At 35.9% G+C, this 72,089-nt stretch overlaps 1 protein-coding gene, 2 long non-coding RNA genes and 1 pseudogene across 3 annotated transcripts; 3 read left to right on the forward strand and 1 right to left on the reverse strand.

The window, feature by feature from the left end:
- Window positions 1–1,479: 1,479 nt before the first annotated feature.
- LOC132599771 (uncharacterized) lies at window positions 1,480–4,259 on the reverse strand. Its single transcript, XR_009567003.1, has 3 exons — window positions 3,770–4,259; window positions 2,971–3,021; window positions 1,480–1,664 (listed from the first exon to the last, which is right to left on the reverse strand). It is a non-coding gene; the product is annotated as an uncharacterized LOC132599771 (long non-coding RNA).
- Window positions 4,260–13,077: 8,818 nt separating this feature from the next.
- On the forward strand, window positions 13,078–19,627 carry LOC132644470 (beta-glucosidase 12-like). Its single transcript, XM_060361066.1, has 13 exons — window positions 13,078–13,426; window positions 13,567–13,636; window positions 15,606–15,664; window positions 15,787–15,862; window positions 16,039–16,116; window positions 16,240–16,327; window positions 16,969–17,224; window positions 17,338–17,453; window positions 17,545–17,765; window positions 18,070–18,101; window positions 18,415–18,517; window positions 18,645–18,747; window positions 19,236–19,627. The coding sequence occupies exons 1-13, from the start codon at window positions 13,250–13,252 to the stop codon at window positions 19,402–19,404; spliced, it is 1,548 nt and encodes a 515-aa protein (XP_060217049.1). The 5' UTR covers window positions 13,078–13,249; the 3' UTR covers window positions 19,405–19,627.
- Window positions 19,628–21,719: 2,092 nt separating this feature from the next.
- Window positions 21,720–25,174, forward strand: LOC132644471 (uncharacterized). The gene is made up of 3 exons (XR_009583858.1): window positions 21,720–22,273; window positions 23,120–23,185; window positions 24,865–25,174. It is a non-coding gene; the product is annotated as an uncharacterized LOC132644471 (long non-coding RNA).
- Window positions 25,175–52,596: 27,422 nt separating this feature from the next.
- LOC132644128 (beta-glucosidase 13-like) lies at window positions 52,597–62,470 on the forward strand (annotated as a pseudogene).
- Window positions 62,471–72,089: the final 9,619 nt, after the last annotated feature.

A 72,089-nucleotide genomic window follows, 5' to 3' on the forward strand; every position in this document is an offset into this window, starting at 1 on the left:
ACACCCCGTAAACTTAAACTAGGTGTGAATGTGTAAAAATCTAGTGTTAAGATGATATTATATCTATATGAATCCATTCTTGATGAATTCGGGTGGAAGATGGTCGTTTTGAAGTCAAACCAACAATTGAAGTTCTTAAGGGCTCTTAAATTCGCCTAAGTTTTGGTAGGTCTGTCTTCTGGGTGATTTTCATGAAAATGTGTTGCGAATTTGGAAAAACTTTCTTCATGAAAGTTGTATATCTTTGAAATAGCTTTCCAATGGTAGGTCGCCCAACCCAAGAAACGTTATGTACAAAAAGTTATGTCCATTTTACTGAAGGGCGTAAAAGCTGGAAATTTCGCGCAAAGTACGCCCAGAAAGTATGAGACATCCTTTAAAGTACGGGACGTCCTTTTAGGCCGTACTTCTTTCATTTCTGGCAGAAAATTTGGTTTAAAATGGGTATGGTCTTATTTTATTCCCATTTTTTTCATTCTCCCAAACCCTAAGGACGAAAATCATTCCTCCAAGTCTTCAAATCAAAGGTAAGGACACCCTTAACATTACTAATCCATTCTAACATCAAACCCATGATTCTTAACATGATTCTTGTGACCAAAACCTAGGGTTTGCAGCATAATTCTTCCCAAAGTGATTCAAGTTAGGGTTTGGGTGTTCTTCATTAGGAAAGTGAATTGTTAAACTTTGTTTAACGTATTAAAGTATGTCTCTTTAAAAATAAAATCCTTTTTGAATATAAAGGTAATTTATATGTCTCTTTTGCAAACTCTCTTGAAAGATTGATTCTCTATAAAAACATGTTTTGAATGATATGATGAATTGGTTTTACACTCTTGAAATCTATTACATGTTTTGATTAATGGTTAATGTGCGTGAGGGAACAAGCCCACGTTAAACCTTGATTGTATTATCCTCTATATACGTATATGAAATCATAATCGTTTTCATCTATAAGAGATGATCAGTGATGATGGTTAATTGTGGGTATTGATGATTTTAGAAAGGAACTATGACAAAGGAATCCTGTTTAAAGAAGTGGAAACGTTTTCAAGATTATCTATGAAATTATGGATTTTCGTAATGGCATAATGAACTTTAATGCTATTTGATGGTGTGACTACTTTGAGACAAATTGTGAATCGGCTTCTATGCTATTGTCACACCCCGACTTTACTAGGGTGTGATGGGCACCCGACCCCATATCTGGAGCCGGGCGAACCCGCTGACTCTTGTTACGTATAGAAACCCTTGAATCAGTAAATAAAGAAATACATAGTAAGCTCTCCAATATTTTTTTTTTCTTTTCATAAGTAAGCTCTTACATCATGTAAGACTCGTGACATAAAACATAATAGCATATCGGCTGCTCCCTTGAATCAGTAAAGAAAGAAATACATAGTAAGCTCTCCAATATTTTTTTTTCTTTTCATAAGTAAGCTCTTACATCATGTAAGACTCGTGACATAAAACATAATAGCATATCGGCTGCTGGAGCCGCTTACAGACTGACAACCCAATACCTATTGCTTTGTCTGCAAAGTCTCTAACATAGAACAGAACATCATAGCATATACTTGGACTTGACAATTCTCCGGGACAAGTGGAGTTCGCCATCTCCGCTGGAACATCTTTAGTAAGGTCTTCTAATCATCTGGGAGTACCTGCGCGGCATGAAACGCAGCCCCCGAAGAAGAGGGGTCAGTACGAGTAATGTACTGAGTATGTAAGGCATGAATAGTGACATAATAAAGGAATATGCAGTATGAATAATAACGGAATAGACATATGGAGCTTATCTTGGAACAGAAGTAACCTGTACATATGAATGCCTTTCTGCGGATGCCATGCATGCTTAGTTTCTTTTTCAGAAAAACGGTGCTTTTTATTTACATGTACAGAAAACAGAACATTTCAGAAAACGGTGTCCTTTATTTACATTCACAGACGCCGAGTACATCGGCTCTCCCACCCCCCTCCCCAACAGTGTCCCAACATATTATATATATATCACATATACAGACGCCGTATCCGGCTCTCCCATATCCCGCGTCCGGGCATCCCGCGTCCGGGACGAAATCCAGCTGAATCAGGTGGTGATATAACAGTGGCCCTTCCCCTTTCCCCATATACATATACATATACATATTCACATTCATATACATATGTCATACAATTGGCATGCATGAGAGCCCAAAGAAAGTCATGTGTCCATCGGAGTGACGTAAGGTCGGTGACCTCCGATTACGTTATGGAATAATCATGGTCACTTTGTCTCACCTTGAAGGAACGAGTATTTTAAGGCGAGACTACCAACGGAAAATAGCCTTAAGAGAGAGCATAGAATGAAATCATGGGCATTATATCCGTCAATTCATATGCTTTGAAGTCTTTTAGAACTAGTGTCATAGCTACGGAATAAAATTAAGGTTCAAGAACTAGTATAACACTTTCATATTCACATTGGATTTTTAGCTCAAGGCTCTTAGTCGTGGAATCATTCTTGTCGTACTTATCATAGGCATATTCTCTTTTCTGACATCATCGTTATCATTATCGTCATGGAAGTATTCTCGTTGGGATAGGTACAATACTTGTCATTTGGTAATGGAATAAGGATCGAAGGTTTCTTTTGGATTCAGCTTCAAAGTAAGTCAAGCGGAACAATAAGGTAAATCCGGGAACCAGTGGGCCCACCTCGGATCAAATGAGGCGGCGTACCAAATTTACATATGTTACATGTCATGGCGTTACCTGTGAGGGTTTTAGGGTAGTCGGGTCCTATTTATGCGAGTTCTAGAGGTTTAGGAAATTCTTCCAACATTTTGCACACTTTTTAATTCAATTCTACTGAATGAAAAAAGGGAAACTTTAGGCGCGGATTCCGGAGAATAGAGTTGTCCCCGAGGCTCGTATTCGACCTATTATGTCTAAGACATGCCAAAGAAGGAAGGGTGAAGCCTTACATACCTTTTCCGCTCCTTTTGCTTCTCCAAACTCAAGCTCCAAATTCACCAAAATCTACAAATTGGTCACATTTACCAAACCTTAATTAGAGCATTTAGAAGTGGGATTTTAAAGTAACATTTGTCTGCCGAAATTTCGGCAGCATTTCCCCTGTAAATACATCGTCCCCAAGAATCTATCTTGGCCAATTTCAATCAACAACAATCCGGGAATTCAACCCGGCCAAACTATCAACACAATGCCAACAATCATACCAACAATTTCAATAATTTTACTCAAAACACCTTCTAACATTAATAACTCGTTTCACATAATTCAACGGCGTTTTGTTTAGATTCCAACCAACTACCACAATATAATCCGCAACCTTCCAAATTAAATGAAATATCAATAACACATTTCTTACCTTTAACTTCAAGAACCACATCAACAATCTACACGTCGACGACTTCATTTCAAACTACCAAACCATCATTTTCATCATAGAATCCACATTAACAACAACTAGAATATCAAATAAAATCAATTTACCATAGCTACCAAAACAGCCCCTTAGTCGGCCACAACTACATCATGCATATTTCCATGGATTTTCATTTTTTTTTTCATGCATTACAACAACAACCAACCTACTACATAAATTTAGTTCATTATACTTACATTCAACAACACATACAAGGCCACACACATACCATGCTCGGCTACAATTTCAACATCCATATTTTCTTATGAATTCTATTCTTTCCCACATACTACAACATACCAAACCATTCATAACACAATCAAGGAGATGAATTCTTACCTTTCCTTCACAACTTCTCAACTTAGCTAAGGTTGGAGTTTTGCACCAAAGAATAATTCTCTTGCTTCAACAATTATACCATGTTGGAGAGCATCTTTGAATTAGTAGAAATACTATGAGAAATAAATTTTTGGGGCAAGATTTTTGGTCTTCTCTTTCTCCTCCTTCTTGGCCGAATTGGCCCCTCCTCTTTCTTCTTCTTCTATATTTTTTTTTTCCTTTCTCTACAACTTCTTGATTTAAAAAGATGACCTCTCCTATCTATATATATACTTGGCTTCTTCAAGCATGTGAGAAGCACATGCTCTCTTTATTCATTTTTTTTTCTTCTTCTAGAGCTTTCATCCTTTTTCTTGAATTCTTTTAAATAAAAGATGACTTACTTGTTTCATTTTAGCCACCACTTCTTTATATATACACTTAGGCCCCTTAAGTAAGAATGTGGACACTTGGCCATCCTTTCTTTCTCTAGAGAATTCCCCCTTTTTTTTTTGAATTTTTCTTAGAATAAAATATGATCTAATATCTTACCATGTACACTTTGGTCCCTCAAGAACTTTCTTGAATGCCTTGTGAAATTCCCATTTTTCCCCTCGACTTTCCTCAATATTACCATTTACCATTTTGAAATTTCTCCTTTTTGCCCTTAACCTTTCTCAATATTTCCGTCCAATAATATTCATAACTAACTTGTGCACAAAAACTTTTTTTGAAAATGGTCTCGCCTTTAACTTTCCACGACGACTTTGAAATATCCAAACGTGCAAAATACGGGCTATAACAGCTATGAACTTTGTTGTTGTGTTTGGCCTAGCTACTCGAGAGGAAGGGTAACCACTATGGATCCTAATGTGATAATGCCTAGACATTCGGAAGGAAGAGTGGCTACTTTTGGGTTCGCTACCTGGGGTGTGATTATGCCTAGCTATTCGGGAGGAAGGATAGCCACCGCTGAATTTCATATTCCGGTGTGGTGCACTGTGACAAGGGAACCTCTACGGTCACCCCTTCGATGTGCTTGATTCTTGGGCCTGTATTGACATGTGTGATATTCTTATTTTCTCATGGAATTGTTGTTGTTAATTATGATCAATTGAAAGGCATATTTGAAGTTGTGTCTTGAAAAGAGGCCTTATAATTGGTTTTGATAATTCTAATTGGGATACACATGCTGAATAACTATTTTTTATATTGATTAATGGCTTTGTAAACCGTTTAACAAATGATATTAAGAATCATAAAGGGGAATGACTGTTTTTATACTATCTTTTCAGAATTGATTTCTTTATGTATTATTATATTTTATTTTTATATTACTTGTTGTCCCCGATGTTGACAGCCAATTTTGTCTCGCCTTCCCCAAAACATTTATTTACGCTTCTAATATTTTTGGCAACTTAAGAAATAATTATTTATACTTTACTACGATTATTAACTTTTTATTAATATTAGCATTTCATTATACTGTTGTAGTCGCTAGCTATTATTATTTTTATTTTTACCGTTACCACTACCACTATTATTATTATTATTATTATTATTATTATTATTATTATTATTATTATTATTATTATTATTACCAGTATTATTATAATTCGCACTATAATCATTTCAGGATTTTTTACCATCTTATGCACACGCATCACATTTATTTTTGCACAATTAAATAATAGCGTTTATTTATTGTTGACTTTCAAAAATATTATTGCACGGCTATTACGACGTCATATAATTTTATTATCTGAGTACTAATAATTACATATTTTATATTAGGTAATATTTTAGCACATGTTAATATATAATTAATTAAAATAGGTCTTTTATTTAAATTTAGAAGCCCAAATTATTTCTTTCACTCAGCCCATATTTTTAATTCATCAACCCAATCCTATGAGACCAACTTGCTACTTGTTAATAACCAGCCCACATTTTAATTCATTTAGCCGACCCAGTCCATTAACCTTTCAAGCTACCCGACCCAGCCCATACTCTAAATTCAGCAACCCATTATTTTAACCCAATAACCCGACCCACTACCCAGTGGCCCGACCCGACTTATTCAACAATAATGAACCACTAGGGTTCTTTTCATCTCATCCGCCGCTCTTTCTCTTTCTCTTCCTCTCTCCTCTTCCTCCTTCTCTCTCTCTCTCTCTCTCTCTCTTCTTCAACAAAAACAGTGAATCCACAGAGCCCTTTCGTGGTCACAGACCGTGCATGGTCAATTCGGGAATGGGGAATTAATGCTTTGTACCCCCCCCCCCCCCCCCCATCCGGATTCAACCTTTGAAAGAGGTTAAGTTTTGTTTGCTTCTTCTTTCTCTTCTGTCGATCTAAAAATTTTTAATGGACTTCGTCCATTTGTGAAGCAAAAATCTTTCTTTATCAGTTTTTTTATTTTTATTTTCAGGTACAAGGTTTTAATGGTTTTGTCTACTTCTCCCTTGGATCTGATCGATGACAGAAAAGACTCTAACGTTGTATTTGAACGGAAGTTGACCTAGAAATCCCGCCCAATTTTCAATTTTTGAACCCTAGAAAACCCTAGAAATCCCCTATAAATAATCATTTTCTGAAGTAGAAAAGGGAGTTCTTTTTAGCCGTCTGGAATCCCCTAAAAAAAGTGAAAAAAAGAGTTCCTTTCAGCCACCCAAAATGCCCTGAAAAATATTAGTTTTCAGTAGTCGTAATAGTTCTGAATATCGAGTCAAAAATACTAAATCAATTTTCTTTGTTTTCGTTTGCCTTGGTACTGCTTCGAATCTGAGCATCGCAAGCTCAGATTTGATAGTGTTCGAGTGTGAATCGGAGACCCCGTACCCACTTCGCTGCACCCGAAGAAGGTAAATTTCCTTCTTTTAAGTTATTTTTAGTATTTGTTTGAGCGTTTTAAACCGTTTATGTGATTTGTTTGCTTAGCTGTATTTTAGTTTTGTTTGTAGTTATTCTAGTTGTATTAAGCATGTTTAGTCCTGTTTAGTTTAGTTTTGTGACTGTTTTAGCTTTATATGTAAGTTTAGATTAACCTTGTGCTTTAAGTTTACCTTTGTTGCTTGTATGTCATTGGATTAATCATATGTTAGTTTAGATTAGGTGACCTGTTAATCGTGTTTGTGTGCATTAGCCTTTTCTATGATTAGTTAGCCTGAACAAGTTTATTTAGGTTATGTTTTGATTTAGCCGTGTGTAGTTTGGGTCTACAACTACTTCGTTATGCTACAAAATATTAAATTTATTTAGTTGCATTTTAAGTTAGCCCACAGCCTGCCTTCAGACCTTCACATGCTTAGTTTTCTGCTAACATAGTAATTTAAGTCCATTACTGTTCTATATGCTTGGTTCTGGATCCTGCTAGTAAGTTTATGGTTTCATGTGTTCAAGTATTGTGACCTGGGCTCAGATTAGGTGTGTTTTGATTGCTATGAGTCTGTTGTAGGCTAGCATAACCTTTGAAAGTTCATTGGCACTTGCTTGTACTCAGTTTTAATTAGTTTCAGGCACCTATGACTTGTTTAAATGAAGTTAGTATGATTTAACCTGTTATTAGTATAGTCCATGGGTCTTGTTTGATATTAGAGTTACTTGGGAGTGCTATGTTAGTTCTGTTAGTTGGATCATGGTTCGATATTGACTCATAATTTATGAAAGCATGTTAGTTTGAATTTCAATGATGTAGAGGATTTTGCTTAGTCTAGCCCAGTTTGCATACGTCACTCTAAATTGGTCTTTTGTGGTTAAGTTTGTATGATGAATCACCTACAAATCTGTGGCACATTTGATTAAAACCCTCTGCCTAATATTAGTTTGTTCATCTGAGATTTAATGTGATACATCATGCTGCACCAAATTAAATGTCTTTGTTTTGTTGAGTGATTCCCTCTGTATAGTATCACTTGCTAGTTTGAGTCTGTTCTAAGTCTATAAATACTTTCTTTGACTCTGATTAATCTTAGAATAGGGCTCCTATGTTCACTGAATATATAACTACATCTATTAAAGTTTGGAATGGCATGTCACTTGATTTTTAATCAACTAATTTGATCTTTTGTGTGCCATATGCTTCCCTTAAAGTATGAAACTGATACCATGTGTTTGCTGCCAGTCTCAGTATTAAAATCCACCAGAACATGCTCTGAAATTTTCAAAAGGATCTTAAAAACCAGTTTTAATATCTGAAAATTCTGTCCACATCCTGTTAAGTCTGATAAAGTTATGTAATGTACTTGGATGATAAATATGCTAATTGCATTCCATCTAACCATTTCTTTGGTAAACTCGAACCTGTTTGTGCACTTGAGGACACTGTACGAATTATAATGGTATGCTTCTTTTGCAGGATGCTTTGTTTCGATTCAGATGAAGAAATCTAGTGATTGTCGCTTCCATCCTTAAGACACGAAAACACTTTGTATTCTGTATGCTTATCCCTGCCCGTGATCAAACTGAAAGTATAAGATTTGAGTATTATCATAACCCCCTAATGTATAAAACAAGTCCTGTCCGAAATCTTGTAGATCATATTATGTCTTATCTCAATCTTGTTCATGCTCGAAGGCAACAAATGTTACACTGTTTTGATTCTGCCTATGTCTGAGTGCCGCCTTGTTATATGTTATAAATGTGCTATATCTGAATTATGTATATATGTGTATATTACTAGTATACTTTCGTTTAAGCACGTTAATGGGGAGGTTAGATTGGTCATTATGGATCAAGCTTGAACCCTCCCCGGTGTTAGCCATGCCTGGGATTCATGAAATCCTTTGGAACTTGTGCAACATCGGGAAGACGGGGGCGAAAGCTTTCCAATATGAACCTTTTATACATCCTTATGAATGTGTATACATGAGGTATACTTAAATATACACAGTATATACATAATCTACTGATCTGTTTTGAGTTTACATTTTAGATGTTTAACCTTATTAATTGATTATATACTAATCCTTCTCCTTTCATTTTATGCATGACCATCGCATACGACTCGTCTTCTTCCGCATTCGATGTTAGGCTAAAGCCCAACGAAACACTCTTATTGAGTCAGCCCCATCAGCTGTGTAAAACAATTCTGGGCCGAGGCCCATAACAGCAGCAACAGATTCGCAGCAGTTGGCCTAAAATGGGCCGACCCATTTAATTTCCGTCCCCCTTCTACCCTATTTTACTTTGTGTATTTGATTTGCATTGTATGACTAACACCTTATCTTATTTTTTATTTTTTTAACTTAGATAAATTCTAGTAAAATTAGTGGGTCAGTTTTGGTATAGTGGGTAGTTAATTTAAAAGAGAAACTAACAATTAGTTCCATAGGTTTCATTCCTTTTTTTTTATGTTAAAATTATTTATAGTATCTATAATATTCATTTTTAGAATAATTGATTTTCAAAATAGCATGACTACATATTCTGAGCTAAAGGAATCATGATTTATTCTTACTATCTTAGAAATTTAAAAAACGTCACTAATACGCAAATATGAACTCAAATATATTTTATAAACAATTTTTCAAGATCTATCCAATTATACATATTTTTTAGGCGAATATAGTCAAATAAAGTTAATAACAAAAAGAGAAAGAAATCTCACTTCCTTTTGCATCCTATTTATAAAAATAAGTCTAGATTTTTTCTACATCGCCATATTCACATAATATAATTTTTATCTAAAATTCAAACTTGCTGAGTCTTCTGTTAAAAGCTATTATTCATATGCAGTTCCTTCTTTAAAATTTACGTAAGTTGCGGTGGAATTATTTTTATTAAAATAAAATGATGTTAAGATGTATGATTTATAAGAATGATCTTTACCCTTTTTTTGAAAATAATTATTTTCTTATGCAAGTTTCGAAACGCATTATATTATCTACTTTGCAAAGTTTCACTATTTTAATTACGTATATGCATTCTATGAGACATCTTTTTCTTAAAATTACTTATAAAATATTATCTATTATATTCTGATATTAACCTAAGTTTGGACGGTAACCATAATTAATGGATTCTAAATGATGCCTAACCCCTTCTCTTTAGGATAATCTAGAACCCTTACCTAGAATCATAAATTAAGCAGACCATTAACGGAGGTTTAGTTAGCTTTACCTTAGTTAATAATTAGGTGCCCTAATTCACCATTAAAATAATTAGGTGGCGACTCCTTAAAATAAACAAAATAGGAATCACCAATATGTTGTACTCGATTTGACTCGGTTTAAATGAGGTATAACAGCTTGGCGACTCCGTGAGTACGAAAGTACTCAGACATACCATTGTTGTTTTTGATGGTATGTTAGGTAAGGGAGAAAAGCAGGTTCATGATACTCTCAATGCTTAGGAGAACTTGCTGCTGCTGTTGATTTGGTGAGCCCACATCCTTGTTCGTGGGACACTTCCTATTTCATTTATTATTCTAGATTTCCGGGCTGCGTCCCGAAGTTAGATGATTGTTGTGTCTCTTAGAAGCTCCATAGATAGTTGTCAAAATTGTGGGTAGATTGTCAAAGTCTCGTACGACTTTTAGGTGTTTGCCACGTTTACGACTATTTACTTATATTAGACTTCCGCTGATTTTAGTTCATAATTGTGATCCTGATATATGCAGTTACTTATAAATTTGTTTAATTTAATAAGGAAAGATTATTAAAAAGGAACTTGATGTTACATTTATTTTATAAACTGTTGGAGGCGAATATTGAACCTGGCGGGTTCAAGTGTTATTATTGTGTCGTTTAGGTTCTTCCGATGTTGTTTATAGCATCGGATGTCTGTTACGTCCAGGGTGGGTTTTGGGGCGTGACAACCTCTTAATAATATTAAGACTTTATTCAAGATTTTAATGATTAAGACGTATTCAGACCCAATAAGTGCTTAGATCTTAATCTAAACAAATGCACTTATCTGTTAGCTAAGTTCGGGATTCACTAGACGGATAATTAGAGTCGAATGTCAATTACGTCCCATCTCAAAATGCGAGCGTGACAATTTCTTTACATGTAAGTTATTTTTTAATTTCTTTATTTAGTTTAGTTGCCTAAATATATGAGGTAATTTCATCCATTGTTAGTTGAGTATTGTTGGCGAAAATTTTGTTTATTTAGCATAATTAAGTGTTATATTTGTAAGTATAAAGTGGCCACTACGCAATAAATAAGTTGTGTATAATGTCATTATCGATATACTTATTTAGGCCTGCTATTTCGAAGACGTTTTTTGTCAGCCATTCTTTTAGTAAATTTATATATTACGTGTACTTGCGTCCCCTAAACTCAATCTCATTTGTTCAGTCACTTTTATAATCTTTGACGAACCATTTATAGTTCTAGTTGCTTTAGTTAATTTAGATTTAACTTTATATTGTAATTGGATAAAGATTTTTATACTATTAGAATATGTTTAATTGATTATAGCAAGCTATATATATCGTATTTTTTTATAAAAATTACCTACAGTTTCATCCATGAGTAAACTTTAATCACTTTATTTGTAAAAGCTTTAGCCATGGATGAAACTTTGTTGTTTTCCTTTGATTTTGTACTTGACTAGTAAACTTTACGCATTTTAGTACAGCTTTTCATCTATTTTTTTTTCTTTCATTTGCAACATACAGGTAACTCCAGATTTTATATATCATTTTAATTAATAACCTTGATGTTGTCACGATAGCCTCTATTCTTATTTTCACGTAATCCTACTAGTTATATCCTACACTTAACTTGCAATGATATAGTTTGTAGGTAATATCTTGATTGCATTTAGGCGTGAGAGCAAAAAAAAAAAAAGGGGAAACTTAAGAAGAAGAAAGAATGTTTGATCAAAGGTTTTTCAAAAAAGTACTTACGAGTAGGGGTGGGTACAGTTTGGGTCAACCCGAAATTCAAACTTTTTAAATAATTGGTTTGGATATTTGAATTATGGATTGGACTTCGGATTTTATTTTTAAAATTTATAGATTTCGGATTGAATATGGATTTAGTACTACGGATTTTTGGATATCCGAAAATCCAAAATTTTATACCTTATATCTAGCCCTACCTATATCATATGTGCCCAATATACTAATAAGTCTAGTTTCTAAAGGTCCAATAGATTAGTACCTAAGGCCCTACCCATTAAAATATTAAGTCTAATATACAATTCTCTACAAAATCAAATATAATATAGGGTTTTCTTAATTCTCAAGTCTCAAAAGTCTCACGTTAGTGTCACCCACGGCAGAGTTCTTTGTTATTTTTCCAGATGACTACTTCGATTTTATTTTGTTCATTTTCACTTTTTCAGAATGCTTTTATTTGGTATGGATTTACTATGTTGGACATGACTTGGATTTGTTAATCCTAATTTGAACTGGAAGACTTTTTTTACTGAGCAATTAAGATTTAGATTTACCTCTGTAGAACTAACACATGAATTTCGTTCCTAATAAGTTTGCCTTAAGTCTCAAGAGTCAAATCCGAAATATCCAAACCGAATAATCCGAAACCGAACTTAAAATATCCAATCCAATCCGAACTCATTTGGATTGGATTTGGATTGTAATTTCTTCAATCCGAAAATCGAATATCCAAACCGAAAATTTCATATCCAATCCGATGGCCTGAACGCCCACCACTACTTAGGAGGGTTTTTCGGAAACAACTTCTTTACCTCTCAAGATAGGGATAAGTTCTGCGTACATTCTACTCTCCCCAGACCCCCACTTTGTGGAATTTCACTGGATATGTTATTGTTGTTGTGCAAAAGTGCTTTAAGACATTTTTTGGATCAAAATATTTTGAAGTTTTTTTAACTGAGCATATAAAACAAATTTAAGACAGTTAGATCACCTAGTAAATACTTATGACAACTCTATTTAAGAACATTGATTGATCTCTAGAATAAATGGTACATAACTTTTATAACAGATTAAATTAAACTAATGCTATTAAAAAGAATCATTACACAATCAGCTATTCACAATATGAAAAGAAAATGATTAATTATATATATCGTAGAATTATTTGAAAATTCTACAAGATCTTTTCGTTTTTCTTTCTTTATATAAATAGTCAGAACTTCATCTAGATTGGAATTACTACTTCTCAAGCACAACTTCGAATATGGGTCAATGACCCTCAACACCACATGTGAATATGAGATAAGTGGAAAAAAAAAAAAGAGCAAAACTTGGGGATACGTGAGTAATGCTTGAATTATTGACAAATACAGCTAAAACCGGCCATAACTTATTTAGTTTGTGATGGGCGTGTCCCGTGGGCCGTGGCATGTTATTAATATCCTTGATACATAATCTACAAGAAAATCAGAGATCGTACGTATTTTTGTATTCTTAATATTGCTCCTCCCCACGAAGTCAATGTAACCCATAGCAAAATAGAAAAATAGAAAAATGAAGAAATATCGGCCTCCAATTCTCCAAATTAAATTCTTATAAAGAGGGTAGAAAGAAGGGAAAATACTCGGCAAAACCAGAGATAGTAACTGGCTATGGCTTTTCAAGCTCCATTTTTGGCAATTAGCCTCTTGATCTTCTTGGCCAATTTTTTGGCGACGACTGAGTTTTCTGTGGCTGCAAAAGTGCCAAGCCGTACTATTTCTACTCCATTTAATCGTACCATATTTCCATCTGATTTTCTTTTTGGAGCTTCCACTTCTACCTATCAGGTAATTACAAATGTCTTCGACCTAATTTAGTGTTTTTCTCTCTTGGTGTTTTTGCTTGCATTTGCTTTTGAGCATGTTATACATATGTGTGGAAATAAATAAAGAATTGATTGTTTATTTATTTTTTTGTTAATTTACAGTATGAAGGTGCATGGAATGAAGATGGCAAAGGGCCAAGTATTTGGGATACTTTCGCCCACACTTATCCAGGTCTGTATCTCCTCTTCCATGCTCTCGTGCACATTAATTTTAATGCATCCATTTTCACTTGGTAATAATACTGCCATTATCTAATCCTTACTTTAATTTTAGTCGTTGAATTTTTATCTTCCATTTAATTTTGTGCACTAACCACAGAGTTTTACACCTGTAATCAACTTCCAAACAACATCTAATTAAACCATATATAAATCTAGGAGGGTCAAAACTGGAAAATGGCGTTGTTGTCTTGAAAGATCACTTTGAAAAATAACTTATAATTTGTTTTCCAACTCGATCTTCATAATTCCAAATAAAATGCTCTCTTCTCTCCTTTGCAAAAAAGTATAACCAAACATAATTTCATCTTCAAAAATTCCAAATAAAGTGAAAGATATTTGATTTCTATGGCCAAACACGGTGAACACCTACTTAGACCTCTTGTTTTTTTAGCCCTTAATGCTTTATTGGTCAAACACGTGTTAAAATGTGTGACTATCACATCTAAAAGTAACTGTTAGGGAGATAACATATTTATTTATTTTATATCTCTTGATAATAATTTTTTATCCGCGTCAAGTACATGAATACTCTTTCGACAACAAGTGTGTGTGTGTAAGATTTGTATCTTTCCTATTCTTTGTTGAACTATTGCTCCAGTTTCAAGTCAGACACTCCATCAAGAACTTCTGTTGTGCCCCATTCTGAATAGCAACATGGGTCTATATCATCTCCTATCCATAAATTAATTTATTAAGCTCAGTTTTTTTAAATGAGTTTTAATACTACCGGTAGGTAGTACGTATTCTTTCATGGGTACCACATACGATCCATAATCTTAATTTATATATAATTAACTTGAACATTCAAATGCCAGAAGGGATTTCATTGATTTCTCCTCAATTTGTCCTTGCAAGGGACAAAATATTAAGTTGAACTTGTCTTAACTCCTAATCATCCGTTTACCCACAGTTCAACTTGGAAATATTACATCAACGTTCTAGAACTTCCTTTACTTGCAATTCCTAACATAATTTGCTTGGAATATATATAAAAATAGTTTTCTTACCTATTTTCTGGTGTTAAGTAAGTAAGGAAAAATATATTATCCCAAAATAATTATATATAATCTTAATACTACGTGAGGGTAGAGGTGAGGTGGGGAGTTGGGATGGAGAGGAGATAATATCTTGCGATGATATTTATGATACTTATTTTTCCTCAATTTCTTTATTTTAAAAAAAAAACTCATTTTTCTAGAAAAATATTTTTCAAAATATTTTGATCACTTTAATTGGAAAAAGTGAAAACTGACCCTTAATCATTTCATAGGCCCCATCAGTGTATACTTTGAAATGCTCATATGGTGGGGTTCCCACTTAATAACAGGGAGAGTGGAGGTTTTCTAGGAGATCAAACGGAGATGTTCAATAGTTTGGAAGGAAATTACTGGCATTTTGAAACAGTATGGGTATGGCTTGGAAGTTGTGGAAGCAGGATCTACCAAATTATTGGCATTTTGAAATAGTATAACTTGGAAGGTTAAGCAGAGTCCACCAAATTAATGGCATTTTGAAACAGTATAGCATGGAAGGTTATGGAAGTAGGATCCGTCGGTGTTATTGAAGCATGATCCCCTAAATTATTGACATTTTGAAATAGTATAGCTTTATGGAAGCGGGATCCACCAAATTATATGGTTCCTCTTCCTCCAAATAGACCAAAGGATTATTTGGATAAATCCATTTTGCAGAATGTGGGCCACTGTTTCGGTGGCATCATTCTTGGCAAAGGGCCCTTGGATATGCCTCCTCAGAGTGTGGCCCATGCAAATCCAGTCGTCTGACCAAAGTTGAACATAAAACTTTAAGCTACATTATCTTTTACATTTGTTTTTTTGTCTCCTAGCAAATGTAACAGAGAGAAGAAATTATACTCGAGCATTAGATTTTAAACTAATAAAATTGTGAACTCTATGCAGAAAAAATATTGGACCGTAGCAATGGAGACATAGCTCTGGACTTTTATCACCGTTACAAGGTACTAATTATTGATTTGGTTAAACGGAAATTAGATGAAGAATCTTTTGTTCTTACTTTATCTTAATGAAAAAGTAAAAGATCAAAAATTAGTTTACAGATATTACTGCCTCTCGTATGCAGGAGGACGTCAAACTAGCAAAATTCGAAGGACTGGACGCTTTCAGGTTTTCTATTGCATGGACAAGAATTTTACCACGTAAGATTATTTAGTATCATATCTTTCCTTTTGTAAGTTGACCTGTCTAAAATGTAAAATCAATGCCCTGATTAATCTTATTATAGTTAATTATTGACCATTTAACTCACAAAAAAAGAATTCTCATTTTTGCTTTCATGATGTTATGTATGCATCTTTTACTTCTGTATTTTCAGAGGGGAAGCTGAGTAAAGGAGTAAATCAAGCTGGTATTGCCCACTACAACAATCTCATAAATGAGATAATAGCCCTTGGTAATAATTAATTCTCTCTCTGTCTTACCCACATGCAGAAACACAAACACATTATTACGCAATTGCAAGTAAAAACTTTAATTAAAATGAATGGCTAAAACTTGCTTTAAAATTGCAATTTAGGTATCAAACCTCTGGTGACACTTTTTCATTGGGATCTTCCTCAAGCACTTGAAGATGAATACCTTGGCTTTCTAAGCCCTAAAATCTTGTAAGTGTACTACTCCAAGCTCTAATTTCTGTGCCCATATATGTCTAGTTATGAAGCCCCAGAAATTATTATTGTTTCCTCTCTTAAACGACATAGTTAAAATATTTAACACTCTGTATTTTTAAAAAATATATCAAATATTGTGCAGAGGAGTTACTTCACTATTGTTACTTGTATCAACAAGTAGACATACCAATCTTTGTTACTCATGAATATCACTAAACACCATCTTAGTGCAACACTTCACACCTTCCACTGCCATCACATCTCTACCAAATTTGTATCAACCAATTAATGTGAAAATGAATTAAGATATTTTCCTCTTGAAAATGTATTTTTCATCACAAGAACTTTAAGTTCTGCCATACAAGAAAAGGCATAATTAAGGAGAAAATATTAGTCTTTTTCTTTATTTTTTGTTTCCAAAACAAAATTACTGCAGCAGCGGACATAGCTTATTAGCTGCGCGTTCAACCGAATTGGATATATAGAAGAACACTTAAAGTTCGACAATTATTTAGTTCTAAACCCATAATTTCAAAAGTATAATAAGCAAAGCGCTAAAAATTTAACGATTTATCTTATCACGTTTAAATCCTGAATTCGCCTTTAATTATGAGTCGCGCATCTGGTATTGACAGGGATGATTACCTAGATTTCGTGGAGATTTGTTTCAAACATTTTGGAGACAGAGTGAAGCTATGGGCAACCATGAATGAGCCATGGATATTTGCATCAACAGGTTATGATTCCGGTTCTTTGGCACCTGGCCGGTGTTCTGCCTGGAGAAACAACAACTGCTCCGCCGGAAACTCCGCCACTGAGCCTTATATAGTCGGACACAATATGCTTCTTGCTCATGGAGCTGCTGCCAAACTATACAGACAAAAATACAAGGTGAGCTTACATAAATTACTAGTGATAATCAAGTGCATTTGACTTAATTGGTAACACAAAAAGTGAATTAAATTTGTTTTTCTTTAATTTGGTGGTCACGTACGCAAATGCAGCCGATTCAAAAGGGCGAAATAGGAATTGTATTGGTGTCACATTGGTTCGAGCCTTTCTCCAACAAACCAGAGGATAAGAGAGCATCTAAAAGAGCTCTTGATTTTATGCTTGGATGGTAAGAACAATACTAGTAATGGTATTTTGACTTAAAGTACTGTTTTATATTTTTATAAGCTGTAAAAATGTGAAATATAATGCGGTGACAGGTTTTTGCACCCATTGACTTATGGAGATTATCCAAGAACTATGAGGAAACTCGTTGGCAAGCGATTACCAAAGTTTACCCCAAAAGAATCTAAATTGGTGAAAGACTCCTTTGATTTCATAGGAATGAATTATTACACCTCAAATTTTGCGGCTCATCTTTCTATCCCACCAAATACTGTGAATATCAGCTCCGGAACTGATAATCAAGTCAATCAAACGAGTAAGCCTTTGGAAATATGCATTCAATACCTTAAATTGTACTTTCTCCTTCTGTTTTTCATACTTGGATTTTTATTTTTGAAAATTTTTATTACATTTTGGGGGGTTTCGGGAAGGGGAAGGGGGAAGGGATACTGAGAAGTGGATCCATACTTATTGTACGGAGACTCTCACCGATACCATTTGAGTATAAGCCATCTTGATCACATTCATACTTGTATTTTTTGTGTAACTGCATAATTTATCTTGTCATTATGCATTATTTTAAAATTAATTTTTTTATTTTTTCTAAAATGATTTTGTAGCTTCGCGAAACGGAAAGTTGATTGGTGATCCAGTAAGTATATCTCTCTCAGTTGACATTTCAACTTACACCATCTCATTTTCTTTTTTGTTTCCTTTTTCATTTGACTTCTTTAATCTCAACTAATGGTGTATTTTCAAATTTTGTTATAACTAATGGTTAAGTACTTGACAAGTTCGAAATTAGAAATTTTAATTTTGGTTCATGTTAGGAAAGTATGAAATTTAATTTAAACTCCAATTAATTAGGAAAAATAAAATGGTTAACTTTTTTGAAGGAAATAATTTATTTATTTTTTGACGTTTTCTCTTTCACAATTTTGATAATTTCTAATTAATATTTGCAGACTGGTGTCAGTATTTTCTATGTTGCTCCAAGGGGACTTTATAAGCTTCTCGTTTACACTAAGAAATATTACAAGAATCCAACTGTTTACGTCACAGAGTGCGGTAAGTGATTATTTCATCGTCCTTATTATATATGTTCTGATTAATTACGTTTCAAGTATTTATTGAATAAAGTGATGTCTTTGAGTTACACCTTCCTAAACTGAAATTCGTTTGGGATTGTTATCAGGAATGGGTGAGTCCGATATTGATGATGTTGCAAAAGGTATCAACGATGCTCAGAGGGTTGATTTCTACCAACGCCATATTAAGGCTCTTTATAGTTCTTTTAGGTGAGTACCTTTTTTTTTATAGCCGGATATAGTTCCTAATACATCTACATCTTTTGCACCAAAGTTTATTGTCGATGGTTAAAATTCTTTCGTTCATAATTCTAGGTCTTGAAAAAACTTGATAAATAGACCTTTTTTTCTATGATCGTGGTGTTTTTATCCACCGTCTTGGACAGATGGGAAGAAACTACTTAGTATTGCCTCCACTGAGATTTGAATTTGAGACTTATGGTTCTCAATCCACTTCATTGACCACTAGGCTACACCCGTGAGTGCAACCTTGATAATATATTATAGACTTTTGACAAGGAGCTACACTCTACTCCTTTGTGGCTTTGCGGACCTATTTGATGCGATTCAGATTAGTTGATCCCGTAGGCTCTACGCATACCGTGGTGCTTATAAAGAAAAATAAATCTAAACCAATTGATTTTAATTTTGATTTTTCAGATTTTCAAGAATGGTGTAAATATATGTTTTTTTCTCAGGGACGGAGTAAATGTTAAGGGCTTTTTTGCATGGTCATTTTTCGACAACTTTGAATGGGGGTCAGGATACACGCAGAGGTTCGGCATCAATTTCATAGATTACAAGGATAATCTTAAAAGATACCCCAAGCGTTCTGCTCTTTGGATGAAGAGATTCCTTCTCAAATAAAGTTATCATGCATGATCGTGTCTCTTTTATGGTATAATTCATTATCTGTTTGTTATAATTTATGAAAGTGGGTGCTCTCTCATAATTAAAGGAGAAATAAAGTTGTAACAATAGAATGCCTGTGTAACTTATGGGAAAGACGGAGAACTTATAGCTTCCACTTTTCGAAGGGGTTGTAAAACTTTCAAGTTTAAATTAGATGAAGGAAAACCTGTTGCTGATATGTTATCATGCATAATTTTGATGGTACTTTTAAAATTTCAATATTCTCCCGGACTGCCAATCCCTCTTTAACTGCAGTCAAGTGTTAACATCCAAATTTATGGAGATAATCCTCCAATTGAGATATACAGGGAACCCTTTTAGTAATCGCCTCAGACTTCAGAGAGTATGCAGAGAGAGAAATATCGAGAAAAGAGATTTCATTGAAATGGGAATCTAAGGCCTCATTTGTTTGCATTTAATGGAGGCCTGGATATCAATAGTTCAGACCTTAGGCCATTATGTGCATTTGTCTATATTGAGATCTAAGCACTTATTTGGTATGATTAGATCTTAATCATTATGATCTTGAACAAATTATTTATATCATTAAAATGTATTTTGTAAGGATCATTTTTACCGCAACTCTGTCCACAACTGATAAAACCTATGAGTTCACTTTTTTAGAGTTCACCACCTGAAAGTTCACCAAAACAATCTAAGGGACCTGGTCCCTAAGCTGTTTTCATAGATAGTAATGGAAAGTAAATAAGGCAAGATATTTACGTGGAAAACTCCTTGCTCAAGGGATTAAAAATCACGACCTACCTTAGTAGGATTTCCAACTTCACTAAACTGAGCAACTTCATATTACAACCTATTGCAACTTAGGAATTAAACTCTTAATCCCTAACCCTTGCAATACACCTATTGCAAGCACCTTCACAGTAACTCTATTGCAAAGCTCCAAGTCTTGACTACCTCTAGCCAAAGACCCAACTAATACTTAGCTAACTCTAGCCAAGAAAACAAAGTTACAAAGATTGAAATCTGTCCCACTATGATGCTTCTTGACAAGCAATATAGGAATACAAATAAGAGCATAAAACAAGACTCAACTATCCTAGGACTTCAGATGTCTTCAGTAGCAGGAACTGGTCCCTTGGATTGTTGAGTTCTTGTTCTTATAGGCACCTTGTGAAAGGTAGCCGCCACACTTGAGAGAAATATATCTTTTTAGATTTTCAAGTGTTAGGTCAATATGATGCCCAACATGTTGTATAGGTATGAGACAAAGTAGAGAGCATGTGAGAAACATGTGACCATGAATAGTGACTTCTCAAGGGCTTTTAGTTTCCATCATACATACAGTTGTGCTGTTGTAGTTCTGCATGAACAGTGCAGCAGCTTTACAGCTGTTAAGTACCGTGCATTACTCTCATTGGACATGATGGAGGACCTGTTCCTTGGACCATTTGTCAATCATCAAAACTTATGAAATGCTATAACCCATAAATTTCCCCCTTTTTGATGATGATAAACTTGTAATTGATGTTCCCCCTGAGGACGTGACCGTTAACATCAAGTGCAATATAAAAAGATGGATTATCAATATCAATATTGTATGAGTATCAACATTTTGATGATTGTCCCATTCCCCCTGAGGACCAGGTTTCTTTTTTATCGCAAGCTTAACATCATTTTTCCATACCCATAATAGAAGACTCTTTTCATTGCAAGTTGCATAAGATGGAATTTGCACTTGTAGGAATACAACACTTATTACCGGCATTAGTTTGAACCAATTTTCGCACAACACAACCCACACACAAACATCAATTTGATTGTCCCCCATTCCCCCTTTTGGCATCATCGAAAAGAGATTAGCACAGACTTAAAGAAGTTCAGTGATATTGACTCATAGCCACTCAAGCAACACAACAGGAGCAACAATAGAAACAACATAGCCCAAAAAAAAAAGCATTGCACAGTCAGAGCAAACCCCACAAACACTACAAAAAAAACAGCATTTAGCGACGGATTTTAGCGACAAATCATTTTCCATTGCTAAATAGCAACAGATTTGCTACGGAATTATGATTATGTCGCAAAATAAAAAAAGAAAATGGCAAGTACGTATTACCGAGACGGATTAGCGACTGAAAGTAGAATCCGTCGCTATATTTGGCACACAAATTTGTCGCCTATTTTTTAGCTACAAAAATTAGCGACAAAATTTTCAATCCTCAAATTTAATAAAGAATAACGACGTAATTTACGACGGATTATCTGTCGCTAAACAAAGACAAATCGTCAAAGTATCTTGAAACCAGTAGCTACGAAAAACATTCGTCGTTAGTTTTTTCAAAAGACAATTTCGTAGATAGTATATTTTTAGGGCATTGACATAACTTGTATTCTCTCTCTGCCTCTTAGCCGTAAGTGCTCTGGTCTTTTTCTTTTCAAGTTTTAATCTAGGGTTTCAGGATAAGGGAGTGCCATGGCTAGCGTATAATAGCTTACAATTCCATCCAGTCCCTACTAGGCCTTTCACTACCGAGGCCCTCTCCTTGTTCTATTTCAGCTTTCAGCTCTTTTGACTTCACAACCATGGCCGAACAGAATCCCCTCTCTCTTTCTCTCAGTCACTTGCTCGCTTGGAAATCTGAGTGATTTATTATTGTATTGTTGCATACAAGAAAGCATTCTTGAAGCAGCTAGGTAAATACATCTTCATGTGTTAGGTCTTATACATTTTTTAGGCTAAGGTTAGTCATATTTGTGTGAATGACAGCTCAAAGAAAAAAAAAAAAAACAAGGAAGGGAGGCAACCATTATTTTTAGAGCATTGGTCTAGGCTTCCAGACTCCTCGAGAGGCTGTTGAAGGTCCGTATACATTTTATTTCGTTTAGTCATGAATTTAATCCTTTGCTATGTGAGGAAGTACAAAGAAATTATTTGTTCTTAATGCTATTATGCATAGGAGAGTTCATTTTTGGTTTATAGAATCTGGTGGGTTTACTTATTGTTGAAATGATTCAGATGCATCTTTATTTGCTTGCTTTTTGGTGGATGCTGCTTGTTCAATATCTTGGTTATTTAGGCTCTTTGCGTGCGTGTACCTGCTTTCCAGGTGTTTGACCTATTGCTTCACTTGAATTTGGCCATATTCACACCTGATATGAATCTTACTGTGTCACATATTATAATTAAAATCAACTGAATAAGACTCTAGACAATAGTATTTCAAGTTCACAATCTAAATAATGCTACCTAATCTATACATGTAACTCTTATGTGTTTCAAGTTGACTATCTGTATGTATCCTAGTGTTGCATGCTGAAATTGTGTTGAACTCTTGTTGAACATATAACCATGACACCTGAACACCTAATTAATATAAAGCTAATTTCGTAATGGTTACCTATGACTCGGTTATAGGGAAGAGATACAATATGAACTTTACTTCTTGTCGAGAATGTGTTCCTGATAAAATATGCAACAAATGTTTTATCCTGGGTGTTGGAAAATCCAGAGAAAACTTATTGACGCATTTAATGATTGTTGTATAGCATCAGGATCACTATGATATTTAGAGTGCTTTCCTATTTATAAGCAGCCAGTGATCCTTGATAGATGTTCTCTTCCTGTTCTTCTGTGTTTGCTTGCGTGTGTCTTAATAATTTAGGAAGAACGTATTTTTTACTTCTCCTTTCATCTATTATTCTACAGAGCTTGAAGCAGAAAGAGTACAAGAGTTGTGTTGATAAGCTAAATCTTGATGAAACCCTTTATGATGTAAGTTTGCTTCATTACCATATAACTAGAACTCATTTCATATGAATTCATTTTCTATCTTTGAAATGAACAACTATTTAATCTACTCTGTCACTTTGCTAAACTATTTCATCTACTCTGTCACTAGCATGGTGCCTTTAAAGTCAGTTTAACCCTGTAACTACATTTTTATAATAAAATAGAATAATCGTCCTCCACCTCCTCTTTTGTAAGCCATCTCCGATTTTGTATTCTTTTTTCATGTGTTTGTTCCTCTTTATAATTTTCTTTCCAGATACTTCATTGTTTCTGCGCCCTGACTTGTAAACTTATTTGTCTTTTTGTCAACTAAGAGTAATAAGAAATTAGCTATTGGAATACTATGGCCAAAACTGGGGAAGGAAGGTAAGTATTTGCTGGTAACTTAGCAAAAAAATGAGGAAGTTAAGTAAATTTCTAGTAACTTATGCATAATTGTGATGAGGTGAATGTCTTTTGAAAGTAACTATTAGCAAAAATATTTAATCGTTTAGTAGGAGAGATAAGTTAATCCATATAGATGGGATTGGGCGGGATAGGATGGGCAACTTATCCCACCCTTTATATGGGATAACTTATCCTACCTTTTAGCCCATATAGATGGGATTGGGGGTATACCAAAGGAGTTATCCCACCAACCAAACATGGGATAATTTCAATCCCATCCGACTAATAATCCCATCCCATCCCATCCTATCCCTCCTACCAAACGACCCCGAGTTTAGTGGATGAGCCTTCATAAATTAGTCTTAGATGGAAGATATAGAAGGTCATTCTAGACTTGTATCCTTGTGTAACATTTTCAAATCGCAATAGAAACTGGTCAGTTACCTACTTGATGGCACCCATTTTTTCCCAGCATGTTGTACCTATCACATGTTTGTCGAGTGACAATTCCTTTTAATAGCAAGTTTTATAGCTCTTTTAGATGAAAAGCTGAAAGGAAAAGCCCAAGTATTCATACTCTTTCATTATAATTATATATGGCACCATTCTTCATTTTCAAATATCTATTCAAGAACTGATACTTTAATGGAATAGCTGTATCCCCAGGCATTGATAAAATTGGTTCAGAGACTTCAATAAACCCCCTGCCTACAACAGCAGGGGATTTGTCTTCTGGGTCGAGCTCGTCGCACAGGGCTTGCCTAGTGCGGGTTATCTCTCCTGTGTAGTTTGCGAGCTATTGCACAGGAGCTGGGTTTACGCGCATCCGAAGGGTAGCGGCTGCGGGTTCCCATGTCATCCAAAAAATTAAAAAAAATTAAAAAAAATACTAAGATAATTAAGAAAACAAATTATTATTAAAATTGTCTACACAAAATAAGATCAGTTAACTAAGTCCTAACTATAACTTGTTTTTCTCTTTCACCTCAGAATGTACAAAATATTGAATCTGAATTATACATGATAAAATTATTTGTATGAAAGGTCAAAGATCTAAATATACATCTGAGAATAGAAGGATGAAATTAAGAACATATATATCCTGAAGATTAACTTAATCATTTCTTCTTCTGGTCAAAATGATCATCGAGATCATGAGGCTCTGTTGACATACCAAATGATCTTATTGACCTTATAGATGACATTCATATTCATTTGTCGGATAAATTGAATGTACAAAAGTTTTTAATGTTTTCATTTACTTCTATTTACAGGATACCTCAAGAATTGTTAGAGCAACATTGATTACACAACAAGAATGACAGTAGGATGAGATGGATGTTGCAACTTGGATGTATTACGAGTCCGTGGGAGGAGAGATGGAGAGAAGAGTTTATGGCCTTGGGTCTTAAGGGAAACACGATTATGGCATCACTCTCAAGCACCATTAGTTAGCTTTGTCTTTCAAACTCTATTATATTAGTTGAAGAATAACTATGGACGTCTTTAAAGCTTTAGGATTTCTGTATTTTTGGATCTACGATACTATTTATATGAAATTAGTTTCTTGTGATGCTTATTAAATATTTCTACTCTTCATTTAATATGTTCTACTGGGATTTTGAATAATATCTATAATAAATATAAGCGGCACGATTATTTCGTTGCTAAATGTTTAATAAATATAAAATTAGAAATAATTTACAAATTGCGACGGAATAGCGACGGAAACTCCGTAGCTAACATTCCGCAACGACGAAGTAAACAAGCAACCTAGCGACGGATTTTTATATGTATTAGCAACAGAAATATTCATCGCTAAAGGTAGCAACCGATTTATTACGTCGCCCATCCGTCGCTAAGTATAGCGACGGATATCAAAATTTCATCGCTAAAGGGTTAGCTACGAGCGTTTTAGCGACCGATCAAAATTCGTCGCTAATCTGTCGCTAAACAGCTTTAGCGATGGATTTTGGTTGTTTAGCGACGGATTTCGTCCGTCGCTAAAACCAGATTTTTTTGTAGTGAAAAAGAGTCACATTAAAAGGTAGCGGTCTGAACGCACAAGATATGATAGTTTAAAAAGTCAAAATGAGCAATGTCAAAAAGCCAAGACAGATAACAAGAAAATAAGGAGAAACAAGATAGGGGCAGGACTGCGGTTGGAAAGGATTTAGCAAGAGAAGGCTTTGAGGGCTGTCCTTTGGTCCTGGATCATTTGGTCGCGAAGTTCATCCAGCTTGTTCCTCATCTCTTAATTCTCAGGTCTCAGCTTAGAATTTGTAGCGGTTAGTTCGATGATGGGACCAGGTTCCTGAGCTCTAGCAGCTAGTTGTGTCTTCAAAATGACAATCTCAGCTTGAAGCCTCTCAATCTCTGCAACGGTCTGCTCCTGTGCCTCAATCAGACTGGAGATGGTTGAATTTATACCAAGACCTCTTTTTCTTTCCAAGATCTCACAATCTTCCAAGGTCCCTACGGTGACCATTTGTTTTCTAGTCCCCATAGTTGCCTTCCCAGTCTTAACATTGAAATACTCAAATACTTTAGTTAAGAAAAACCCATAGGGAAGACCATGCTTTCCCTCTCTAGCATTAACCACTTTTATCAAATGCTTAATCATTATAGCAGGCAGACTTATGCACTGAAAATTTTCTAGCGCTTCAATAAGGACCAGGTCCGCTACTGAGGCAATACATCTCCTTTCCGCCCTTGGAAGTAGTGCTTTATTAATAATTTAAAACAGGAGCTAATACTTAGGCTGATGTTGTTTCTTATAAAGCCTTTTCCCAGTTACAGACACTCCCTTTTTTACAATCAGATCCTTGAAAACTTGTGATATCTCCCCTCGTACCATTTTTAAACCATCAGTTAGTACACCAAGAATTTTTCCCAACTCTGCTTCATCCATTTCAAAATCCATCCCATTCACTGTCATAACTAAGGTAAAATCATCAGTATATACCAACGAAGTATACAACTTACTTACTTTATCTTCAAAGACACTTGGAGCAGGAGAGGCAAACAGATGCTCCCACTTCTGGAAATCCAAAATCTCTAGTAGCTCCTTCATTCCATTTTTCTCTGCGATATCAGAATCAACAACCCTTCCAAATAACACCTTTTGATTTTTCAAATTTTCCTGCCTCAACACTTCCAACTCTTTAATTTTTTGCCTCTTCTTCACAGAACCAAAATCCTTATGTGAAACACTTTTTTTTCTCTTAGAGGAGGCAGACACAATCTTCTCCTCTTCCACATCCTTATGAACATGAACGTCGGACTCATCCACCACAACATTCTTTCCTTTATCTTTTGTGTGTTTCTTGGAATTTCTCTTTGCTAATGGAGAGGATTCCTCTTCACATTCATTATCAAGCACAGTTACTGTAGTTTCATCATCTTTCAACCCGCTTTTTACTAGTCTCTTTCCTTTCTTTCCTCTACTATTTTCTTTGCTCTCTTTAAGAGCAGCCTCACGTTGAGCCTTGCTCCTTTGTCTAGTGGTAGGTGGCTTAGCAGAGATATGCTTTCTTGCATTTTCACCAAGTTGCTTCACACGACTCGATGACCTTCCGAAGACGGTCCTCAAGCTTACATTATCATCTGAATCGACTTCCAGAGAAGGCTCTAGCGGACCAGGTTCCTTCTCGGGAGAAGGATCACTTAAAGGTACAACTACAGTGGACAAGGTGTTTTCAGTTTCTACAAAAACCATTTTTTCTGTCAAGGGTCCAGGTCCCTTATTTGCATCCTCTGTTTCTTGAACATAATCATTTCCCCCCAGAATCTTTGCACTAACCTCCTTAGCATGAGACATATCAATAGAACCAGTTACAATATCCACTAAATTTTCTAGACTATTAGATAGATCTGAACGTATTTCAGACACATTCCTATCAAGAACTACAGTCGAATCTGAACTTATCTTATCGCTAACAGGAGGGACGAGATTACCTTGGTTTGAAGGATTTTCTTCAAAATCTCCTATATTAATGCCACTTTCCTGTTCCTTGTCATCATCAACACTGATAGACTCATGCATGACCACAGAGCTAGATTTTTCTGTATCCTTGATTTGGTCCTTGATCCCCATATTTTCAGTGGCTTCAGTTTGACTTGACAGTTCGACTCCGTCATCTTTCTCCTCAAGATCTTCAGTATTTAGAAGGACATTCAAGATACTTGGAGTTTGACCACTTTCTTCTGAGTTGTCTTTTTCATTTGGAGCAGGAACTGTGGAGGGAGAGACGAACTTCTTTGGGGCTTGACTCTTGCGCGTCTTAGAGGGACCTAAAACCATGGGCTTTGGTGGAGAAGCAAATGAATTTTGGTCAGTGGAGATTGCTGCTTCTAAGTGTGATTCTAGCATTTTTGGGTCTGACGAAGTTGAGTTCTCTGAGAATGGGAGAGAGGAGTGCATTTTTGGTGTGAGGGAAGAGGTGGAATCATCTGGAGACATGGTCAAAGTTTGAACAAAGACGGCACATAAGAAGAATGTTGTACAGAGATGGAAGATGAAGAGTTTCAAGAGGTGAAGATACACGGACTTTTGGCTTAAGAGAGAATGTGAAAAGACGATTCTGATAGGTGAATTTTCTTAAATGTTGGATCAACTCAGAGAAGATGTATCGATTGGGCTCCAAAAAGGAATTTTCATAAAGTGAAATTTAACGACATTGCACTTTTTGACAATTTAAAAAACATATAATTACTAAAAAGACCACGAACCTGAGTCACATGAACCAGGTTCTTGGACATCTCTTTTAAAAAGTAGGCGAAAATTATGAAACATGCAATGTCACCAATGCCTATGCTGGACCAAAGAATCCCTGTGTGTATACCTGTAACGGTACAGAAGTGAGTTAGATGTCACCAGAAAAACACTTTTGGTAGTGTGACTGTCCTTTTATCATAGCCAATCGATGAGGGATTTTTGATCAAGCCCAACTCCGGAAGATTTCTTTCAAAAAGCTCTCTGCTCAGTGTTTTGGTGAAGATATCTGCTACTTGGTCCTCTGTCTTGCAAAACTTCATACAGATCAACCCATTTTCAGCATTATCCCATAGGAAATGGTACCTTCACCGATGTGCTTGATCCTTTTGTGTTGCACTAAATTTTTGCCATGTTAAGTACAATTGCATTTGACACACAATAAGGGCACACACCCAGTAAGCACACCAAGAATATCAAGCCATTGTTTGATCCATAGCAAATTGAGAACCATGAGAGGTAGCAACCACATTCTCAGTTTCAGCAGTAGAAAGAGCCACGAAATTTGTACCCAAAAGATCAAACATGATCCCAAAATATATGTCATTTCAGATGTGCTCTTCCTATCTACCAAGTATCCAGCATAATCAACATTTGTATATACAACCAAGTCAAAATTATCCTCAGAAAGATAGAAGAGTACCAGGTCCTGCAATACCTTAAGATACCTCAATATCCTTTCAGCAGCTTTCAGATGCGACTCCTTATGACTTGATTAGAACCCTTGTTTCTTGAGGTGTTTTCAAAATTATCAAGCTTGTTGCGAGGCACCCACCTAGTCCCAATCACTGATCTGTCTAACGGTCTAGGGACCAGGTGCTTCCTCATTTGATCCATCATTTGCATCTACAGACCCGTGATCTCCACTTCTTTGCTTAGCCCCATGAGTGCTTGACGTATCGTCAGCTACTCCGTCTTCAGCTTCACCACTTTTAGCATCTGACTTTCCCAACTCCTCCTTAACATTGTTAAGAATAAAACATTTGTGTATGAATGCCTTTAGGAAAGTTAGCTGGGGTTTCATTTCATTCAGTAATTTATAAGGGATCTTCTCATGCAGGAAACTGATCATGCACATGCTCCCCTCTCATGTAAGCATTACATGACTTGTGATCTTTGAATTTTATATTTGGTAGCACATGGACCAGGTCCTAGCAGCAAGCCTGTTCAACAAAGAAAAGTTTGCATGTCCTAGTCACCTTTTTGCTCACAAGTTTTTTTTTTTTTTAAGATATGTGACAATGCAAGAACAGAAGGAGAAATTCACTCCATTTCCTTTACCACGGATTGGGGACAGACTAAATAACTTATTTCAAGCCATTCACATAGTACATATTGACAATTGTATGGAAGAGTGTCTTGCCAATTCCAAGAATAACTATCATGTCATTTCAGAAGACATACTCCCACCTTAGAAGACCTTGAGTGAGAGGAAATCATCCATTCTTCTAGTCATATATTTAGAACAACCACTATTTGTATACCAATTTTAGCTGCCTCCTCTCACTCCAGCCTGCAATCTAAGTCATTTATTAGATTTAGGAACCCGAACTAGTTTGGGTCCCTCAAAGTGATAGAACAAGTAAATTAGGCTTCTTTTAGTCCATGTAAGTAGAACATTTTTTCTCTTTTGAGGAGTAGATTCCTTTTCAAAACATTCCTTATTTATCTGAATAACTTGAATTTTGGATTTGCATCCATCTTTAAAAGGACATGTTTGACCCCAGTAAGTGTATCACCAAATTTTAGAATTGGTACCATGCTTGCTACATGGGTTGTAGGGGATTTTTGCCTTATGAAAGCTAATCACTTGCGTGCCACCGACATCCTTATACATAGAAGCAATTTCATAAGTGGAGTAGGTACAACAGGGTGACTTATCAGGATCTTCTTTAACCTTCACACTATCCTCCAATAGTTGTCTACTCTTATCTAGCTCAGAGGTGAGACTCACTTTGATCTTCTTAAGCTTCTTTTCATGCTCAAGTTGAGTTTCACAAATATCTTTTTCTTTCTTCGGAGTATTCACCCTTTTCTTTATTTGAATCTTTAACATAGATGTCTCTCTTTTTACTTCAACAGCTTGTTCCTTCAGATCTACAATTGAGACTGCCAAGTTATCATTTTCATGTTCTGAAATACAAAATTCTTCACTTAAACCAATCTCAACATCCTCATTATCATTGATAGCAACAGATCTGACTATGACTGCAAAGGTTGACTCATATTCTGAAGGTTCATTGACAACAACAATCATAGATATGTCTCCTTGGTCATCTACATCTTGATATTTTCGAGAGAAGTCTTCCCAGCCAGCCACAGCTTGCTTAGCCAAGTTGTCAATACCATTACTTCTGATGAGTTTCTCATTAGGGACCTGGTTCCTCTTAGCCGCTTTTTCAATATTATTTTTGTAATAGTCAAGCTTAGGAAGAGGACACTCTTTAATGAAGTGTCCATGCTTCTCACACTTGTGACAACAATAACTTCCTTTTAAGCTCCTGCCAGGACTTCCTTTATTTGTGACCTCACCATTTCTTCGAACCATCTTTTGAAATCTTTGAGTGAGATACACCATATTGTAGTCTTCACTGCTTGAGTTACTTTCAGCAGTTTTGAGAACCAGGTGCTCCTTTTTCTTTGGCTTCCTTCTTTCCAGATCTTGAATAAACTCACTGTCCTTACATTCTAAAACCCCTTGCACTCTTGCCTTTCACCGCTTATGATATTCTCCATTGAATCTTGGTGGTCTTGTGCTATATTCTTTCTTTTCTAGGCTTGGTGAACCAGTCATAACGACGATATTTTAGGTGTTAACCTTTTAGAAAGCACCCGCTCTGATACCAATTGATAGAACCTATGAGTTCACCACCTGAAAGTTTACCAAAATAGTCTAAAGGACCTAGTCCCTAAGCTGTTTTCACAGATAGTAATGGAAAGTAAATAAGGCCAGATATTTACATGGAAAACTCCTTGCTCAAGGGATTAAAACCCACGACAACTACCAGAAAATAGACCTATGGTAACAATTTTCTTGCAACGGTTGTAAAGCCGTTGCTATAGCCTGTCTATTGCAATGGTTATAACTGTTGCATAAGGGTATTAGTCCTATTAGGACACTTTTGCAACTAAACCGTTGCATTAGCTTGAGAACCGTTGCGATACGGTGTCCTGGTGCAACAGTTATTTAAACTGTTGCAGTAGGCTTATTTTTGGCAATAGTTAATTGGCAAAAAAGGTCAATCGCAATGCTATAATTTCCCCCTTTTAATTTCGCTAAACCCTGAACGATTAAATGATTCTTTTTCTGTTTTTCTTTAAAGTTTAAATAGTTATAAACCTAAAGAGAACTTTGAGAGCTATCATATGAAAATACTCTAGTTAGAAATTAGAACCCAAATCAAATGAACACTCCCGATAGCACATCGAAGCAATGATCCCACGGCAGAGATAAAACATCGAAAGAAACAAATCGAAGCAATCTCGGGCAAATGCACTCTCTGGTGAAGCCTGATTTTGTTTTTAAGCGAGCATTTTTGGAGGTCGTCGATCTGGGCTTCTTAAGAACTAGGTCTTCCATCAAGCAAAGCCAGACCTCAGTTTGACTTATCAATTTGAAGAATATACTACCCCAGTTCACCATTACTTACTTTCTGGTTAGTGCTTTATGTATTTACTACAATTTTATTTTGCGGGATTTTGGGGGTTTCTTCTAATTTTTCTAATTTTATCTCATCAAAATAATGAATAGAATCTCTAGAATAATACTTAATTTGCGAGTTAACTTGCGAGTGAAATTTTGTGTGTAGAGTATTTGAATAGTCACGGGTTAATACCTTGAATATCAATTGTTCGACATAATGCCAACTCATTAATAGCAAGTAGGTGTATCCTATTTTTGACTTGAATGTGTCTCAGTTCACAAATATATATGTTTTGCTTTCACAAATTGAACGACTTTTGTGCCATAAAAAAATTATGCGGCTATTGTGATGCAAAATATGTTGAGCTGAAGTAAGTCTTAAGATGTTATATTTATGTATCTTGTTTTTCGATGCTTTCATGTTTCTCTGGTTAGAAAAGTGTCCTACAAATTAAGTTATAGAGCTTGTGGTAAGGGTATATTCTTGTTTTTATGTTATTCTTTTATGATACAATGGAAGCAGCAGCATCCTCCTGCAACTTTGTAGCAAACAGCTTTAGTTCCAAAAGATAGATGTTGGGATATTTTTATCAGAAATTATCCAAGCATCAGCTAATTGATACATTCAACTATTAGGTATTGGATAAAGAACAAAAGAAAGAGATAGAAAAATGGTTAAGAGATGCTTATGTTATTTCATGTCAAAAGAAAAAAAAAATTTATTCTTTTCACTATCCTGAGGTAACAACTTTCTATGAACTCTTTTATTTCCTGTCAGAACATCTTTCATCGCTACAAACAGTAGGGCTTGAATTGTCCTCTAACTCAATAATGTCGATTGATTCCTACAAGGTCGAGTATAAAAAAGAATGGAGGGAAGAAGAATTAGAATTACCCCTTGAGTTAATAAGTTTAAATACGACTTATTAGATTTTTTGGTCCTATTACACTGTCCAGTGAGGCTTTCGTTTGTATAACTCCATTGTTAGAGATGGTAAGTTCTTGTGCTAAAAAGTGTGCTAACTGTGGCAGTATTGACTTGGAAATTTTGGTGCTTTTAATTTTCTTAAATAATAATCAAGCTTTTTTATATTTACAAGTTTAACTTTTAAAGATATGTGTATGTACTGATTGAATGGGAAATTTGTTATTGGTTAAAGATGTTATGTTCTGCTCCCTAATCTCATTCTCGTCTTACAAAGTCAACTTTATTTTTTCTGAAAGATGAATACCCTTTGAACTGATTCTAAGCTATGAAAGAAAGTAGGATATATATGTAGATTGTCTTCGAACTGGTAAACAATATTATCTTTTAAGAATGAACAATGGGGAAAAATAGTACCTTCTATGAATATGGTAATTAAACAGCTTTTAATACCCTATGGCAGATTTGTTCTTATTCGTATTTGCTTCATTGGTAAAGTTGAGGATTAATGTGATTAAAGTCATATCTATTTTTGTGGTATTTTATTTCATTCTCTATAGCTTGATGCAAATAGTAAGATCAGTTTAACCTTTATTTAATATCTCTTCAAACCTTCACCATCAATAGAGGCTAATGTGCAGAATGGTTGTTGTTTTTCAATCCTATGAAGATTAAGCAAAAGACTTTCTATATAGCTTAGTAATTAAATATTACTCTCTCCGTCCCAAAAAAATTGTCTTAGTTACTATTTGAACGGTCAAAGGATATTTTCTTTGACCATAATTTTTTCAAATATTTTGAATTGTTAACTATTGTGACTTATAGCACCTTTTTATGTAGTTTCTAAATATGTAATTTTTATTCAAAAAATTAAAGATTCTATGTCCGAATTCACACTGAACATTAGTTAGTTTGACACTCGTAATCTGAAACATAACAATCTTTTTGGGATGGGGGGAGCATGTGCTTTTTAATCTCCAGAAGGCATATTCATTTTTGTTCCCATGTTGAAGTCCAGGCTTCTTGAGTTTAGCAGAGTTATGCATATGTTAGTTGGAGAGAGTTGATTTCTCCTATTGTCCTCATAGAGCTCGTTAGAAGCTACATTTCTAGTGTAGGGAAATTGTAGATTTCCTTGTTGATGTATGGAAATATGAGGTGATTTATAATTGAGTTACTACATTACTCTGCTAAACGATAGCATGAGGATCCTTTGGCGACGTAGAGTTCATTGTTCAAATAACTGGCATCATACATTTTCTTAAGAATTTGAAGCACTCAAATATTCCAATTGTATAGTTGATTGGATGACTTCTTTAAAGAACATTATTTGGATAGAGATCCTTTTTATTATTTTAACCTTTTGAGTATGAACTTTTATTTGGTGAAGTTTTTTTTTTTTTAGGTTCTGTTCCATCCAAAGACTTAATTGGTCTGGCGCAAACGGGTTCTGGAAAGACGAGAGCTTTTGTAATTCCTATACTACAAGCTCTATTAGATTCTCCACATGCCTTTTTTGCCTATGTTCTCTCTCCAACAAGGTCTCTTATTCTTCTGATTACTTGTTTTATTTTGAGCCTATTTGGATGGGCTTATGCCTATAAGCTGCAAACAGCTTATAAGCTAAAAAAAAATAAGTTGGGGTAGTCTAACTTATTTTTTTTGGCTTATAAGTTGTTTTCAGCTTATAAGCTGCTTTAGATAAGCTAAGTCAAATGGGCCCAATTATTTTTTTGAGCTTATTTTAAGCACAAAATGACTTTAAGTTGGCCAGCCAAACACTCAAAAAAGCTGAAAACAACTTATAAGAAACTTATAAGTCAATCCAAACGGGATCTTTGTAGAAGCTTTTTTTTATAAGGTTATTTTGTAGAAGCTCTTTAATGATTTAAAGCCCACTTTGTTTCTTTTTGCGATTCAAATTGCTGAACAGTTTGAAGCTTTAGGATCCGGTATTGGAGTAAAATGTGCAACGGTAAGCTTGACTAAGTCATATGCACATGCATGAACAATTCATTTCCCCTTCAAATGTAATCCATAGGCTTGACAACCACTTGCTAGACAATGGGATTTCTAGTGACATGTCTGTTGGACAGGATAAAGCGTTGCACAATTGAAACAGTGTGGTATATGATTGGCATTCAGCTAGACATATTTTTGATTAAATGATCACTGGTAATTGTTTTGCAGCTGGTTGGAGGGATAGATCAAGTACAACAAAGCATTACCCTTGGGAAACGGCCTCACATTATTGTAAGTACTGATATCTGCTACCATATTTTTATATCTCATGTTAAGGTGACAAGTAATAATGGAACTAGAGACAGTCAAATCTCTCTGCCAAAGATAAATTACAAGGCAAATACCAAATGAGGGAGAGTTGATGGCGTAATATTCGTATGCCAGTGCACGTTTAAGGGACCAGCAAAGGAGCACCAGCTGTATTTTATTTTCTGAAGATGTTACTTGAGTATCTCTCTCTCTCTCTCTCTCTCTCTCTCTCTCTCTGGCTTGATTAAGCTGGTACCTTGTTCTTCTTTTTGTCTGTTGCACCAGCTTTTTAAATTTTCGTTGCAATCTTGGAGCTTTGGGCAACTTTGGTCCTCTTTTAGTCGCATTTTGTGGCTGATTTGGAACTCTATTTTAGCTTTAGTTTGTTGTTAGGTGAACTCTAGTTTCTTGAAATATTTTTGAGCCTTCATTTGCGGACTTCTCGTTACACCAGTTTGTCCTCTAATTGTGATTTGAAACGGTTTACTCAGCTTGGTTGGTGTTCAACTGAAGTCCATTTCAAAGCTATTTTTTTAGTCTTAATTTTCATGTTTAAAGTGATCTGCTGAATTGATGTTCTTGATTAATTCTTTAATATCTTCAAGAAATTTTCATCCTAGTAAATGTAGACGAGAGTACTATATTGTGGTTCTTTATTTTGTTTTTATGAATAATAGTGCACATATTCTAACCAATTTAATTAGCTTTGTAGTGTTGGCTTGAAATGGACAGAAAAATATATTGTTGCATTTACACATCAGGAATGTAATATTAAAAATAATTATTTTACAAAGTTTTTTCTAAATCATTTTTTTATCATCTGTTTTGTAGGTGAAGCAAATGAATAAAGGGGTACAAGATAAACGTGAAGATTTTGGTATTGGTTGATTGTTGCTACGACTTAGGATATTCTAGGAATCATTTATTTTTGAATATTTGCAAACTTGTGTATGCTAACTCTTCAATTGTCAAACAATATTATATTTTGTTTTTATTGATATTAATAGTTGGATGTTTTGAATTATTTACATTTGTGATTTATATAAATTAGTGCATTATATACTATTATAATAGCTCATATAAACCGTTGCAATATCCCATACAAACTGTTGCAACAGCTGCTAAAAACCGTTGCAATAGCTATAGAAAAATAATGCATAAATAATATTGCCACGGTTATCAACAGTTCCATTTGAGAAGGAAAGTCGTTGCAATAGATAGGGCTATTGCGACGGTTCACCGACCGTTACAATAGACAGTCTATGGCAACGGCTTTCAAACCATTGCCAAAAACCGTTGCGGTAGAGCTATCGCAACGCGAGCAGATGTAACGGAACCTTAAACCATTGCAATAGATCTATTGCAACGGTTTTTGTGGCGTTGCCATAGGTCTATTTTCTGGTAGTGGACCTACCCTAGTAGGATTTCCAACTTCACTAAACTGAGCAACTTCAGATTACAACCTATTGCAACCTAGGAATTAAACACTTAATCCCTAACCCTTACAATATACCTATTGCAAGCACCTTTACAATAACTGTATTGCAAAGCTCCAAATCTTGACTACCTCTAGCCAATGACTCAACTAATACTTAGCTAACTCTAGCCAAGAAAACAAAGTTACAAAGATTGAAATCTGTCTCACTATGATGATTCTTGACAAGCAATATAGGAATACAAATAAGAGCATAAAACAAGACTCAACTATCCTAGGACTTCAGATGTCTTCAGTAGCAGGAACTGGTCCCATGGATTGTTGAGATCTTGTTCTTGTAGGCACCTTATGAAAGGTAGCCGCCACACTTGAGAGAAATATATCATTTTAGATTTGCAAGTGTTAGGTCAAAATGATGCCCAGCACGTTGTATAAATATGACACAAAGTAGAGAGCATGTGAGAAACACGTGACCATGAATAGTGACTTCTCAAGGGCTTTTAGTTTCCATCATACATACAGCTGTGCTGCTGCAGTTCTGCGTGAACAGTGCAGCAGCTTTACAGCTGTTAAGTACCGTGCATTACTCTCATAGGACCTGATGGAGGACCTGGTCCTTGGATCGTTTGTCAATCATCAAAACTTATGAAATGTTATAACCCATCAACAACCACCAGCTCCACCCTCACCCCCACTCTCCCAACCCTCACCCCTCCACCCTACCCCCCACCACGTATCCCATCAACACTAACCACCTCTGCCATCCTAATCACGATCAATGTCAACCACCACCACCTTCACCCTTGCAACCCCCACGTCACCCCCACCACCCACCACCCACCACCCACCTACCCTTACCCACTCATCACTCACTCACTCTCAGCCCTCACTACCCCCCACCCCCACCCCCACTCTACCATAATTAAACCACCTCTATCATCACAACCACCACCGCCAACAACAACTACTGTTAGTCGCTACCACGCCTACCACCTCCATCATTATAATTATATTAATAGCCATCGTCGTCGCTACCGCCATTACAACCATTACGGCGAATCCTTACTACGTACCAACCACCTCTACCATCATAATTAGCACTGTCGCCAATTACCACCGACACCATCGTTAATCACAACACATTCTTTAGCCATCACCACCAACACCGTCAATTATTAACATCAACCAACTCCTCCATTACAACCAACCGCCACCATCGCGCCAGTCATTATAATGCCAACCACCTCCACCATAACAACTATCACCACCACCACCATTACTACAAAACATCTCCACCCTTACTAACAAACATAAATGTTTCATTTTTTTTATCAAATAATTTTATTTTATTAGATTTGTATTTATTTTCTAATCCCTCCATCCCAAAAAAATTGTCTTATTTTCCTTATTAGTTTGTCCAAAAAAGATTGACACATTTCTATGTTTAGAAACTATTTTAACTTTATGAGATGATTTATAGCCACACAAATATCTAAAGCTTGTTTTGGACCACACATTTCAAAAGTCTTCCTTTATTTCTTAAACTCTGTGCCAAGTGAAACTACGACAATTTTTTTGGGACGGATGGAGTAATATTAAATTATTATTTTATTTAAATTGTATATTTATTATGTTTAAATAGATACATCTTGCACATTCTGATATTGAAAAACAAACAGTCTTAATCATTCAGCGTTCATATCTAGAGACAACATCTCAATCATTCAGATGTGCATTCATATTGAGATGTCTTAATCTTAGTAAAAAAAAAATGAGACCTAAATCTATTACACTGTACAGCTGGATATATATAGATTCCAAGATGGATCGGTTATATATTAAGCTACATAATTAGGCCTAATGTGTAACACCCCGTACCGTTAACCTAAACTTTGACCATGATCCTAGACTTAGAAAATCAGATAAAGAATGTAGAAATTGGAAATTCCCTGTTCAGTTGTAAGATGGTGGTTTACGCCCATAAACAGTGACTGTATTTCAGTATACGGCCCGTAATTCAAGTCGTAAACTGTTACCAAGGAATTCTGAGCATTCTGGAATTTGGCAGTTGGATGTCATATGGTTAAATACGGACCGTATTTAAAAATACAGCCCGTATTTCAAAACGTATTTGGTATTTGGGAAAACTTCCTTGATAAAAGTTGTAGAGTTTTGAAATACCTTTCCAACGGTATATTATGGGGGTCAAACAGACATCTGTGCAAAGAGTTATGGCCATTTTACTGAAGAGACGCTGTGTAGTCCGTATTTCAAAATACGGCCCGTATTTCAAAATACGGCCAGTATTTAACTGGGCCAAAATTTTAATTTTCCAGAACAGTATATATTTGTCCGTATCAGTTCAAATCATTATTTTTCATTCCTTCAAGCCCTAGAACGACCTCCTACCCCTCCATCATCAAGAACACCAAGGTAAGCCTACTCTAATTATTCCAAATCAATTCTAATACCTATCCTTGTAATCTAAACAAGAAATTATCATTCCTAAACTAGGGTTTTCAAGAAAACCCATCTCAAGGTTCAAGAATCCAAGATTTTGGAAACCTTCTTCAAAGCTCAAGTCTTTAATTCAAGTTTTGGAGCGACTAAGGTATGTAGAGTTACTATCTACGTGTGGGAACATCATTGTTCTTCCCCACGCCTCATAATCCATAAAATTATGATTCTCTACTAAAACTAGGGTTTCAATATCATGCTCATGATAATCCTAGGTCCATATCCATGATTATATTATGTATGAATTGTTATAATTCCATCATTGAGTTCTTAATATTTCTTTATGATTATTGAGAATCCGTCCGTAATCTATGAAAACCCATATCTTGTATTCCATGTGTTCTTGCATGCATGTTTTGACTAAGAATGATTGTTTCATGAATATCCTACATGTCTACAAGTTTTCATGCAACTGTATTATATAATTACTTTCATGCTATGATACAAGATACATACATACTAAATACAAGTTATTTCATGAAACCATATTTACAAGTTATTCCATAAAACCATGTTTACAAGTTATTTCGTGAAATCATGATTACAAGAGAAGTACAAGTTAATTCACGAAAATCATAGGTTTCTTAGCCAATTATATTATGTTCATGTTTTTGGGAGTTGCACGAATTACCGAGAAGGCTCAGATAGCCTGAAACTATGTAGCCACCATAGGACAAGGATCGCTCCGCCCAGTTAGGACGATACCTTAATTTTACACTGAATGGATCCATCAGGCACGTTACCACTTTATACCCTGGCAAGGTATAGGGGCTCTGCTGGTCCGGCGAGGTACCAGACTTCATGTATCCACGTGGTGATATCATGTGTCGGTTTATGAAATGCTCTCCCTACTTATCATGTTTTACTTATGTTATATATATATGTACCCATGCTCATGCTCATGTCCAGGTTTTCAGTTTCAGCTCTTATCATGTTATTCCATGTCCCATGTTATTTCTTTCAGTTGCTTTACATACCAATACATTCAATGTGCTGACGTCCCCTTTTATTGCCCGGGGGCCTGCATTTCACGATGCAGGTACTGATATACAGAACGACACATCTGCTCAATAGGACAGCATTCGTATCAGCTTATTGGTGAGCCCCATCTCATTCGGGGTTTAGTCAACTTTTGTTTTATGATTAGTTATGCATCTAAGGTATGCTGGGGGCCTTGTCCCAGTAAGTATGTTTTCTAGTCAGACTCATGATAGAGGTTTCATAGACTAGACAAGTCAGTTAGGTTATGTCAGACATTTGGAGTCGTATAGCCATTCTGACTCATTCATGTTATTTCCGCACTCATGTTTAAACAAGTATTTTTATTAAGTATTATGACTTACTACGTTTTATAAAGGCTCATCATGCATTCACGTTATATTCCGCTCATGTTATGCCTCATGATGATTCAGCAAGCCATGTGGTTCGCTCGGTCACATGCAGTAAGGCACCGAGTGCCGTGTTTCGCTCAGGCCATGGTTCGGGGCGTGACATAATGTAAAATGGGTCATTTGCACTATTGACCTATTTTGGGGATGGTTTTTAATATTTTCCCCTCAAAATCAAACTTATACCTAGAGGGGCATAAGTTACGCATCATAATTTTCACAAGTTATGTCAACGCTCTTAAAGAAGTTATGTCCTGTTGGACATAAGTTCGATTTTGAAGGGCAAAATTAAAGACCAGCCCATTTGAAGGACAAAAATTAAAGGCCGGTCCATTTGGAGGGTAACCGTGCAATTACTTCAGGTAAAACAACTAATACAGATTGTAGTCAAGGTGGTCTTGAATCTCTTATTGAAAGGTTGGGCTTGGCCCCACAACACTTTCTTTTTCTTAATTTTCCATCTGTCTAGTACCCTGTTTTGAGATCCAATTAATTTGAATTAGTATCAAGAAATCGCATTTTGATATAGAGCTTCTCTATCAAACGTGATTTCATTTCTAAGACTCGAACCCTATGGTTAAAGATAAAAGGACTAGTTATGTCGAATAGAGACGGCAAGCGACCAGACTGGCTATAAATCTATCACGAAAATAAGTAAAAAATTTACTGTGAAAATTCCTTTCTGATCCAAATAGACGGCAAGTCTGTCCGTTCTGTATTTCAAACAGATTAGTTATGAAAGCTGGATGTGCGATACCATTTCGTTTAATTTTTGGCTGATATGTTAGAATTCACGTCCAAAACAAAACATATCCATTAATTACTTATTAACAATAACTGGTTTGTTTCCATATACCGCCTTCCGTGATGATCCTAGCTCAATGTAGCCCTCTGATACTATTTTTAATCAAACACTTAATATACTAATTCCTCATAATTAGTCAAGACAACTTTGATAAATATTCTTCAGAAGACAAAGAATAAACCATTTTTACTTCCTCCTCATTAAGGTTTGTCGTAATCAATCTTATTTGGCGTTGTCAAAATTCTTAAAAGAAAACGAAAAAGTAGAATTTAATTTTGGGAAAAGAACACAATTGGCCGTTCGGCGCAAATTAAACCCACCCGCTGGCTCAAGTTTCCCCAAACCCAAAATGTAGCCATTAAACAAATCTCATCCGTTAGCCAAAACTTAAATAAGACAAGTTTCAAATAAAAACCCAAACGAAAAAAACTTTGAGGCGATTTACTCCTTCAATCACTCTTAAACATGGAAACTTCAACCTATATAACACCTAAACAATAGCCATAAAAATCATTTTTGTTTACAATATGTATCATTTGTGTATAAAATATGTATCAGTACAGTACCTATCTGTAATGTATAGAAACTGTATAAAATATGAGTCACTAAGCTATGTATCATTTTTGTATATAATATGTATCAGCACAGTGCCCTGTATAGAATAGAAAATTGTATCATTTGTGTATATAATATGTATCAACACAGTGCCCTGTATAGAATAGAAAACCGTATCATTTTTGTATATAATATGTATCATTTTTGTATAAACACTGTATAGAGCAGGTTCAAAATATACACTATATATACAAAATTGTGTATATATACACAAAAAATATACAACTTATATACACATCTTTTGTGTGTGTCAAAAAAGGGAATAGCCCTCGGTTCAGATTCTCAACCACACAATACATGAGCACATCAAACTAGTTTCAAGTTTTATATACAAGTTTTATACATACAACAAAGTTCACTATACAAACAATATACAAAATGTTTATATATACAAAAAGATACAACTTAATGGAAATAGGCATTATTATCTGAACAAGACGTGTCAATTTCAAACATAATCCAGCTTACAAATAGGAGATAATGAAGAAACCCCTTTCAGTTATGTTGAAAAGAGAAGACGTCGATGATGGAAACGCCAATTCTGTCCTTTTCCCTTAGCTTAATGGAAATAAAGACGTTAAGCGTGGGCTTTCAACCGCTGGGCTACGGGGCGGAATTAGTTTGGGCCGAGTGGACTTCTGGTGACATTAAGCCCAAACATTGGCCAAATGTGGTATTAGTTTGGGCCGATTGGACACACAGTATCCTTTTCCCTTTAATATTTAGGCCAATCTAAAGGGCTTAATTTGGAATTCTTAGAACATAGTAATATGATTCCGATTTCTTTCTTTCTCTCACTAGGAATATTTGTACCAATATGTTCTTTGCGAAATTATAAGATTTCAGTTCCATTTAATAGAAGCAGTTTCCCATCAGATTTCATCTTTGGAGCTGCCTCTGCTGCTTATCAGGTTTTTGTATTAGACCTTTGTAAAATGATTCTTAATAAATTAAATAGAGTTTCTGTTGAGTGGATTTCTTCATGATTCATTCTAATGGCTACATATGGAATATGTTTACTGTTGCACTACGAAGGAACAACATATGAAGATGGTAAAGGTCCAAGTATCTGAGATACCTTTACCCACAACCATCGTGGTAATTTCCTTTACCCTGTATCTTTCTCGTATGAGTACATAATTACAATGCGTACAGGTGGATGCAACCTATTGAAGATGTTATCAACTGAACTCAATATTTTCACGTGGAACAAAGATATATAAGTGTGAAAATTAATAAAATTTTAACGTGTTGAGAACTTTGAAGGTTGACTCATCAAGTAAAAATTCTGAATGGTCATCTCATTGTACATGCATGAATGTTGAAAAGATAGAATTAAGGGTGACAAATTTAGCCCAAGAGATATAACCAACCCAACACACCCAAGTTTGGGCATATTATCCGGCCGTCTGTTTATTAACTCGACCATCTTGATTTGCCCAATCAAGCCCCTGTAAGAGTTCGGCTGATTTGAGCTAAATATGTCCAAATTAACAAATGAGAAATCTTGTCAAAATATTTTTTAAAATACATTTTTTTGTTTGATATATTATATATCGTCATTGTTGACACCCAATTTTGTCTCTCCTTTATTCCAATTTATTTCCTTGGGCTTCTAAATTTATTAACGAGCTAAATACTTTATTTTCACCACTATTTTTACTGCTACTACTATTAATATTGTTATCCTTCTTATTACTTTCATCTTCACTATTTTACTATCAACATTACTATCATTACTTTATCACATTTTTTAATGGTTCGTCATCATTTCATTTTCGGATTTGTACTCGTTAAATTAATTATAAGTCAATACTTTATTAAGTCCTTTATTTTCTACATATTAATCACTAATTGTCATCGTAATATATATATAAGTTAATCACTTAGAAGTTGTAGAAGTTAATTACTAAGAAGCCCAAAGGGAATTAAATTGATGGAAGAAAAGGCCATGAAAATTCGGCCAAATTTAGCCCAAATCGCGGCCCAAACAAAGCATTCTCATCAGCAGCCCATCTTACACTCAACCCAATCCATAATTATTTTAACACATCCCTTAACCCTAAAAACAAAGGGAGCCGCACAGATCATCTCTTTCCTCTTTCAAGAAAGATTCATATTTCCACAACAATGGTAGACTTTAAACGATCCCATTTTCGTGCAATACTTTCTTCTCTCTTCTTCTATTTTAAACAAAAAGCCAAGCTCCTTCCTCTCCAACTCAGACCGTGCCTCTCCATTTCTGCAATCTCTTGCTTTAACGTAAAAAAATTCAGAAGTTCACTTTTCAAGATAAAAAACCAACAACACTCTCTCAGAGAATGGATTCACGGGTTTGCCTTCAAACGACCTTTTTGAATTCAAGTCTGTCCGCCCAAATGTAACCCTAGAATTTCGACTTCACCTATAAATACTACCTTAAATCCTCAGCCGAAGGGGGTTGTTCTTTAACGTCTAGGAGCACCATCACACCAGAGATAATATCTACACATTTTTAAGAATCTTTATTGTCTAAAATTACTCTTTCAGTCTCAGTTTATACTTTAGTCGTGATAGAGATTTAGAACTCATTTGGTTTCGAGGTCTGAATCCATTCATAACGAGAGAGTAGATTCGACGCCGACGACCCCCGTTCACTGCACCCACAAGAGGTAAAATCCGATTCTATTACGACTTGTTCTTCTCTAGTTTCAGATTCTATGTTCGCATAAAGAGAAATCATGTTTTGATGTCTTGTTGTTACCATTTTCACTTAAATCTATGCTATTAGTGTTGGAAATATTATGGAAATCACAGAAACTCTTGTAGCTTTAGGCGTGTCAAAAAACACTGTCCTTAAGGATAATTCACCTGGTGTAGGTGTATCCCCCAGGATTCAACAAGTTCTTCTAGTATAAACTAGGAGCACAGAAACTGACAAAGATTATATTTTTGTATCCAGCACTAAATGAAGAAAAAGTGTTCAAAAGTTTTTACTTTGTTTCTTTTCTCTTCATCCTTTCTGTTGTTGAAGACATAGAATATATATAGGTTGAGAAGGGAACAAGATATTATTAACATAATAAAGACCATAGAAGGCCGTTCAAATGGTCAAATACGTTTTCCATCATGAAATCATTATTTTGAATAAATTATAGTAAAGACCAATAATGGCTATTAATGATAATAGAACCGTTAAGATGATTTCACGATTTTTCCTCATAGTCTCTTAGACACAATCTGCCAACTTTTAAAACACCATTGAAGAAAATATTAATACCCATTAAATAATGAATCTAGACGTTTCTTTTTGAGATATTAAAACAATTTTTATAACTACCCCCCACTTATCTCAAAAAGAATAATAAAATATAAAAAATAAAATAAGAAGTTTTGCTGGATTTTTTTTTTCATATGAGTACAATGTGTCGAATCTGGTGTCTCGTAGACTATGAACCAGACCTAGATAAAATAAGATTAAACTCACAGAATAATTGGTGAAGCTTAGAACTTCTATGAATCAAGAATTCTTTTGTAAGCTTAGGGTCTTATTCCATCACATTATACTCGCACAATCTTTGTCGTTATCGCGGTTTTGCGCTATGAGGCCGTGCGCGTGTCCTGGTATTCATGAGTGCTCTAGAAATCTGTCACAATTTCATAGGAGCGGCACCACCCCACACTCATATAGTTCCAATCATCAAGTGTATTCTGCAGAGCAATACACCACCTATAAAGGATATGAATTGGATTAAGAGTCTAACTCAACCTCACTTTGCTTTGCAGAATTGCACTATATTCACACATCATAGGAGGGACATAGTTTAATAGTGCATACTTGATCAACTAATGACTTGTTATTACCCATATGAACCTAATTCATGGGATCTCCAATCACATAGGTTGGGTTACCATCATTGTTGATCTTCTCAATTGACAAAACAAAAATTATTCTCACTCCCCTCGATGTTTCTAATAGTCCGTGAATTGATCAAGTTCACCTCTGACTACACATAATTTATTTACGTAAATATTTCATCTCACAACAGCTGGTTTATCACTTTATGTCTCAAACAAAAGATTTTTCTTCGTACTACTGCTAACGCTGCTTGACAACTATAATATATAGATGCGTTGATTTTATCTCAACCCGAATACTTGCTAAGAAGTTTCTTAGCCTTATTATCAGCCAATACCAAAATAACAAACTTTATTTAGCAGCCAATACCAAAATAACAAACTTTATTTAGCTGATTTTATGTTTTACATCCCTACAAGGATGACACATGATTACAAGTGAATTTTAATATCCAATCATTTGTACCTCTTTAGTAAAATAAGACAAATTCACAATATTTAGTATCAAAAGTATGATACCTTTCAAATATATATATAATTTTTCTCCTTAAACTCGTGTAGCACATTCCAAATTCAAACTTAAAAGCCGTCAATTATGGCAAACAGTTGCAAAGTTTAAAAACTACCAACCATCAAGCCAAGCACTAATAACGATCCAACATTTATTTCACTGTTCATCACTATGATTTTATTAAGGCCAATCAAATTCATTTAAAGCTATTTCAATAACATATAATATTTGTATTGAAATTTGTAATAAAGAATACTGTCCTAAAAATGTAACTTTCTCCATAACACTAAACCACATTTCACACCATCAAAATAAGTAGTACAGACCAGGAAAGGAAAAACGAGAATTCAACTAATTATCACATTGAAGCAATAAATTAACATTAATTAAGAAGGAACGGACTCAAATAATTGCAGATTGAATATCCTATAACATTAAGACCCATGTGCCAATAATATAGCAATTGACTTTAGTGATTTTAATGGATGAAATGATTTAAAAATTTATTTGAAAACAAATAAACAATTTCTAAGTCATAACATATAATTCTTCAACATTTTGTTACTATTATATGAAAGCCATCCACTTGGTCAAATACAATTTCCAAAATCCAAAGTCAGTATAGTTTGAAATAAACTAATATAGTAAAAATCAAATCACATATTAAGCCATAAAGATAGATAATAATGAAATTTCTTATTTATTTCATAAGTTTCCAATTCTAGCATGCCTTAAAACAAACAACTTATTTATTCCATAAGTTTCCAACTCTAGCATGCCTTAAAATAAACAACTTATTTACTAGCATTTTCACTCATAACTTGAGAAACATTGAGTGCGAATAAACCATGATTACAATACCCTTTGCCCACAAACACGTTGTTCTTGGTCAACACAACCTTATCAGATTCAAATGACACTTTCACCCCCACTTTTCCTAATAATCCCACTGAAACCAAATTGGTTCGGATATTAGGGACATGCAGCACTTCAGTTAAGGCCAAAGTCTTTCCAGATGTGAGTTTGAGAAGAACTTTTCCTTTTCCAAGAACTTGAGCAGTCCTTGAGTCACCAAGATACACCACTTATTCTCCTTCATTGACTTGGGTGTAAGACACAAAATCAGTTTTATTGGCACAAATATGCCTAGTAGCACCAGAGTCTATCACCCAGTCACACACATTAGCCACAATGTTCACTTGGGAAATGACTGCCACAATAATATCATCTGCTTCAGCCAGATTTACTCTTGGCTTAGCAGGATTGTCATTATTCCCAACTCTGTTTCTACACTGAGCTGCATGATGGCCTGGTTTGCCACACACAAAACAATTGCCTTTTTTCTTGAAAGTTTGATTCTTGGCTTTGAGATTGTAACCATGTTCCTTTTCATACCTGGTATTTTTGTTGCGAGACTTATTGTCTTCTACAAGATTGGCTTTTGTAGTGATTTCTTTTCCTTTGGCAAAAATTGATTGCTTCCGATTGGCATCTTCTATGATGATGTGTTTCACCAAATCATCAAGAGATAGTTGCTTTTGTTTGTGCTTCAAATTTTGTTTGTAATCACTCCAAGATTGCGGTAGTTTTTCAATCAACATACCAGAGACGAACTGCTCCGGCAAAATAATTTTCTCCGACTTAAGATCTTCAACTAGTTTGTGGAACTCATTAATTTGTATCTTCACGTCTTTGTCCTCGGTCATCTCCCATTTGTAGAAATTACCAATAACAAACTTTTGTTTGGTAGCATCTTCAGCAGTATACTTAGCATACAGCGAGTCCCAAATTTCCTTTGCTTCTTTATTAGAACAATACACATCGAACAACTCGTTAGAAAGAGTACTTAATATAGTGTGCTTACATACCTTGTTAGCATAAACCCATTGGTTTTGTTCCGCAGAAGAATATTCATCAGGTTTTGAATCTGTTAGTGCAAACGCCACACCATACATGTCAAGAGCAGAAAAAATACGTTCCTGCCATCTCTTAAAATTTTGTCCACCAAAAACATCCACCTTTGAAACATCTAGGAAGTGTTTAGCAAAGTTGTGTGGAGACACAACAGGAACAACAGCAGGAGGTGTTTGTGCAACAGGAACACCATCAGTATTATCGGTAATGGTAGCAGTTTGATCTTTTATGTGATCCATGACAATAAAATAGTAATTATCCTTAAGATTGTTGGAAATATTATGGAAATCACAGAAACTCTTGTAGCTTGAGGCGTGTCAAAAAACACTGTCCTTAAGGATAATTCACCTGGTGTAGGTGTATCCCCCAGGATTCAACAAGTTCTTCTAGTATAAACTAGGAGCACAGAAACTGACAAAGATTATATTTTTGTATCCAGCACTAAATGAAGAAAAAGTGTTCAAAAGTTTTTACTTTGTTTCTTTTCTCTTCATCCTTTCTGTTGTTGAAGACATATAATATATATAGGTTGAGAAGGGAACAAGATATTATTAACATAATAAAGACCATAGAAGGCCGTTCAAATGGTCAAATACGTTTTCCATCATGAAATCATTATTTTGAATAAATTATAGTAAAGACCAATAATGGCTATTAATGATAATAGAACCGTTAAGATGATTTCACGATTTTTCCTCATAGTCTCTTAGACACAATCTGCCAACTTTTAAAACACCATTGAAGAAAATATTAATACCCATTAAATAATGAATCTAGACATTTCTTTTTGGGATATTAAAACAATTTTTATAACAATTAGTTACTGTTTTTTTTTTGGGGTCTCTCAAAGGCTATTCTTTGACTAATATAGAAATCACGTTCTTATTAAAGTGTGACTATCAATATTTGTACTAGAATTCATATGTAAGGTAGTCTGGAAGTTTGTCGTTGTGTTTTTTTTTACTGGGGACAATAAAATCTTTATCCATTTGAAATGGTAGTGTTTATGTTATCTACCACCCTGAGTTTAATAGTGTATCCAAGAACATCCTATATGTGATTTTCAGTCAATCTTCATAAAGCATGGTTTAAAGTTCAGTATTTGTAATATCAGATCATATTCTAGGTCTCGGGTGCTTTGTTATGGTTTCAGGATGGTCATGAGTGCAAATTATAGGCTTGGACATGAATATAGTTTTTCCTTTCTTATTTTTTATCACATTTTAGAAGCGATCTGCAGTTACGAATGCTGCTCGTGTCTTTGCTTCAAAACATTGAGTTACACTTTCCTAGTTTAATGTTTGTGGTTTACTTAATTTAAACAAGTATCAAAGTAGCGAATCTGTGTGTAATATCTTCAGCATAATGCTAAAATATGTATATTTTCAGTTTTCTTTCTTTACAGTCACTTTAAAAGGGATATTTTTGGGGTCTTGTAGTTTGTTAAAACTTAATTTCCAAACATGTTTAAATGTAAATGAGAGTTCAGTGGTCAAAAAATTGGTCTTTACATCTCAAATGGGTTTTTGACAACCCCAAGAGTGAGAACACTCGGAAACCCGACTACGCCATTGAGTTTCGAGGAAGTTCTCGCTCAAGTTTAATTTTTGGAATTCATTTCCGTTCGTCCAAAATCGATTCAGGTGAAAGGTAGTTCGTCGTCAACTCTCGTCGCCCCCGTCGCTACTCTAAAAAATTACTCTGTTAGGATTCTCTAAGATTGTTGAAGTTCAGAATTCTCATACAAGTGTGAAATCTGTTTGGATTAATGAGCATTAGGTTTCTCTGGTCTGCTATGACTGTCCATTGGTATGTGCCTGTTGTTGTTTTCTGCCTGCATAAGTTTAAGAGTCTTGTTTCAGCTATTATTTTTCCTAAGATTTCACTTTCTTCCTTTCTAAAAGCTATATTATGGTAAGAACTAAAGATGGATAAGGGTGCCACCTAATTGTTCCGAGTCTTAAGTATTATCCCTAACTCCCATGTCAAGTTTCAAATTATCTTTGTTTTACAAATCTTTAAATACGTGTTCGGCTTTAGTATATTTCAAAATCAGTTGAGGTCTTTCAAATGCTTGTTCTATGAACTTGTAAGTTTAAAATATGTTTAATGATTCCTTAACAAGTAAAATAAAAAATATGCTGCTTTAGGTTCATTAAATACAAACTAAGCACCAGTTAACTCTTCGATTGGCTAGGTTCCTTTTGTTTGTTGCTTAGAATCTCAAAACTATGTATTGAATCCCTAGATTGATCCTGATAACTTGTTGTTTGATATTGATGTTTAAAAAACTGTTGAAATAAGGAAAGGCAATGAGGTATTAGGCTGGGACACTTAAATCCCATTTAGATAGATTAAGAGCACTAATTCGATGTTGTGTGATTGATTATATATTTAAATTCACTCACTGTTTTGATAAACTTGATATATCTACATTGGAATACTGAACTACTCACTTTGAATACTCATTCTTCACCCCTCTTTCTTTGCATGGACCGGGGAATTTCGAATCCCAAATATCCTCGAGGTGCTTCGACAACCTAGCTGTTGTATTCATGAGATAATGTTGCTTGTTGTTGCTGTTTCTCTGTGATGAACTGCTACATCTCTTAGGCAAACAGTTGATGCATTTGAGGCTTAAGCCTGTACAGAACGTTACATTTCTGCCCTTGCCAAATGAATTGCTTGCCATAAGCTGCTATACAACTTGCCGCTGTTGTGTCTTGGACCAAACTATTGCTGCATTGTTTGGGCAAATAGCTATTGCCTTTAAGGACAACTGCCTGCGGTCATGTTGCTCTGAATTGTTGCAACTAGTTGGCTGCATCTGGGATTTTGAAACTATTGTTGTGTGTGGTTTGTTATTGCTCTATTTTGGTTCCGTCGTCGAGAGAAGCATGTAATTGAATCTAGATCCCTTTTAATCAAGAAGCCGACCTCATGCATTTTTACTCGTCAAGGCTGTAACTTAAACATTTAAAATCAGTTAGTCAACTGGAAGTTTTAGGAGTTAAAACTTGTCTTAAAATCGGTTGAGTATTTTTAGAAGAAGTAATTTTAGAAAATCTTTACAATGGATTTTTTTAAGCACCAAGGATTGTTTTTCTACAGGTTGATTTGTAGTGAGCTATTAACTTTTTCCAACTCCTTAAATTAAGCCAACTACTACTTTTGAAACATATTAATATTTTCCCTAAATTTAATTTTGCTCAACTATAGTACTTTCTGATTTTAGTATTTTATCATCTATGTATATACTTAAACACGTACGCTTAAATTTAGCTTCAATTAACTCCTTTCCTTCAAATACTTGAATTCCAAAGATACTTAGTTACCTCTTACATTCACACTCAGCCCTTTTTTTAAAATTTAAGTCCAGTCGGTTAACCGTTAATGGATTTTAAAGAATGCTTAACACCTTCCTTTTAGATTAATTGAATCCTTACCTAGAATCTTTAAGTTTCGTACACATTAAAACGGAGTTAATTTTAGAAAATAACTTTAATCAACTTTAGGTGTTCTAATTTACCATAAATAATTAGGTGGTGACTCCTTAATTGTAATTAACCCCGGAATGTTGTAAATCATTTTGACTCCGATTAAAATGAGGTATAACAGCCATAATAAAAAAAATTCATTAGGTAATTAAACAAATCATGAGAAAATGAAAATCATGTAAGAGTTGGGCAAGTTGGGCATTGACCCCTTGTTTAATTAGTCCATCTTGACTCAGCCCATCTCAGCTCAAATAATCTTTGGGCGGATCATCAACCGGCCCATGTATTAACTCACGCATTTTGACCGGCTATACTGAAAAAAGTGCAGCCCCACCCGCTCATTAACAGCACTAGGTAGAACACCTCTTTAGAAGTAGCAACTCGTTGTTAGTAGCATCCTTTGTACGTTAAAAATTCCAAAGCTCTAGTTATATTTTTTTTTTATTGTTCGTCCAAGTGAAATTTCTGAGTAATTGGAAGTGATCAGTTAAAAATTTAAACATCATCATCATTTCTATTTGATGCTCCTTATTCGTTTTGAACATTCTTAAATCTTTTTCTCATCTATTATTAATGACACAGCTAGCGAGCAAAAGTTGGCAAATGTATGGATCTGGTTTTCGATAAAAATTAATTATACTACGTATTTTTTATGATTTCGTGACGTTTCTGCAGAAAGGATAGCGGACAATAGCAACGGAGACATAGCCCTTGATTTTTACCATCGTTACAAGGTATTTTTTTTCTAGTAATATCAAAGCATCAAGCAAAAACCAACGAAGAAAGTTTTTGCCAGTGAAAATTAACCGTGGTTCTGATTTCTACAAATTTCTATCTAATATTGCCTAGCTATTCTTCAATGTTTATTCCTTAGGGTGACGTAAAGCTAATGAAATTTGAAGGGTTAAATGGTTTCAGATTTTCTATCTCCTGGTCAAGAGTTTTACCATGTGAGATTACTTTTCTTAGATTTTGCTTTATTGCAAAATGTTTTGTTATGCCATGCACAAAGTTTACAAGGAATCACACGACCAAGAACATTTCAAGTTGTGTACATCGAAAATATCAAATTTTAAGATTCAACTTAGTCCTCCACAAATTCAAAATGTTAATAAGGCCCGCCGTATAGAGATTAGGAAAAGGCTGTAGTGCCCTGACGAATGAATTATACCAATTGCATATATATCAGATAGAACCACTCAGGATCGTTGAATTCGTAACTTAATTGAAAATTAAGGTAAGTAACTTTTATTAGCATGTTTGCTGATCGTGTAAAATTCATTTACACCCGTCAGTGAATATAAGATAAAACAAACAATTTAGTAGAGGAATTGAAAACTTCAAAGATTAAACTGAATTCTTTAGGAGATATCAGCCATTATATACCATTAATTCCCCCAACTAATCAATCTGCTTATCTTATATGTCTCAGATGGGAAGCTTTGTAGGGGAGTAAACAAAGAGGGCATTGCCTTCTATAATGATCTTATCAATGAGCTCCTAGCTAAAGGTCAATTATCTATAAGATTTTCTTTTTTATTTTGTTTTCTTTTCTCAAATCAACTGAGGGGCGAAAACACGTTATATTTGGATTATTTTTCCCACAAACTCATTCAGGTATACAACCTATGGTCACACTATTCCATTGGGATCTACCCCAAGTCCTTGAAGATGAGTATCTTGGCTTTCTAAACCCTCAAATTATGTAAGTAACACTCATTTTAAAACAATTTTTGGAGCTATTCTTCTCAAGTTTCTAAAAAAGCCAGATACTAAATGAATGTAGCATTATTTTTGTAGCTATGATTTTCGAGATTATGCAGAGTTGTGCTTCAAAGAATTTGGTGATAAAAGTTAAAATTTGGACCACAATAAATGAACCAAGTGCCTATGCACTTACTGGTTATGACATAGGCATCTTCCCCCCATGAGATGCTCTTCTTGGAGGAATACTGGTTGTCTTGCTGGCAACTCTTCCACTGAGCCTTACATAGTTGGCCATCATTTGCTTCTTGTTCATGCAGAAACAGCCAAATTATACAGAGAGAAATATCAGGTCAAATCTATTTTATGTGGTGTTGTTTGATGATTCGGCCCGAAACTTTAAAAAAATAAAGGAAGACATCTGTAAATAGTGGTAAAAAACAAGTTTTAGAAACATTTGTGTGGCTATAAATTTTCTCATTACTGGTAAAAAGGGATACAATTTAAAGTTAAATTATTTTTAAATATAAAATGATAACATAATTTAGAAAAAAATTGCAAATAGTAATCCATGAGGATGTTGTCACAATTGGAAATTATTTTATCTGTTTGCAATCTGAAAAATAGTTTTTGTCTGAGAAATAGGCATCACAGAAAGGGAAGATAGGAATAATACTAGTGGCTAATTGGTTTGAGTCCTATTCCAAGATGAAGAAAGATGTAGAAGCAGCTCAACGAGCCATTGACTTCTCACTTGGATGGTACAATTTCCATATTTATGACCATTATATTTCTAGTTACTACTCTCCCTGATCTAATTTTATATAACTATGTACACGAAATTTAAGAAAATATTAGTTTAATTGTCTCAAAAAATTGTTCAACAACAACAACAACCCAGTGAAATCCCACAACGTGGGGTCTAGGGAGGGTAGAGTGTACGCAGACCTTACTCCTACCAAGGTAGGACGGCTATTTCCGAAAGAGCCTCGGCTCAATAGAAAGCATAAAAAGAGGTCAGATAAAGCCAAGAAATTCAAAGCGATGTGGAAATGAAAATAACGAAAGCGACTAAGCCATGATGAAGCAGTTTGCAAAGGGCAGTAGCTATTATAAAATAAGATAATCAAAGTACAGGAAATAACAGATAGTAACAGTAATCACAGCACAAGAACTTGATACGCGATAATGCGACTACGAATATGAAAGGATAAACGATACTATCTATCAGTCTTCTACCCTAATCTGAGTCCTCCATACCCTTCTATCTAAGGTCATGTCCTCGATAAGCTATAACTGCGCCATGTCCTATCTAGTCACCTCTCCCCAATACTTCTTCGGCCTACCTCAACCTCTTCTGAAGCCATCCAAGGCCAACCTCTCATACTTCCGTACTGGGGCATCTGTGTCTCTCCTCTTCACATGTCCAAACCATCTCATTCTTGCTTCCCGCATCTTGTCTTCCACCGAGGCCACTCCCACCTTGTCCCGGATAGCCTCATTTCTAATCCTGTCACTCCTAGTATGCCCACACATCCATCTCAACATTCTCATCTCGGTAACTTTGATCTTTTGAACGTGAGAAATCTTAACTGGCCAACACTCCACCCCATACAACATAGTCGGTCTAACCACCATTTTGTAGAACTTGCCCTTAAGTTGTGGTGGCACCTTCTTATCATATAGCACTCCGGAAGCAAGCCTCCATTTCATCCACTCTGCCCCAATACGACGTGTGACATCATCGTCAATCTCCATGCTGCCTTGTATAATAGACCCAAGATACTTGAAACTACTTTTCTTTTAGATGACCTGGGTACCAAGCCTCACTTCCACGCAAGCCTACTGAGGTGCTTCACTGAACTTGCACTCCAAGTACTCTTGTCTTGGTCCTACTCAGCTTAAACCCTTTAGACTCCGGAGTGTGTCTCCCACCCTCCAGCTTAGCGTAACTCCGCTACGAGTCTCGTCGATCAGGACTATGTCATCCGCGAAAAGCATACACCATGGCACCTCACCTTGAATTTTCCGCGTCAATCCATCCATCACCAAGGCAAATAAAAACGGACTAAGAGCTGATCCTTGATGCAACCCCATCACAACTAGGAAGTGCTCTGAGTTTCCTCCTACTGTTCTTACCCTGGTCTTGGCTCCCTCATACATGTCCTTGATCGCCTTAATGTACGCCACAGGTACACCTTTAGCCTCCAAGCATCTCCATAGGATCGCCTTTGGAACTTTGTCATAAGCCTTTTCTAGGTCGATGAATACCATGTGTAAGTCCCTCTTCCTCTCCCTATACTGCTCCACCAGTCTCCTTACAAGATGGATGGCTTCTGTAGTTGAGCGTCCCAGCATGAATCCGAACTGGTTCTCTGAAATAGATACGCCTCTCCTCACCCTCATCTCCACCACCCTTTCCCACACTTTCATAGTATGGCTTAGCAGCTTGATACCTTTATAGTTGTTGCAACTTTGGATATCGCCCTTGTTCTTGTATAGAGGGATCATTACACTCGACCTCCATTCTTCAGGCATCATTGTCGTCTTAAAGATGACATTAAACAACATAGTCAGCCACTCCAAAAAACCTGCCGAGCCCGCAATCTTTCAAAATTCCCCTGGAATCTCGTCATGTCCGGTCGCTCTTTCCTTGCGCATCCTACGAACAACACCCTTAACCTCCTCAACCTTAATACTCCTGCAATAACCAAAATCGCGACGCCTCCCTGCATGTTCAAAAAATTGTTCATAGAGCAAAAAATCGAATTGAATTATAAAATGTGAATAGTATAATGAAGACAATATCTATACTTTAAGCCACTTATTTTGTTATAACAACATAGAACTTTTGAACTACATCGTCATACAGTTTATTGCAGGTTTATACATCCATTAACCCATGGTGATTATCCAGAAAGTATGTGCCAAATCGTAGGAAATCGTTTACCAAAATTCACAAGCGAGCAAGCTGAGGCGTTGAAGGGTTCCTCTAATTTCATGGGACTAAATTACTACACATCAATGTATGCAGCTAATATTGTTACTCGAAATAAAGAGAACCTTAGCTACGTAACAAATATTCAAGTGAATCAAACAGGTAATTAATTGATTGTTTTAGAGTCTTTTAGACAGTGAGAAAACTTTATAGCCTTCATATAAATAACACTTCATCTTTTGTTGTTTTCTTCTCTTTTCATGGAGTGGAAAGAAACGGAAAGCTCATTGGTGAACCGGCATGTCCTTATTTCTCTTTTAATCATATAGAAATGAATTACCATATTTTTTTTCTTCAACGGCTATTTTCTTATATTACATTTTTTTTTCTTGGATGCAGACAGGATCCGCAGTTTTCTATGTTGTCCTAAGAGGACTTCTAGAAGTTCTTGTCTATACAAAGGAAAAGTACAATAACCCAAAAAATTACGTAATCGAGAACGGTATGATACGAAATTTTCTCAACTGTCTTAATCAAATTAACTTGCCGAATTACTTTGGTAGAAATTGAAATGTAACTTTTTATTTTATTTTTTATTATCAATAGGTATGAGTGATGCAAATGTAACAACGGTTGAGGAAGGAGTCAATGACTTCCAAAGGGTGGATTTCTTACGTCGCCATCTCTTGGCCCTCAAGGCAGCCCTTAAGTACGTAACTAAGTCTATTCTCTTCTTATTTAACTAATTATAGTTTTGTCTTTCCCCTTCTTTTGCTAATATTTCAAACAGAACTATCTTACTTGTTAATGTTTCCATCCAAGGGATCTAGGTTTTTTTTTGGTATGATATACTTCTTTCAATTGCCTCGAGGGGAAAGGGAATATACATATATTTGTATATGCTTCCCAGAGTAAATATCTAAAACCCCCCAAACTATTCACGTTTTGCAAGTTTAATACTACTTAAACTATGGCCTCTTGAACTACCCACGTAGTTGTTAGGATTTGAATTCCAAATCCGACCTTTGTAAGCAGGTTCCCAGGAAAGATTGGAGGATCACAGCTGGACCACTTAAATACCAACCTCCTTAGACAGAACCTACTTACGTCGTGATGTAAGCGAAGAATAAATAGCACACACAGATTTATAGTGGTTCACCCTCAATGTGAGAGCTACGTCCACGTTGCTGCTGCAGATCTTATTAAAGAAGAAATATTACAAGTGTTTACAACACTCAACCTCACAACCCCAATTCCAATTTCACTCAAGAATTTTTTACTAAAAAATTCTCTCAAAAAACCTTCTCTTACTTAGGCCTTTCACTAAGAGTATTTCTCTTAGATTTTTTCTCTCTTTGAGATGTGTTGTCTTCTTCAATTTTTTGGTGTATCTAGCAAATGAGAAAGCTTCCCTATTTATAGGGATGAGATGAACCTATTGATGTCATTAGTGACTCAAGCAAGCACTTGATAATTTTCCAAAGACAAGGAAGATGTTTTCTTCCTCAAAACAAGGGGATGGACCCAACAAATCTCCCACTTGAAGACTAATTTTAATTTGTCTTCACACTTTAATCGATGCAGCAGCTCTTTCCTAGTTTCATACTTCGTGCAGGCCAACTGAAGCTGAGCATAGCTTTAGTTTGTCTATCATCACTGCCTTTGTCAGCATGTCTGTTGGATTCTGACTCCCTGCGATCTTCTCAAGCACTAGCGCTCCATCTTCCAAAGCTGATCTAATGAAATGGTACCGGAGTTGTATGTGCTTCGTTCGAGCATGGTAGACCGGGTTCTTTGCCAAATGAATGGCACTTTGGCTATCACAATATAGCACACTTCCCTCGTGGTCCTGATCCAATTCCCGCAGAAAAGATTGTAGCCACATCATTTCCTTTGTGGCCTCCGTCACAGCAACGTACTCAGCCTCACAACCAGAGAGAGCTACTATCTTTTGCAACTTGGAAACCCAAGAGATTGCAGTACCTCCGAAGGTGTAAACATACCCGGATGTGCTCTTTCTGCTATCAACATCACCACCGTTGTCAGCATCAACATACCCTTGCAATCCTGTTTTTTATTTTCGGAAATACAGAGCTGAACTCGAGCTGCCTTTCAGATATCTGAATATCCACTTCACAGCCTCCCAGTGTTGCTTTCCCAGATTGCTCATAAATCGGCTGGTAACTCCCACTGCATGTGCAATGTCTGGCCTTGTACATATCATAACATACATAAGACTACCGATTGCAGATGCATAAGGTATCTTGTCCATCTGCTTCTTCTCATCCTCGGTTGTCGGCGACTGATCCTTTGACAAACGAAAGTGTCCAGCCAAGGGAGTGTTGACTGCTTGGCATCATGCATGTTGAACCTTTTGATAACTTTCCTCACATATTCTTCTTGTGAGAGTTTGATGCCCTCCTTGCTTCGATCGATTCTCATCTCAAGGATTTGCTTTGCAGCTCCCAAATCCTTTATTGCAAACTTTTCCGATAACCCTTTTTTCAACCGATCAATCTCCTGTAGGTTTGCTCCTACGATTAGCATGTCGTCGACATAGAGTAGCAGTATCATGTACGAGTCTTCAACAGTGATCTGCCTCGCACCTTGAAAAATCAGCTTTCTTCATAAAGCTGTCAAACTTTAAATACCACTGTCTTGGAGCCTGTTTTAGTCTGTACAGACTCTTTTGAAGTTTGCACACCAGATTCTCCTTTCCTTTGACTTTGAATCCCTCCGACTGTCGCATGTAGATTTCCTCGTCTAGATCACCGTGAAGAAATGCAGTTTTGCACGTCCATCTGTTGCAGATGTAGATTTTCCTTTGCTACCAGTCCAAGAACAGTTCTGATAGTCACCATCTTGACTACGGGAGAGAAGATCTCTGTATAGTCGATGCCTTCTTTCTATTGAAATCCCTTTGCAACCAGCCTTGCTTTATAACGCTTTCTTCCATTGGGTTCTTCCTTTATCCGATAAACCCATTTGTTTTGCAATGCCCTCTTATCCTTTGGCATCTCGGCTAATTCCTATGTATGATTTTCCGATAGTGAATCCATCTCATCTTTCATTGCCAGCTCCCACTTGGTCGATTCATCGACTTGCATTGCTTCTTCATAACATTCCGGCTCCCCTCTATCAGTGAGTAGAATGTAGTTGAGGGATGGAGAGTACATGTGAATCGGCTTCCTGATCCTGGATGATCTACGTAGTTCTGTGATTGGCGTCTGCTTATTTGTTTCAGAATCGACACTTTCATCAGCACCTTCTCGGATTGTTTGTTCCTCTGCCTCGGCTGTACCTGGCTGCGGCTCAGGTGTCGGGAAGTCCCTCAAATCGACTATTTCCGATTCCTTGTCCTGACATTCTGAATTGTTTTGCAACTTGTCTTTGTACAGTACCTCTTCGTTGAAGACAACATTCCTGCTTCGGATGATCTTCCGATTTTGTTCATCCCAAAATCGGTAACCAAGCTCGGTGTCACCATAGCCAATAAAGTAACGCTTCTTTGATTTTGGATCAAGCTTGCTTCTAGCCGTATCATCATTATGAACATATGATAAGCAGCCGAACACTTTCAGAAATGAAAGATTTACCTTCTTGCCACTCCAGACTTCTTCTGGAATTCTGAAATCCAAGGGAACTGACGGTCCTCGATTAATTAAGAAGGCCGCGGTATTGACTGCATCTGCCCAGAATGTCTTGGGCAGTCCAGAGTGTATTCTCATACTCCGAGCACGCTCGTTCAACGTTCGGTTCATTCTTTCGGCTATTCCATTTTGTTGCGGCGTTCCAGGAATAGTCTTCATCATCTTGATCCCATTATCGGCACAGTACCGTTTGAAATCACCATCAGTGTATTCTCCGCCGTTGTCGGACCTCAAACACTTCAACTTGAGGTTTGTTTCATTCTCAACCATGGCTTTCCATCTTTTTAATACACTAAACACATCGGATTTATTTTTCATAAAGTAAACCCACACCTTCCTGGTTGAATCATCAATGAAGGTCACGTAGTAGTGTGATCCTCCAAGAGAGGGGACAGTGGTAGGTCCCCACACGTCTGTGTGCACCAATTCCAGCTTCTCGACCTTCAACTCCCTGCCTGCATTTGAGAAGCTTACTCGCTTTTGTTTTCCGAGAATGCAGCTCTCACACGTATAAAGGTCCACCGTCTTCAGCTCCGGAATTAAGCTATTTGTCACCAACAGCTTCATCCCCTTCTGGCTAATATGTCCCAGCCGACAATGCCACAAATCTGTCTTCTTTGTGTTGTCAACCACAACAACAGTATCACGACAGCTAGTCATCATGTAGAGAGTGTCAATCTTCTTTCCTCGGCCAATTACCATAGCACCTTTCGCCACCTTCCAAGACTCATTACCAAAGTTGAGATAATATCCATCATCATCAAGCTGACCTACTGAGATCAAGTTTCGCATCAGCTTTGGAACATATCTAACTTTTGTAATCTTCCACGAGGATCCATTTGTCATCTTCAAATTAATGTCTCCCGTGCCAACAACGTCTAGCGGCTCTCCATCGGCTAAATAAACTTTGTCGAGATTCCCAGCCACGTAGTTTGTCATTATATCATGATGTGGGGTGGTATGAAAGGACGCTCCTGAGTCAAGCACCCAAGAGTCTATCGGGCTGTCAATCGATAGCAACAACGCATCGCCAATGTCTTCCGTAGCAGCGTTGATTCCAGCCCCCTTTTTGTCCTCCTTCTTTGGCGCCCTGCAGTTCTTCTTGAGGTGACCTGGTTTTCCACAGTTCCAACACTCAAGTGTTCATCCTGGTCTGGATTGACCCCTGTCATTCCTTGACTTCGATCTATCCCTATTTCGGTTGTAGTTTCTGTCATAATTTATGCTTCTGTTTTCAACATTAAAAGCAGAACTCGTCGATGCCTCTCCAGAATCTGTCCTGCGCACCTCCTCAGCAAGGATACGATCCCTAACATCGTTGAACTTTAGTTTGTTACTGCCGACAGAATTACTAACCGCTGCTCTCATTGGCTCCCAGCTATTTGGTAGGGATGCCAACAAAATTAGAGCTTGCACTTCATCATCGAAATCAATTTTTACCGATGACAATTGATTTACAATGGTATTGAATTCATTTACGTGTGCAGCAACATGAGCATTTTCCATCATCTTTAGATGAAATAGTTTCTTCATGAGAAATACCTTATTATTTGCCGAAGGTTTCTCATACATGTCAGACAATACCTTCATCATATCTGCGATGGTCTTCTCCTTTGCCACGTTATGAGCAACGTTCTTTGAGTAATGAAGTCACTCACATGACACCACTTGACACTACTGTTGGGTCCATCCCCTTGTTTTGAGGAAGAAAACATCTTCCTTGTCTTTGAAAAATTATCAAGTGCTTGCTTGAGTCACTAATGACATCAATAAGTTGATCTCATCCCTATAAATAGGGAAGCTTTCTCATTTGCTAGATACACCAAAAAATTGAAGAAGACAACACATCCCAAAGAGAGAAAAAAATCTAAGAGAAATACTCTTAGTGAAAGGCCTAAGTAGTGAAAGGCCTAAGTAGATACACCAAAAAATTGAAGAAGACAACACATCCCGATGACAATTGATTTACAATGGTATTGAATTCATTTACGTGTGCAGCAACATGAGCATTTTCCATCATCTTTAGATGAAATAGTTTCTTCATGAGAAATACCTTATTATTTGCCGAAGGTTTCTCATACATGTCAGACAATACATTCATCATATCTGCGGTGGTCTTCTCATATGTCATTAAATATTTATTTTTAAAATTAATTACTCTTAGTTCTTATTTATTACTGTGTTTTTTGTCTTTAGGTAAATATTAACTCCACTTTTAATTAGTCGAAGATAGAATGAAAATATTGATGACTAATGCACTTGTCATAATTTCCTCCTTTTTGTAACAGGAACGGGGTGAACGTTAAGGGTACTTTGCATGGTCGTTTTTGGATAATTTCGAATGGACTTCAGGATATACTCAAAGATTTGGGCTAAATTATGTTGATTATAAAGATAATCTAAAGAGATATCGCAAACGTTCTGCTCTTTGGCTGAAGAAATTTCTTCTCAATTAATTAGAGATTGTCTGAGAATTTCGATGGCTAATTAATTAAGGCCTATAATTAGAACCAAAAAATGCACTTAATTACTGAAGTACCTCATTAAAATCCATACGTAGGTTTGAGGATTCATAAGCCTCATACATATTCTTTAGCCTTTCCTCAATCATTAAATATTTAGCAATCCAAAGCTCATGATGAACAAAGTTTTGATAATACGAGTCTTGAATTCTTTCTTTTATTTATGCACTTTCTTTTTATTTGCATCCTATAGTACTATGTTGTGAGTTACAAATCTCTGTCAAAGACTTTTGCTTGTTCTATTTATTTGGACACCTTGTCCTTATAGTTACTCGCCCAAAAATGTAAGTTAATCGGATATGTTTTTTGGACCTTACAAAATTTAAGAGTGTGAACTAGATTTTACTCGAAATAGAAATAAGAAAATGTTAAATCAACTAAAACTCTCATGCAAGAATGACAAACTAAGCTGGCAGTCTACCTGGAAATGGGATAATTACATAATTATATCCCCTTCAAGCTGTCCTGTTTTTCGGAGTAAATATTTCAAAAGATCACTCAACTAGGAGGAATTATGTAACAAAGTCATTTAATTTAATTTTGTATCAATAAAATCACTCAACTTAGGACTTTTTTCTTATAAATCACCCAACTAAATAGTTTGTCATAAAAACAAATTGACATGACAAAAAAAAAACTTTTATGCCATGTAGACATGGACCCCACAAATATAAAATAAATTAAAGAAGACTCATATCTTATACCCGGCCCACCCACCACTAATCAAAATGGTCTCATCTAAAACCCGGGCAATTCGCACTATTGCCCCTATCTTGGGGTGGTCTTTAATTTTTGCCCCTCAAATTGTTAGTCATTAATTTTTGCCCTTCGACACTTTAAGTAATAAAAAAGTGGCCGAAAATGCCCTTGACATTCGGGGTTCGAACCCCAGCAGAGTAAGCAAAAAGAAATTGCAAGACATGGCTTCATAGAAACTATGCCTATTCAAGTAAAGTTACATAGAAACTATGCTTTTTCGGCAAAGTTACATAGAAACTATGCCTTTTCCGACATAGTCCTGTAGGGTAACTTAATTTCTACAAAACTATGTCGGACAAGACATAGTTTCTATATAACTTTTTCCGAATAGGCATAATTTTATAAACTTTTGCCTGATAACTTAATTTCTACAAAACTACGCCGGAGAAGGCATAGTTTCTATGAAAGCTTGCCTTGTGATTTTTTTTTTTTCTGGGTTCGAACGCATAATCTCTGGTTTGTAAACCAGAGAATAAGGATACTTTGGCCCACAAATTTTCATTAAATAAGAAGTAGGGGCAAAAATTAAAGACCAGCGATTCGAGGGCAAAATAATTAAAGGCCAGCCCGTATGAAGGGCAATCCGCGCAATAACTTGCTAAAAACCCCTCACGCTAGGGCTGCATATCGGTCGGTTCGGTTCGGGTTTCAAAATTATCGGTTTAACTTATTGGTTATCGGTTTGTAAATATATTAAACCGTTAAAGAACCGTTAAAATATCGGTTAATGGGTTATCGGTTAATCGGTTTTTGTATGTTATCGGTTCGGTTATCGGTTTAACCGTTAAGATTTCACACAACAAAAAAATGGCTTGACCACAATATGAACGGTGACTGGTTAAAATTGAGGTAATTGGCAGGTTTATCCCGCTTAATCATGATTTATAATTGACAATGAGTTTCAACCCACAAAAAGATCAAGAAATGGATGTAGTTCCATATATGACTTTTCTTCATTTGAAAACTAATACTGTTAAAAGAAGGTTATTTTGCCACCATCTTTCAAAAGGTTATATTAAAATCACTCCTAACCCATAAACAGAACATAAACAAGCAACAGTTGAGTTTAAATCTTAACATACATCATATGCAAACACAACCTGAGACTTCTATATATACAGAACATAAACAAGGCAGCAGAGCATCTTAAGTGTATAACCAACAAAACACAATACTATGTTTCAGCCTTAATACTATCAAGAAGGCAGGTTGTTAATAATCTTTACATTTCTCCATCATTCTACGGTCTGCATCTTTACAGGGGTTAGTAAACTACCTATGAACGCCAACCCTATTGACAGGACCATAATTAAGCTATAGATTAGAACTTAGAAAATAACCCATAGAACAGCTTTTAGTGGGCACTGAGCAGCAGCGACAAAGGCAAAACAGTGCACAACAACTTAGTTAAAGGGTAGAAGTGTAATTAATTAAATTGTTATCGGGTTATCGGGTAACCCGTTAACAAAAATGGTCAACCCGCGACCCGACCCAATAAGCCAATAACTCAAAAACACCACCCGGAACCCGAACTGGTAATCCATTAACCCGAACCATTAACCCAATAACCCAATAATCGGTTCGGGTTATTGGTTTAACCGTTAACATGCACAGCCCTACCTCACGCTTCTTCTCCTTCTTTCTTTAAAATCGGGTTTCAAGAAATTCATCTCACATTCTTGACAAATATTTTTAGGAATAACTTCAGAGATATTTCATTGGTAACACTAATTTGTGTTAATCTCTCTTGTTGTTTATCATTTTACACTTAAAACACTTTTATTTATTTGTAAAATGTTGTAAATATTATTATTACGGTGGATGTCCAACTTCTAAAGAATTAACTCTCACACCTCCATGTTGTTCCCCCATAACCTTCAAAATTATTGTCATGTTAGTGACCACCTTTTGACTACCCTCTATTTAGTAATATAAATAGGAGTATGATAGGTGATGTATTTACACTTGCGCAACACTTGTTTACTTGGAGGAAATAAGAAAGTCTCCTCTCTACATATTCTTGCCAATTGTCTTTGTATTGTTACTTCTTTTCTTTTTATTTTATAACACGTTATCAATATGATGTGGTAGATTCATTTTTGAGTTTTCATCCCTTCGAATATCCGAACACTGAAACTTCTATACCTACAGTAAATTTGGCACATCACTAGAATTATGTTGCATGGGTGCAGTTGGCAGTAAGCTTGAGGCTTTGGTATGCCATTCATTTAACTACAAGAATTTAGTAGTAGCCATTGATGGATGATAAGAAAGCTTCAATCATGTAAATCACCTTGCAAAAAAGCATTGTATACATCCATTTGATGTATATACCAATGTCTAGCTGCTGCAATTGACAATATTGATCTTACTATTACCATCTTTACAACAAGAGAAAATGTTTTTTGGTAATCAATATCTTCTTTTTTTACTGTATCCCTTTGCCACTAGCCTAGCCTTCAATCACTCAGTGTCACTTGATACCTTGTATTTGATTTTATAAACTCACTTGCAACCTATGGGGGATTTTCCTTAATGTCACATGTGTTGTTATCTTGTAATGCAGTAATTTCTGCTTTCATTGCTTCAACCCATTTAGGGTCCTTAGAAGCCTCAGCATAACTTTTTGGTTCTATAACATTTGAAAAAGCAGTAAGAAAGGCTTGGTATTTAGGTGCTAAAGACTCATAAGAAATTTAGTTGGCTAGAATAAGGGGTATTTGAGGTGGTGTTTGGTGTAATGAAATCTTTCAACCAAATTGGAGGTTGTTTAGACCTTCCTGATTTTCTAGTTGGTACAGTTGAAATTTGATTTTGAGGTTCAGTGTTTGGTTGTGAGATATTATGAGCAACTAGTGGATGTTGAGTAGTAGGGACTGGTGAATTTTAAGTAGTAGGGACTGGTGAATTTTGAGTAGCTGTGTTGATAGGTGCTAAGTTTTGTAAGTTTTCTGAGTTTGTGTATTTTCACATGTACTACTGTTGGCATTTCAATTTGGTTATGTAGAGATTGAGATGGTAATACTACAATATGTTGATCTGTATTCAGCAGTATAGGTGTTTCTGGTGTTATCCACTTGAAAGGAAACTCAGCTTCTCTAAAACTTACATCTCTGTTCACACAAAACACTTTGTTTTTCATATCTTAAAGAATATATCCCTTTTGAACTTCTGAATTTTCCATCATGACACAAGTTTTTGCTCTTGACTGCAATTTATCAGTGACAATTAAATGCTTAACATAGCACTAACACCCTAGCACATTTAAATGAGAAATTGATGGTTTACGTTGGTATAACTTTTCATAAGGTGTCAGACCAATAACAGATGTAGGATGTCTGTTTATGAGATATACAGCTGCTTGTAAACATAATCCCCAGAATTTAAGGGGAATATTTGCTTGAAATCTAACTAGTCTTGTAATTTCTAGAATATATTTGTGCTTTCTCTCAACTACACAATTTTGAAGTGGTGTATAGGCACATGACCTTTGATGTACAATGCCTAAGTTTAAGAACAGACTGCTGCAGAATTCATTTACAATTATGTTCCATTATCAGTTCTCAAATTATGTTCCAATCAGTTCTCAATGTTTTGACAGTTTTATCGAACTGAGTTTTTATTTATGTGCAGGCAAGATATAATTTCACTGTTACGTGGAGATACTCGAGTGAAATTAAATATTAGTATGAATTTATTATTTCTAACCAATATTGTCAAGGGGTTGTTGGTTATGCAAATGCAGGAAGATTATTTGATCTACATAACGTTCGATCGCACAAAAATTATTTATTTGCATACAAGGTTCTGCCATATTTATTTGGTTCTACTAAGCAGTCTTATTTGTTATTTATGCAAATCGTGTCAAAGATAACCATGATCGTGAAACAAGCAAATGATATATCGGGATGAGCTCAAGGATGCAACATTTTTATGAATATGATTTTATCACAGTAGACACTGTTAATATCAACATTTGAAAAGTTGGTATATAAGATTGGAAGGTATTATCTACAAGAATTGATACATGGAAGGTGGAATAGAAGGAAACATATTTCGCTGAAAGTTATTTTCAGACACGATCTTCAAAAGAATAGTGGAAAAAATATTCAAGAAATTCAAGTGACAATTAGCAGAATTGTTATCTAAGGCATTGCCAACCTCAACAATTAAGAAGCTGATATACAAGATGCTAATGTGTCGTCTCCGGAATATCAAATGATGTTTTTATCAGGGGAGTATAATATGTCATGTACTCATTTTTCCTTAGCTGGGGTTTTGTCCACTGGGTTTTTCAGCCAAGATTTTTAATGAGACAACTAGCAATGCGTATTACTAGATATGTGTAATTTTTTCTTCACAAGGATTTTTTCCCACAGAGTTTTTTCCTATTAAGGTTTTAACGAGGTACATTATCTATCAATAGACATCCTAGGAGGAGTGTTGTAAATATTATTATTATGGTGGGTGTACAACTCCTACACCTCCGTGTTCTTCCCCCATAACCTTCATAGTTATTGCCATGTTTATCGCCACCTTTTGACTACCCACTATGTAGTAGTATAAATAGGGGCGTGATGAATCCTCGTTTTGAAACTGAGGTTTATTCTCTCTACGTAAGAGTTATTTCCCCCTAGTGGGGTCTTAGTTTCTGTTTAAGATAACTACCAAATATGAAGATACCCTTCACGTTCCTAGCTGTTCTACCCATATCAAACAACTATTATTCATCGCTTCATAATTGCAACTTTTAATCCATAAGAATTATCAGAAACATTAAGACTATTGTTTATCTTCAGAAAAGTACTTTTTTTTTTTTTTACCTTCATCTCTTATCTGCATATCCATTTCTGGAGTAATAACTATTTTTCTAATATAAGTTACTCACACATATGGAATAGGAAATTACTGATCATCTTCAGAAATTTGTCTTAAGGGAAGAAGAAAAGGACATTGTTGAGATTGATATTCCAGATATTAAGACAAGTTTACAAGACTGTGAAGTGAGCATTCTGGGAAAAATTATAGCAGACAAGGAAGTTACCCCCTGTTTGGATGGTGATTTCCCGTGGTTCATTAATGTATGGTTTTCTATGAAACCATGTTTGTTTCCGTTGTTCTTAAAATTATATGGTATGGTGTTGTAACCCGTGGTTCATTCCATGGTTATATAACCATGAAAAGTCCTAATCTTTGTAACCACAGATTTGGTGGTTTTTCCGTGGTTACATATTTCATTTTTCTATTATACCCCACCCTACCACTGACGCCCCCCACCCCTGCCCCACCCTCCACCATCCATCCCACCCCATCCCTGCCCCATCCTCCACCATCCATCCCACACTACCCCCACCCTACCACTCACCCCCATCCCACCCTCGCCCTACCACCCACTCCCACCCCCAACTACCTCACTCCTCTGCCACCCACTCCAACCACCACCAACTACCCCTCACCACCGCCCAACCCCACCCCACAACAACTCACCCCCACCCTACCACCCACTATGCCCACCCTTATCCTACAACCACCCACCCACACCTCCACCACCGCCACCCTCATACCACAACCACCCACCTCACACCATCCACCCCTCCACCACCCCCACCCACTACCTACTTATTTTTTAAAGTTCCTATTTTTTTAAAGCAACAAGAACTTGGGGGTAAGGACTAGGAGCATTTCAAGCTAGAGCAATAAAACCAAACTTAAGTGAAAAAGAATCAAACAAGGTCACATATGCCATAGAAAGGGAACTTATTAGCCTACCTTTTAACTAAGTTTAGCATAGCTTTCATACTCATCAATTTGAACAAAAGGAGATGCCTAAAGAAATTCATACTTACACAAAATCCCACTTTTTATAAGAGATTAACAAGGGCAGGTCCATGGAGTGCAATGGCCTAGATATCAAACAATTCCTACTAACAGCCACACCATTAAGCATAGATTAAATTGTTGGGATGCAACAGAGACCAGCCAAACAACATTACTAAATAATCAACATCAAATCCCAATTTAGACAAACTAGCTATTTAACCATATTAAACTAACAGAGGCTACCATAAACCAAACCTAACTAAACAAATAGAAACCAACAACACATAGACTAAAATTGAAACAAAATAAACAACAATAGTAAGTGTTACCTTTTGTGGGCGCGGCCTTGACCAAAGGTGAATTTGGATAGATTTCTTCCAAAAACTCGAGCCCAAGATGCCAAAGAAGATAAAAAGAACAAACTTTTAGGACTAGGTTTTCGAGCTAATAGAAGGAACCTCAAGCTTAGAACAGAACTTCAACATTTAAAAGACTAATAAAACTTTTATATTTCTTTTTGTAAGTTTTTTCCGACCTCTTTCCTTGGTGAATGGGGGCTTCTATTTATAGAAACCCCAAACGTTGAAACTATCTCTCATTTTTTATGTGGGACTTTGCAAATTTGCAAGTCTCACACACAGACCTTAATATAAACGGCTCAGATCAAAAACAAAAACGAAATCAAGGGCTAAAACTCAAATCTGCACATATATGAAAAAAGGGAAAGGGGTGGGTATACCTTAGGGCGTGTTTGGCCGAGATTTAGGGGGAGAAGGACAAAGCATTAAATGCTTTGCCTCCTTCCCCACTCCAAATGACACCAGCACAGTGGAGAGTAGGTGGCGGAAGGCAGGGCGGCGCTAGGGTTTTGCCCTAACCGCCTCTGTTTTCTCCATTTTACAAATGAGGCCCCTCTCTCTTTATTTAATAAAAATGAAATGGACGCGGTGGGGGGGGGGGGGGGGGTAATGGAGTATGACACTCCCCCGCTCCTTTTAATCTTTAGTTGGGCTGGGTCGCGGGTCAAATGGACTGGGCCTGGCCTACCCATTTAAGGCCTGGTCCCAATGTACATACACATGCGTGTATATACACCATGTGTATCGATATATACGTGGTGTATATACATACATATATATGGCAGGTAAAAAAAGCTATAAAAGAACACATTGTTAGCCCATTAGGACTTAAACAGTTTAAGAAAAATAATTCATAAAACAAAAAGCAAAAGTTATTTGCAAACATCGGCCTATAAGTTGAGAAAATAATTCGATTACGCAAAGCGTGCCCAGAAAAAGGCAAAATGGTCAACCCTTTTAATTACTCCAAGTGCCTTAAAATCGCTCATTAATCTAATTTAATTAATCGAACGAATAATTATTAAGAAGGAGTTTTCTCGCCCCTCCGCGTAATAAAAAGAATAAAATCTCCACCAAATTTGAAATAACTTCAAATACCTCTTTATTAATTCAAAAGGGTGACATGTTGTCCTGAATAATTTATAAGAGATACCTAGACCCCCTCGGGGGTGCACAACTGATTTTATTTATTATCCAAGGACTCCGAGCGCTTGAAAATAGATCTCTGGAGGTCAAAATTAGGTGTCAACACCCACCCTCTCTCCTTCTTTTTTCTGCAAATCCTTAATGGATTTTGACTTATTGCTTTCTAAAAGCCTCAATTTCTATTGGTTTTGGTTGAATCGCAAGGATTCACAAAGAAATCCCTCAAACTCACAAGTCTCACATCGGTTGAAAACCAAAGTTTGAGATTTTTGGGTTTCTATATAAAGAACCCAATTTCTACCATTTATAGAGACACACAAGCTTATTCACAAGCAGAAAAACTTGAAGGTTTGAGTTTTTTGGCAAAGTGACCGACTAGAATTGGACACTTTGCTATTTTACCAATTTTCGGGTTTATTTTTTTCTTAAAATTTCATTAAGAGTCCTTCTTGAGTTGAGACTGATTATTTTCAAATGGTTTTTATTTTAAGTTATTACTTTTGAGGTTATTGCTTGAAGGTTTCGTTCGCTGAAGTGGCGAATATCTTCCTACAGCTTCTGCATATCTCATTTCAAAGGCAGAAGTTGGGCCATTTTTATTTTTGGTTATTTCCTCTGGATTGTAGAAGCTCTTGTTCGTGTCTAGACTAGGTCTTAGGAAAGTGTATTTTCTAAATTAATAAAGAGTTTCAAGATGTTCTCGCTATTATTTATTATCATCTGTTGCATTTGCTTTCCAAATGATTTTATTAATAGGATGGTTGGTAAGGGTTCGCCTATCAGGTGAGATGAGGTAGGTGCCCACACGAACCGTAAATTGGGTCGTGACAAGTTGGTATCAAAGCCTAGATTACCGGTCTCACAAGTACAAGAGCAATGTCTAGTAGAGTCTTCTAGAATGGTACGTTAAAGTTCGTACCCATCCGTGAGATGCTATGGGGCATCAAGGAAATTTTCCCTTTCTTCTTTCCTATCGTGCTACCTCGGTCACCTTGATCTCCTAGTCGAGTACAATTGGTACCTAGGTGATTCCAATTGGTATCCTGACGAGTCAATTGGTATTTGGGAGATTCCAATTAGTATCTAGCAGTAGTGTCTTGTTAACAATATATGGTATGTTTTTGTGCGTTCGGAAATTAATTCGATAAGTTCCCTGTTTTGTGGAATTTTGGTAGGCATCAGAGAATGCCCACTGGCTTAGTACTCTCGCTGCAGCGGTGAACAACTCGCACCAGCAGTCTCGCACCCAAGATAGAAATACCACGGCACATGTCTCATGTAAGAAATATACTGCGCCGGCAGAACCCTGTCCGCCATAGTAGGCTTTTGACAGCTACAGCGGGCCCTCGATGTCCCATTACTCCGCTGCTGCGGACTAATTCTTGTCACAGCGCACTCACTACAGCGGAAAAGCAGCCGATGCAGCGATCACCATTTACTAGTAACCAGTGTTCCCTACTGGAAGATTT

The sequence above is a fragment of the Lycium barbarum genome, chromosome 6 (assembly GCF_019175385.1).
Source record: "Lycium barbarum isolate Lr01 chromosome 6, ASM1917538v2, whole genome shotgun sequence".
Lineage (NCBI taxonomy): Eukaryota > Viridiplantae > Streptophyta > Magnoliopsida > Solanales > Solanaceae > Lycium > Lycium barbarum.

Coding starts and splice junctions, on each gene's coding strand:
- LOC132644470 (XM_060361066.1), top strand. CDS start 13,250: ATGGCTTTTCAAGCTCCATTTTTGGCAATTAGCCTCTTGATCTTCTTG. Junction 15,665..15,786: donor ACTTTTATCACCGTTACAAG/GTACTAATTATT, acceptor TCTCGTATGCAG/GAGGACGTCAAACTAGCAAA. Junction 17,766..18,069: donor TAATCAAGTCAATCAAACGA/GTAAGCCTTTGG, acceptor ATGATTTTGTAG/CTTCGCGAAACGGAAAGTTG.